Here is a 72,089-nt window from a genome sequence, read left to right on the forward strand (position 1 = left end):
CATCACAAAGGGAGGCAAGTTGCCACGAGGCCACGCCCCGAAGAACGATTGGTTAGACTACCATAGAGCGATAAGATAGGACTCACTGATAGCATGGCGCGACGACATCGGATGACATAAGAGCCCTGGGTACAAAAGACCTGGGTCCCGACATTTTCTCTCCACTCTCCGGGTTGGCCTTCATTACGAGCAATTGTATATCCCTCTCGCTTCCTGGTGTTCGTGGAAGGCGGACGCAGTCGCGCATTTTGTCTTTGTGGTCCCTGGCTTTCATCGGTTCGAGCGACCGCATTGTCCTTTCCTTGGCTCGTCGGTGCTGGCTGTGCATCGTCTGGGTGCGTGGAGAGACGTCGGTGCTTTGTGGAGCGACGGACTCGGCGACCTGTGCTGAGGCTGGAGAGTGAACGAATGGCTCGCTAAGGCCTGGTTCCCGCGCACGAACTGCGTGCCAAGGCGTGTTTTCCCACGCAAGGACGCGGGTTTTGTGACGATTCCCGACGGGGTTCAAGAGCTGCTCAAAGCTGAGTACAAAAACAAACACGCATTATTTTCCAGTTATTTTTCCCCTTGTGTTGTATACGAGTCCGTATGGAGGGTCCCTCGATTAGGAATTTTAGTTTACCGTGCATTCTTATGTTACCTGGATTTCTTCCAATAAAGCCGGTATTTTTTGCATTATAATTCCGCGTCGGTTTGAATTTATTACCAGGGTCGAGGACGCCGGTGGGATCCGTACAGGCAAGAGCTTCGCTGCCCTCATCCCCTGCGCATATTCACACCGCCATTGGATTGAACGCCTTGGAGTGTAAAGCTCGATCGGCTATCCGTCCCCAGGAGTGTTCACCTCAGGAACGTGGCAATACTAAACATAAGCCAAAATGTAGGGGATTTCATCAAGTCCCTATCCAGAGAGGGGCAGCAGTGTTCCAGGTTGAAAACCCTGTGGCCTATTTCCCTGGTGGCTAGTTGTCTGACTTTGAGAAATTGTTGACACAATGTCCCATGTTTGACCTTGGCGAAACATTCTTTCCAAATGAGACTTATCCTGCCCTGTAAACTTTGTACAATGTCTCTTCGAGGCGGCAGTCTGTGTCCTTGGGAAGGGATTTGATCACAGGATGTTGTTTTGAGTTCCCTGATCCTAGAGGAATGTATATTAAGCCGACACGGGTTGTGGCTCGCTGAGATGTTGGGGGCCGGCTGTGGAGGACCATAATGTCACTGTGATGTTACATGTGGTGTTACTAGCCGATACGCCACGACAACATCTTCCATGCATGTATTCTTATCGAAAATAAATCTCTTGTACACTGTCCGAGTTCGACAAGGTGTTTATTCCGGGAAAGGGATTTGAAACCCACGACATATATGTATGTATGTATGTATGTATATATATATATATATATTGTTACGGTACGCAGTTAAGGATGGTATGTTTGCCGAGCGGAGGCTCCGCGACCGAACAGTTGTTCCCCGACTAAACCCGATTCACCCAAACGTTGGCCGTATCGCGCCACAGATATTCAATGGGGAAAAGACTAAGACGACGAATGCAAAGAGGAAGAAGAAGAAGAAGACGCACAGAAGAGTAACGGGGTTTATTATTTACACACACATAAGCAAAAAGAGCAGTCACGGGTATTTACAGCGGACATGAAAAAGCAGGTAACACAGTGCAAATTACTAGCTTATACTGACTTAGTTTACTACCCAGGACAGCACGAACAGAACAAACTCACGTACGCAAATGGATGGAAGGGTAGGAATCGTTTGGAGGGATGAGCAGGTGGGATCACAGGGCACAGCGAGCAGGTCCACTCTGGGCGGGAAGCGAGGAGCCGGCAGCTCCTTGTTTTCGGCTTCACAGCGCACGCCGGCAGGGTCACTCGGCTGGTTGAAACGGGGCTGGCTGAAGCGGCTCTTTGTCAAAGGCTTTTCGTATCTCTCACGCAACTCCGGTGCAACTCTGAACTCTCTCCCGTTGGACTGCCAACCCTCTTACGCACCTGGACTCATCTGCCGTATCCCTCGTGTAGCTTGTTCCAGCGATCGTCGCACCCTTCTCTCCAAACCTTCAGCGCGAGTCTGACACGCCCTCCTCGGTTTTGGTACCGCCCTCCCCCCCGTGCTCTGTTTCGTGACCTTGTATGGTAATCCCACGGGCTTGTCTCCTTATTTGGGCATGGCGCCGACGGCACGCCCCTCGTGGCGAGCCACGGGCTTGTTTCCTTATTTGGGCATGGGGCTGAACAGCCCCGCCCTTCGTGGCGCGCCCTGGGCTTGCCTCTCCCTGGCGACCCCGCCCCTCCCGTTCAAACAGAGCACGGAGCACATATTCACTATCGCAGCGAAATGAGAGGGCGTGCACCCCACGCTTGTGAACTGCTTTACCCGCAGATGGAGAGTTTGGCTGGGAAATGGAAGTATTGAAGGGGAGCTATTCTTAATTGATTCGGTGCAATGGAGTATTATTCTAATGGAAGACAAGGCCTTACTCGAAAACACATAATAAGATATAAGCTACTGAACAAGGGTTTTATCGGGTCCTTCAATGTGGTGTTTCATGGAATTAACTACCGAGACGCCCTTTTTACCTTTACACAACTCCGGAGGCAGGAGGGGCCATATCCAACCAATGTTACACAACAATTTACCACCACAATACACACAATCAAAAAAATGCAATCCTCATATCCGCAACACTGCACCCTCCTCCTCTTAGCCACGTCCCGGGCCTATAACTTTAATTTAGTGTGACACGTAGGTGTAGTTCCCTCTACTTTTAACCTGACCCTGAGTGCGACAGTTTTAAAACATAGATAAATATGTCCCGCTGCTCCATTGCACCCTGCCTAACAGACTCACGCCCACAGTTAACCGAATTGCGGAATGGTCTTCAAACTACACACTGACGGTGGGGAGCATTATTTACAATTGACGCTACTTTTATTTACAAAACTAACCCAGGACCTGTGATTGTTCTTTCTGGGGGGGGAGACAGTCTGCTCTGCATCAATGCACCATGAAAGCACCCAAAAACGCACCAATACACCCTCAAGCACCAATCGGTGCAGTCACCACAGTTTATCAATGTTCATGAATAAAAATAACCAAACAACCCCTAACCCTGCAGGTGGTCTCTTGCTCTTCGGCTCCCTCTGCTGGCTATTATTATTTGTTCTTCCAGATGTTGTCTTTTCCTTTGCTGGCGGCCTATTTGTCTTAAAACTTGCACCCAACGTGTCCATGTTATTTTCTTTATTTATGGCCCACAGGGGCCGACTACGTGTGGTTCACCTGTGGGGCATCGGTGCCCTGTGGCCAAGGTCCGCCAGCAAGATTTCGGGCCCTCATGGCCGGTTCCAGCAGAGGGGCCATGCCCCAACCCATGGGGTCCATAAGTGGTGCTTGGCCACAGACATGTGGTCCATAATGTGGTGCATCGATGCAGACAGCTGGTTCTGGGAGTTCCGGGCGCACAATGGCCGACTCACGCACGCTCCCCTCGGCGCCCAATGGCGCATAGGTCATGTGGGAGACAAAAGGGGGAAGACAGATGAGCGAGGGGTAAGGTCACAAGGGTACACATCAATAAGGCAATGCAAGGCGAAGTGCGTACGGAGAGCGAAGTGAGAAAGCTCGTCCCTACCGTACGTCACACCCCTGTCACCTACACTACCCTTGCCCTTACCCCATATGTACAAAATCTACACATTACAAATTCGTCACTACTGTCACGTCTCCCCATATTTCCCTTATACCAAATTCGTCTCCACAATCCCTCTATCCAAAATTTGCCATCACCAAATTCATCATCAATCCTCATAAGGAGGAAGAGATGGAACATCAAGCACAATGTCACACCCACGTCATGATGCGTCTCACAATCCAAACATCTGCATCATAAAAATAATAAAACAACCTGGCATGGTGTGGAGGATACGTCATCTCAGGTGAGTGCATGTAGATGGTGCGAGGAGATTCTTCATCCTAACTATCCTCTAAATGACTTTAACACACTTTACACTACCCGGGGTCTCTCCCTGCCAATCCATTGGCCAACTTACACTATGGGTTCTAAAAACCAATTCCCATTGACCAAACTGTGGTGCTTCTCAATTTGGGGTCTCACTCCCCCGATTCATCTCCCCAGTGCCCTTGCACAATTTCTGGGCTGGGTCGTGCAGCTCTCCCAGCAGGTCTACCCACCTGCACACCTCCACCACTGTAGTTGCCACCCTAGCTTACCTAGCTCCTCGCCCTAACCTAACTAACTGGGGAAGGCCCCTCCTGGCTCTGTCACCCCTCTCAGTGCCCTCTGGCACTGGGCTACCCGGGTCCGTCCTCCGGATCCTCGGGCCCCATCCACAACTACCGGCTCCCAGAGCCCACCTGCGGCCTCACCTGGCCGACATCCTCACAGTGGTGGAGTGCCCAAACCAACTACACACACTAACAGGCTACACGCCCAGCCATTTCCACAACACTAATACACCCATCCAAATACCATTCTTTCACCTGCACCACAGATGCCAATATCCAACCACAATTTACCTGTTCCCTCTACCTAACACTTACACTACCCGCCCCGGGTATTCGTGATGGGGGTCCATCCTTCCCCCATTCACACCTTCGCACCATCCACTCCACTCCATAGTTTCCACCATACTCACTCCACGACCATCCATTCCAATACTCCATATACTCCAGACCATTTATTCCATACAACCATTCTCCATTCACCTGCAGTTGCACACCTGTGCAATCTCACCTGGTGCCACCTGCACCCTCCTTCCTTCCTGGACCATTTGGTCAATACAACTCACATCACTATCACTCACTCATACACTGCTCCACACACCTGTCCAGTTGCACACCTGTGCAATCACACCTGTTTAACCATACACACGGCATCATCTCATCTAACTACTCCCCTCTGAAACTTGCGCTTCACAGTCGTCCCTTTAAACTATTGCGCTCCCTCGTCATTATCATCCACACTAATCTACCTACGTCCCCAGCTACCTGTCCAATGTAGCTACCTAACCTTAACGTTACCTAATGTCAATCTCTAGGGCCCTACACATTATCCAAACCCTCCCGGGCTAGTTTTCACTGCCATCAACCCCATAAGTCTAGTGCTCCTTTGCCCCCCTTGTTGTGAGGGATGACAGAGTTGCCATCCCACCACATCGGGGACGTTCCACTACCAATTTTGCTTACCAAATTCCAACCAATCAAAAATTTGCCAATCACTTTACCAATCCGCTGCCAATCATTACTGCCAATCCTTTGCCAATCATCAAATTTTGTTTTTTCTAATTTCGGGTCCAGACCACTATCCTCATCATTACAGTCTTCTCACTAGTGCCTCTCGGTGCGCCAATTCGTCTCTAAAGCTCAGCTTCGTAAAGCCGAGCAATGAATGCGGGTTGTTTGGTGCCGGCGGCTGGATACGTCCGGCACTCGGTGCAGGGAAGGATGCTTACCCGGGCCGTGATCCCACGCACCACCTCGGCACGGAGCCATCCAATTGCCCGATCTCGACCTGCCGGAACGCCTCAACAAAAGGGGGTTGCCATGACGACCCTTCCTATCGGGCTGCCCGCTCCGCTTAGTGGAGCACGGACGCGGCCGTTCAAAGCGCTGCCCAGCGTGGATCGCGTACGGCGGTCCTTTCGAACCCGCCGTGGTTCGGATCCCCGCTGGTCCTCGCGGCACGCGAAACCCGGCACACACCGAGGGCCCGATTCGGCTATAAGTCGCTCTAACCGCTAACCCGGTTACCGTCGATGCCTCACCTGCATGCTCACACGCATACGCTACCCCTTTTACCCTCACTGAGCTCGGTGCTCCAACGCCGCCCGTACACCCCGCATACTTCGTTATTGCACTCGTTCTTTCGCTCACAGACTTGGTCACACACCTGACCACCTCACACCTTTGCACACACTCGTTGTCCGCACACCTCACCAACACACCTCTTCGCACCCCCTCCTCGGTCACCTCCTCTGTGACAATCACAGGCGTGCTCTCACTCGCACACCCAACCACGTGCCTCACTACTAATTCCAGCGTGCATTCCCATACACGCTCTACCATTCCAGGTGTGCTTCCTTCCATTCCAGGTGTACATCCTCTCTCACCTGTCACAACCAACTCACGCTCCGTGTCACTCTCACTACTTTCACCACCACTCTTGACAGCGCACTCACCCTTACTCTCGACAGCGCACTCTTTCCTCACGCACCTGTCCGTTACACACCTTTCTCGTGCACCCTCTTGCGCACACTCTCCCGTTACATCCTCTGTAACACTCACCACAGGCGTGCATTCTCCCTTACTCTCGACCGCGCACTCTTTCCTCATGCACCCGTCCGTTACACACCTTTCTCGCGCATCCTCTTGCGCACACTCTCTCGTTACTTCCTCCGTAACACTCCCCACTCCGCGCTTCCATGTGCCCCCTCACACACGCGCAACAACCAACTCACTCTCGACGGCACACTCTCTCCTCGGCGCGCACTTTTTCCTCACACACCGCAGAGTCGGACATTCTCGCACACCTCCTCTTTCGCACAACAGACCTGTCGCACACTTCACCAACGGCCTCTCACGAACACCCGGATCCAATTCAACCCCCAAGCCGACTGAAGCTCCCCTCACATCATGTACATTTCCTCGTATATTGCCACTCACCTTGGCACCTCGTCTCCGCACCTCCTTTGCCACCTGCAAACTCTTTATTTGGTTAGTGAGCACACCATTATGAGTTGAGCACCGACCTTGTACATATTCCATCACCTCCTCCTGTATTTCTCTCTTAGTTTCTGTGCGTCTCTTCTTAATTTCACTCACCTCTTCTTCCACTTCCTCTAATTTTTGCTTCACCTCTTTTATTTCCCGGTGCGTCTCCTCAAGTTCGTCCTCTAAGGCTATTTTGACCGTCTCTATGCGCGTCTTCGCCTCTCGGTCCTTCGTCTCCATTATCTCTGTCACCTCGTCCAACCTCATTGTCAGTCCCTCACGTACCATCTGACATTGCCTCTGTGTAGCTATCAAGTCATTTTTAATGTCGTTTTGTATCGCTTTTAACCCTCCTAGTGCTGCAGTGTTCCTTTGAACCTGCTCCGTTAGTTCTTTTTGTCCCTCCGTCAGCTGTTCCACCTCCTCCGTCAGGTCTTCTATTCCCCCCTGTAAGCTAGCCGTTCCATTTCTCACCTCTTTCTCCATACGCTTTTCACCTCGCTTTACCTCCTCGCGTACCCCCGAGACCTCCTCACTTACACCTCGTCGTATCTCATCTTTAATCTACTCCCTCTCTTTTGTAGATGCCACCCTCATCTGTCCCAATTCATTCCTTTGAGCATCCAGTTTGGTTTCTACCCCGATTTTCACCTCCTCTATCTGCTCTCCCATTTGTTTAATTTCTCGGGCGGATTGTTCCCCTATCTCCCGCAATTTGTCTTCCATCCTATTTTCTAACCCCATTAACCCGTTTTTCACCCCCTCTAACTGATTCTCCTGGGCAGCCATTCTATTTTCCACCCCCGTTAACCCATTCTTTACCTCTTTTATCCCATTGTCTAACCCCTCAAATTTTTTTTCTAATCCCTCACCGGTACTCCTCGCTTCGTCCCTCATTACCCCCAATTGCTCACCCTGAGCATCCATCCGGTTCCCCATTTCGCCCCCCAATCGCTCACTATCAGCCCTCAATCCCACAATTTGGTTTCCCAACCGCTCACCCTGAGCATCCATCCGGTTCCCCATCCTATCCATTTTTGCATTCAGTTGGGTCAAGAATAATCTGAGGTCAAACCCGGTTTGCCCAGCATCCCCAGCCGCCACCACGGGCTCGCCCTCCGCGGCGCCGCTATTTTGGGACCCTTCAACCACGTGCGCGAGCGCGCCATTTTGTGCACCTGATACCCCCTCAACCACATTGCCAATGTTCTCCTCTACTTCGTCCCTCTGATCCTGGGTTACTCCTAACCCCTCCTCTAGCTCACCCACCTGCATCCGATCGCCTTGACCAGCCATGGCGCGATTTCAAAATTCGGGTTTTGCTTTAAAACAACACAAATTTCGGTGGTTCCAAATTTTGACCACATTTTCTTTTTAATAGATGTTTTAAAAATTTGGTTCGGGCCTCGAATCCCACTCCTGACACCAATTGTTACGGTACGCGGTTAAGGATGGTATGTTTGCCGAGCGGAGGCTCCGCGACCGAACAGTTGTTCCCCGACTAAACCCGATTCACCCAAACGTTGGCCGTATCGCGCCACAGATATTCAATGGGGAAAAGACTAAGACGACGAATGCAAAGAGGAAGAAGAAGAAGAAGACGTACAGAAGAGTAACGGGGTTTATTATTTACACACACATAAGCAAAAAGAGCAGTCACGGGTATTTACAGCGGACATGAAAAAGCAGGTAACATAGTGCAAATTACTAGCTTATACTGACTTAGTTTACTACCCAGGACAGCACGAACAGAACAAACTCACGTACGCAAATGGATGGAAGGGTAGGAATCGTTTGGAGGGATGAGCAGGTGGGATCACAGGGCACAGCGAGCAGGTCCACTCCGGGCGGGAAGCGAGGAGCCGGCAGCTCCTTGTTTTCGGCTTCACAGCGCACGCCGGCAGGGTCACTCGGCTGGTTGAAACAGGGCTGACTGAAGCGGCTCTTTGTCAAAGGCTTTTCGTATCTCTCACGCAACTCCGGTGCAACTCTGAACTCTCTCCCGGTGGACTGCCAACCCTCTTACGCACCTGGACTCATCTGCCGTATCCCTTGTGTAGCTTGTTCCAGCGATCGTCGCACCCTTCTCTCCAAACCTTCAGCGCGGGTCTGACACGCCCTCCTCGGTTTTGGTACCGCCCTCCCCCCCGTGCTCTGTTTCGTGACCTTGTATGGTAATCCCACGGGCTTGTCTCCTTATTTGGGCATGGCGCCGATGGCACGCCCCTCGTGGCGAGCCACGGGCTTGTTTCCTTATTTGGGCATGGGGCTGAACAGCCCCGCCCTTCGTGGCGCGCCCTGGGCTTGCCTCTCCCTGGCGACCCCGCCCCTCCTGTTCAAACAGAGCACGGAGCACATATTCACTATCGCAGCGAAATGAGAGGGCGTGCACCCCACGCTTGTGAACTGCTTTACCCGCAGATGGAGAGTTTGGCTGGGAAATGGAAGTATTGAAGGGGAGCTATTCTTAATTGATTCGGTGCAATGGAGTATTATTCTAATGGAAGACAAGGCCTTACTCGAAAACACATAATAAGATATAAGCTACTGAACAAGGGTTTTATCGGGTCCTTCAATGTGGTGTTTCATGGAATTAACTACCGAGACGCCCTTTTTACCTTTACACAACTCCGGAGGCAGGAGGGGCCATATCCAACCAATGTTACACAACAATTTACCACCACAATACACACAATCAAAAAAATGCAATCCTCATATCCGCAACAATATTGTTGCAGACGCGGTTAAAGATGTTATTTTACCGAGCGGTTGGTATTACCGCGTCCGAACAGTTACTCCCCGATTAGAACCCGACGTTGACCAGATCGCACCACAGATATTCAATCGGGAAACCTCTAAAGCGACCGAAAGAGAATGAAAAGAGAAGAAGACAGAGTACGGAGGAAGAACAGATTTATTATACACACACAAGCAAAAAAAGAAAGAGCGACCAAAATTATTTACAGCAATGGATGGAAGAAGCAGTCACACAGTGCATCGTTAGCTTAAACTATTCATTTTACTTAACCCCAAGACAACGAGTAGGACAGACGACGTTCACACTTACACGGGGGATATTGCAGGCAGGTAGGGCTTGAGGTGGATTGCTGGAGAGGGAGGAGGGTCGGAGGCAGCAGCTCTCAATTCCTCGCGGTTTTTGGCGGGAAAACCCTTCGTCGCGTATCCGCTGCCGATGCTTTAGACGTCACGCGCTGGCTCGGGCACACCTGCTCCTCTCCTTCTGGTGGAGCCGTCTCCCTCCTTTCAGCGCGTCTCTCCAAAGCTGGTTTCCTTTCCGAGTACCTCTCCTCTTTGGCTTGGAGCGTTTCGCATCTCACCGCTCCTCTTGGTGTCGCCTCTTCGCTCATCTCCCAGGTCATCTATTGAAGCAGTCCCTTCCCGTCGCTTTTATTACTCCGGGCGGAATCAAGCCGCCGGCTGCGAGGGCACGCCTACCGGGTCGCTAACCGCGGTGCTGGTTGGCCAAGTGGGGTTGGCTCACTCCTCCCCTCTATGACGAGGTGGAGACACGCCTTTCTTCTCCGAGATGAGCACATGGGCAATGGCGGCTTGCGGGATTGAACACCACTCGCACCCCTTTTGAAAGGAACTTTGGAGAGCGGAGATGATTGGGGAAATTGGAAGGGCCTACGCTTATTTTGTTTGATACAATGCAAAGTCAATCTAGTGGGAAACACATATTTAGCCTACATAGAATAAGGAAATACACTATTTAAAAAGATATATCATGGCCTACGTGTAAGTTTCATGGAATTAACTAGGAGGACGGCTGCGACCATTATTTACATTACGAGGGTGTTACACATAACAAAACCATACTTTTTTACATTCGTTACACTTCCTCCAAAATTGTTACACTTCTCAAAAACCGTTACACTTCTCAAATTCGTTACACTTCTCAAAACCGTTACACTGCACCCTCCTTTCTTCAGGCGCTGGACTCGGGCCTACAAAACTTTAACTTAGTGTGACACGTAGGTGTAATTCCCTCTACAATTAACCTGACCCTGAGTGTGACAATCTTAAAACACAAATAAGTATGTCCCCCTATTGCGTTGCACCCTGTCTAACAGACTCAAGCCCACAGCTAACCGAATTACGGAATTATTCTCAAACTATACATTTACGGTGGGGAGCATTATTTACAATGACGTTATTTCTTATTTACAACGCAACCCAGGACCTGTGTTTTTCTTTTTTTCTTTTTAGGGAACAAGAAAAAGAAATTCCTGTTGGGAGGGAGGAGACAGCACGCATTGCATCGATGCACCAGTACCAATACCACCAAAGCACCCAAAAGCACCACAAGCACCACAAAGCACCAAAAGCACCAGTCGGTGCGCAGTCACCATGGTTCTTAATAAACACAACAAAACAACTGGTGGTGGTCTTCTCTTTCTCTGCTGGGCCGATGTTCTTCCCGACGTCTTCTGGCTTCATGCGGCCTAGTTGGAAATAATAAAAAGCACAACTTGTGTCCATTTTTATTTAGGGCCTCAGGGGCCAACTAAGGGTGGTCCACCTGTTTGGCATAGGTGCCACCTTACCGAGGTCCGCAAGCAAGATTCCCTGGCCACTATGGCCGGTCTCCCACAGAGGTGCCCTGCCCCAGAACCTGGGATCCATCAAGTGGTACTTGGCCGCAGAACAGCGGTCCATAAAGTGGTACATCAATGCAATGCATGCTGGTTCTGGGAATCTCGGGCGCACAATGGCCACCTCACGCACGCTCCCCCTCGGCACCCAATGGCGCACAGGTCATGTGGGAGACAAAAGAAAGACAATTGAGCGAGGGGTAAGGTCACAAGGGTACACATCAATAAGGCAATGCAAGGCGAAATGCGTATGGAGGGCGAAGTGAGAAAGCTCGTCCCTACCGTACGTCACCCCCTGTCACCTACCCTACCCTTGCCCTTACCCCATATGTACAAAATCTACACATTACCAATTCGTCACTACTGTCACGTCTTCCCCATATTTCCCCTATACCAAATTCGTCTCCACAATCCCTCGACTTCAAAATTTTGCCATCACCAATTCATCATCAATCCTCATAAGGAGGGAGAGATGGAATTACGCACAATGTCACACCCACGTCATGATGCGTCTCACAATCCAAACATTTGCATCATAAAAAATAATCAAAACATGGCATGGTGTGGAGTACCTGTCACCTCAGGTGAGTGGATGCAGATGGTGCGAGGAGACTTCATCCTAACTACTTCCTAAATGACATTAACACACTTTACACTACCCGGGGTCTCTCCCTGCCAATCCATTGGCCAACTTACACTATGGGTTCTAAAAACCAATTCCCATTGACCAAACTGTGGTGCTTCTCAATTTGGGGTCTCACTCCCCCGATTCATCTCCCGGTGCCCTCGCACAATTTCTGGGCTGCGACGTGTAGCTCTCCCAGCAGGTCTACCCACCTGCACACCTCCACCACTGCAGTTGCCACCCGAGCTTACCTAGCTCCTCACCCTAACCTAACTAACTGGGGAAGACCCCTCCTGGCTCTGTCACCCCACTCGGTGCCCTCTGGCACTGGGCTACCCGGGTCCGTCCTCCGGATCCTCGGGCCCCATCCACAACAACTACTCCCGGCTCCCAGAGCCCACCTGCGGCCTCACCTGGCCGACATCCTCACAGTGGTGGAGTGCCCAAACCAACTACACACACTAACAGGCTACACGCCCAGCCATTTCCACAACACTAATGCACCCATCCAAAGACCATTCTTTCACCCGCACCACAGATGCCAATATCCAACCACAATTTACCTGTACCCTCTACCTAACACTTACTCTACCCGCCCCGGGTATCCGTGATGGGGGTCCACTCTTCCCCCATTCACACCTTCGCACCATCCACTCCACTCCACAATTTCCACCATACTCACTCCACGACCATCCATTCCAATACTCCATACCATTTATTCCATACACCTGTCCTCCATTCACCTGTCGTTGCACACCTGTGCAATCATACCTGGTGCCACCTGCACCCTCCTCCTCTTCCTGGACCATTTGGTCAACACAACACGCAATCACCACTACTCCCTCATACACTGCTCCATACACCTGTTCAGTTGCACACCTGTGCAATCACACCTGTTCAATCCTCACACACACGGCATCATCTCATCTAACTACTCCCCTCTGAAACTTGCGCTTCCCAGTCGTCCCTTTAAACTATTGCGCTCCCACGTCATTATCATCCACACTAAACTACCTGCGTCCCCACTACAGGTATCAGTCACTAACTAAACTTAACGTTACCTAATGTCATCTTCTAGGGCCCTACACACGATATATCCTAACCCACCCGGGCTAGTTTTCACTGCCATCAACCCCATAAGCTATAGCGCATTTGCCCCACCTCGTTGTGAGGGATGGTGGATTTGCCATCCCACTACATCGGGGAGGTCCTACTATCAATTTCGCACACCTAAATCCAACCAATCAAAAATTCTGCCAATCATCGTACCAATCATCAAATTTCGCCTTTTTCTAATTTCGTGGCCAAAACACTATCCTCATCACCCGTCTACTTATTAGATCCTCTCGGTGCGCCGTGACATCATTAAACTCGGTTCGTAAAGCCGAGCAATGAATTCGGGTGGTTTGGTCGCCTGCAGGTTGAATCCGTCCGGCTTTCGGTTCAAGGGAGGTTGTTTGGTTGGACCGAGATTCCACGCACCATCTCGGCGCGGCACCTTGCGTCCCGGGCCCGATGGCTCAATCTCCCCCGGTCGGAACCCCGTCCCCACGAGGGGGCACCGTACCGCTTCCTCCCACTCGCCCTTGAACCGAACCGGTCGCCTCGCCCGCCAAGGCCCGGACTCGACCGTGCGGGGTGGGGCCAAGCCCGAATCGGCAACGACGCTTCGAAGAGAAGCGACGCAGCATCGACCCGCGCCGGGCCTCGCACCCAACAAAGCACCCCGCGCCCCGAGTGCTCGCATCGGCTATCCGTCGCCCTAACCGCTAACCCGGTTACCGTCGATGCTTTACTTGCATGCTCACACGCATACGCTACCCCTTTCGCCCTCACAAAACCTGGCGTTCCAACGCCGTCCGTACATTCCACCAACGCTCTCCCTGTTACACACCACACCTCTCGCGCACACTCTTGCGCACACCTCGGTCCACACCTCTCCTCCGTTACGTCCTCCGTAACACTCACCATGGGCGTGCACTCTGGCATCCACCCACTAACGCGCTCAGATGGGCTCTCCCACACTCGCGCCATGACCAACTCAGGTGTGCTTCCTCGCACACATTCCACCACCACCTTACTCTCCGTGTCACACTTCGTACACCCCGACGTGCATTCTCGCTCGCACTCGGTTTCACACTCGCGCTCCGATGTGCCCTCTCGCACCTGCGCCATCACCAACTCACTATTCGTGTCACACTCCGTACACCCCGACGTGCATTCTCGCTCGCACTCGGTTTCACTCCCACACTTTATAACACACCCACTCGCCGACGCACACTTTTTCCTCCCACGCGTGCCATTTCCACTCACACGGGACCCTTCACCAACGCCCGGATGCTTCCTCGATCCCAAGCGCGCGAAAATTCTTTTGTCGCCAAACATCCTTTTACAAAATCTCCCAGCACAATATACAGCACGACTCACCTGGGGGATCCTTTTCTCCAAGCGAACCTGCAAACTTCCATTCGGGTTAAGCACAGCATCGTGATGTGAGCAGGGACTTTGTACATTTTCCATTTCTCCCTGCAATTCCCGGGCTACCTCCGTCATCTCTTCAATTTCAATGCCCACTTCCGCTTTTTCTTTACTCACCTCGACGACCGTTGGCTTTAATAAAATTCCCTCTACCTCATCGGTCGCCGGCTTTTCCAAACCCCGTGTCGCGATTTCTACCCCCGTCATTGTACCCGCGCTTTCCTCCGCTTCGCTCAACCAGCGCTTTTCGACCCGCGTTACCTCGTCGTGCACCCCTGGGACCCTTTCACCGAACTTGCGGTCTCTGTCCCTCTGCTCCCTTTCCTCCCTATCGGCCCTCATTCCGTTTATTCTGTTTTCCATTTCTAGCATGAGGGCCTCCATTTGTAGCAAAAGGTTCGAATCGAACAATACTACGGTCACGGGCGCCGTCGCCGTAGCCATGTGCGAGGCGCCATTTTGTGCACCTGATACCCCCTCAACCACATTGCCAATGTTCTCCTCCTCCCTTTCTTCCCCAAAGTCCTGGGTTACCCCTAACCCGTCTATCTCCCCCACCGACATCCGATCGCCTTGATTGTCCATGGCGCGATCTCAAAATTCGGGTTTTATAAAACAACACAATTTCGGCAGCTCGTAATTTTGACCAAATTTTTTTTTTCTCCACACGTTTTAAAAATTTGGTTCGGGCTTCGAATTCCACACCCAGACACCAATTGTTACAGACGCGGTTAAAGATGTTATTTTACCGAGCGGTTGGTATTACCGCGTCCGAACAGTTACTCCCCGATTAGAACCCGACGTTGACCAGATCGCACCACAGATATTCAATCGGGAAACCTCTAAAGCGACCGAAAGAGAATGAAAAGAGAAGAAGAAAGAGTACGGAGGAAGAACAGATTTATTATACACACACAAGCAAAAAAAGAAAGAGCGACCAAAATTATTTACAGCAATGGATGGAAGAAGCAGTCACACAGTGCATCGTTAGCTTAAACTATTCATTTTACTTAACCCCAAGACAACGAGTAGGACAGACGACGTTCACACTTACACGGGGGATATTGCAGGCAGGTAGGGCTTGAGGTGGATTGCTGGAGAGGGAGGAGGGTCGGAGGCAGCAGCTCTCAATTCCTCGCGGTTTTTGGCGGGAAAACCCTTCGTCGCGTATCCGCTGCCGATGCTTTAGACGTCACGCGCTGGCTCGGGCACACCTGCTCCTCTCCTTCTGGTGGAGCCGTCTCCCTCCTTTCAGCGCGTCTCTCCAAAGCTGGTTTCCTTTCCGAGTACCTCTCCTCTTTGGCTTGGAGCGTTTCGCATCTCACCGCTCCTCTTGGTGTCGCCTCTTCGCTCATCTCCCAGGTCATCTATTGAAGCAGTCTCTTCCCGTTGCTTTTATTACTCCGGGCGGAATCAAGCCGCCGGCTGCGAGGGCACGCCTACCGGGTCGCTAACCGCGGTGCTGGTTGGCCAAGTGGGGTTGGCTCACTCCTCCCCTCTATGACGAGGTGGAGACACGCCTTTCTTCTCCGAGATGAGCACATGGGCAATGGCGGCTTGCGGGATTGAACACCACTCGCACCCCTTTTGAAAGGAACTTTGGAGAGCGGAGATGATTGGGGAAATTGGAAGGGCCTACGCTTATTTTGTTTGATACAATGCAAAGTCAATCTAGTGGGAAACACATATTTAGCCTACATAGAATAAGGAAATACACTATTTAAAAAGATATATCATGGCCTACGTGTAAGTTTCATGGAATTAACTAGGAGGACGGCTGCGACCATTATTTACATTACGAGGGTGTTACACATAACAAAACCATACTTTTTTACATTCGTTACACTTCCTCCAAAATTGTTACACTTCTCAAAAACCGTTACACTTCTCAAATTCGTTACACTTCTCAAAACCGTTACAATATATATATATATATATATATATATATATATATATATATATATATATATATATATATATATATATATATATATATTGTTGCGGATATGGGATTTGCATCCATCCATATCCGCTTGTAAATATTCCCCTATTTCCTCAATACTTCCCAACTATCCCCAATCCCCCATTCCCTAGTCCCATTTTCTGTAAACAACACTCTGTAGACCCGACCTCCCCCTATTTCCCCCATTAAATGTCGTGCCCAGGTTCACCGCATCTCATGTAAGACAACTATAGGACATCTTGCTAGTTATTCTTAGTCTATGTCAGTTAAGGACTCGTTTCCATTAATTCTGACCCTTCGTTGCACCAGAATGTGATTGTATGGCACCGTTAGGAAGTTTAGGACCTCCCAATACCTCCCCGCAGCTCTTCCTCACGGTTCAGCAACAACAACAACAACAACAGCAACGGCGGCGGCGTGCACAGGGAGTGCGCGTCCTCACTCCGGCTTGGTTGGTAGGGGGTGTTGGGAGGGCATGAGGCCTTCCCAGCGAGCCGCCATCGAACATGTGCTCGACGGGGTTACCAAATAGGGGCTCCCTGTCAGCTCCTCGTCAAGGGCGGAGCCCGGTAACCCCCGCACCCAATGGAAGCGGCGGACCGGTCCCATCTGGGGCGGAGCCAACCAGCCGAGGGCGTGTCACTCCCCGCTGAGCATGCGCAGGAAGAGGGAGGTGACGTCAGATGCGCGCTGAGCTTGGAGAAAGAAAGACGCCACCTCCGAGCGCTGTGAGGCCTCCCTGCATCTCTTGGACCGTGCTTGATCCTGTCCCCGAGCCAAGGTGCACCTTGTGCTATCGAACTACCTGTCCTTCCCTGCCATCAATCCCTGTGTAAGTCAGCCTTGTTCCGTTTGTCTGTGGTCTGTCTGGGATAAGATAAGACTGTAATTAAGTGCCCATCTCTTCTGTGTCTTTTACCTCACTCTACCTTGTAATCTACCCCTTTTCTCCACCACTAATTATACCCTCCTCCGGAGGTCTTGAGAACTGTACCCCTTGCGTCGTTTCATTTATCCCAGTCGTTGTGTCCTTTCCAATCATTGATTTAGCGTAGCGCGATTTGGCCAACGTTCGGGTGGAATCGGGTGAGTTGGGGAAGAGTCGGGGAATAACTGTTAGGTCGCGGTAATACACCACCGCTCGGTCGAAATAACATCTAACCGCGATCCGTAACAATTGGTTGTCAGGAGTTGGGATTCGAACCTGGGACTAAATTTATTTAGCCAAAATTTTGGACACCAATTGTGTTATTTCCGTAACAATTGGTGTCGAGGAGTGAGATACGAGGCCCGAAGCACGCTTAACGCGCTCAAAATTACAAGCAGTTGGAAATTGTTTTGTTTTACAAAAAACCCGAATTTTGAAAGTCGCGCTATGGCAGATCAAGACGGCTGGGTTCCGGTAGAGGAGAGTGAGGCAGGGTCGATCCAGGACCAAATTGAGGGACAAGAGGAGAGCGAAGCAGTGAGGGCGGCAGGTTCGCAAAATGGCGTCCTCGCGCACGAGGTTGCGGGCGCGCAAAATGGCGCCTCGCACATGGGTACGGCGGCCGCACCCGCTGCACAAGTGGGAGGGATGGCCCAAATGCAGGCCCTCATGGAGCAATTTATGGTACAAATGCAGGCGTCCCTCAACCTGCAGAAGGACGAGATGAGGGCTAATAGTCAGCAATTGGGGAATCGGATGGATGCTCAGAGTGAGCAAATGAGGGCTGATAGTGAGCAAATGAGGGCTGATAGTGAGCGATTGGGGGGCAGAATGGGGGGCAAAATGGGAAAAATGGGGGAACGGTTAGAACAAAGGATGGGGGCCCAGATCGGAGGGTTAGGGAGTAGAATAGAGGGATTAGACAATAGATTAGGGGAAATACAGGAGGGGTTAACGGGGGTAGAAAACAGAATGGCCGCTCAAGAGAATCAAATGGAAGGGGTGAAAAATGGGTTAGAGGGGTTAGAAAACAGTATGGAAGGCAAATTGAGGGACATGAGGGACCAAGCGGAAAGGGAAGTTAAAAAAATGGGGCAGCAGATAGAGGGGGTCAGAATGGGGGTAGAAACTAAATTGGATGCTCACAGGGAGGAAATGGCGCAGATGAGGGTGGCATCTGGGCAGGAGATGCAAGTGATGGGAGAGGAGATCAGAAGAGGTGTGAGTGACGAGGTCGGGGGGAGTGCGCGAGGAGGTGAGGCACTGTAAGGAGCGCATGGAGAAGGAGGTGAGAAAGGGGACTGTAAAATTGCAAGGTGGTATAGAGGAGTTGACGCTGGGAGTAGAACAACTGACAGTGGGACAAAAGGAGTTGGGGGACCAGGTAAAGAAGAACACAGCGGTAATCGAGGGTTTAAAATCGACACAGAAGGAGATGAAAAATGACGTAGGGGTAATTAAAAAAGAGTGTCAGACGGTACATGAAGACCTGACGAGGAAAATGAACAAGGTGGTAGAGGTGATGGAGGTTAAAGAGCGGGAGGTGCGGGAGCACATAGAAAAAAATAAGGTGGAGTTAGAGGAAGAACTTAAGGGGGCGCACGAGGAGATGAAGGAGGTGAAGCAGAAATTAGAAGAAGTGGAAGAAGGGGTGAGCGAAATTAAGAAGCGACGGAGAGAGGATAAGAAAGAGATAAAGGAGGAAGTAAAAGAATTGGTCTAAAGTCTGTGTTCGGATCGTGATGATGTGCTCATTAACCGGATGAGGGATTCGCAGGTGATGGAGGAGAAGCGAAGAGAAAGAGGACCCGGTGTAAGTGGTGACCAATATGGTCATGCGTATGATGCGCCAGGTGATTTAATAAGCTTGGGGGTCGAGATGGACCCGGATGTTCGTGAGAGGCCAAGAGTGAGGTGTATGGCTGGTCCGGAGGGTATGGAACGAGGGTGCGAGCGAGAGGGTCCGGTGATGGGAGAGGTGCGAGGTGTGAGTGAGCAAGGTTGTGGTGGTATGGAATGGGTAGAGGGTTGCGGAAGTGTGACCCATGCATCGACACCAACAGGGGTAGTTTTTAGAGGGACAGGGGAGGCACGGGAGCCCCTTGGGGGTAATGTACTGTGGGGGCCCGGCCGGTTCGGCCCCGCGCTGACCCCGCAAGGGGCGACGCACGGGGTCCGGCAGGCGGGCAACGGCTCACATACGAGGTGGTCCCACAAGGTCCCACTCGCGCCGTATGACGGTGGGTAAGGGTGGCATCCCTGCCACCCTTCCCATGATGGGGCAAATGCGCTATAGATTATGGGGTGTATGGCAGTGAAAACTAGCCCGGGTGGGTTAGGATATTGTGTGTAGGGATCTAGCGAAGATGACATTAGGTAACGTTAAGGTTAGTTAGTGACAAGGATACCTGTAGAGGGGACGCAGGTAGATTAGAGTGGATGATAATGACGAGGGAGCGCAATAGTTTAAAGGGACGACTGGGAAGCGCAAGTTTCAGAGGGGAGTAGTTAGATGAGATGATGCTGTGTGAGAACTGGACAGGTGTGTGGAGCAGTGTATGAGTAGTGAGTGTTGTGGATCAGCGCAAATGCGCTTGGGGGAGAGAAGGGTGCAGGCGGCACCAAGTATGAGAGCACAGGGGTGCAAGTACGGGTGTGTGGAATACATGGAGTATTGGAATGAGTGGTGTGGAGAGAGTTGGAGTAAGTGGTACGGAGTGGTGTGCATGGTGCGAAGGTGTGGATGGGGGAAGAGTGAACCCCTTGTCACGAGTACCCGGGGAGGGTAGTTTAAAGAATAGTTAGAAGGTATAGGTAAATTGTGGTTGGATATTGGCATTTGTGGTGCGGATGCAGAATGGTATTGTGGATGGGTGCATTGGTGTGGTGAAATTGGCTGGTCGTGTGGCCTGTTAGTATGAGTGTGAATGGTTGGGCACTCCGCCACTGTTAGATGTCGGCCAGGTGAGGCTGCAGGTGGGCTCTGGGAGCCGTTAGTGTCAGTGGGTGCCTGAGGATCCCGGGTGTGGATCGGGCAGCCCGTGCCAGAGAGGGCACTGAGGGGGTGAGAGTGCGAGAGGGCCTTCCCCAGTTAGTTAGGTTAGGGTGAGGAGCAGGTGAGCTCGGTAGGCAACAACAGTGGTGGAGGTGTGCAGGTGGGCGGACCAGCTGGGAGCGTCACACGACCCAGCCACCGAAATTGTGCGGGGGCACCGAGTGGTGAATCGGGGGAGTGAGACCCCAACTTGAGAAGCACCACAGTTTGGTCAATGGGAATTGGTTTTTAGAACCCATAGTGTAAGTTGGCCAATGGATTGGCAGGGAAAGACCCCGGGTAATGTAAAGTTGTTAAAGTCATTTAGGAAATAGTTAGGATTGATGAACCTGTCGCACCATACGCAGCCACTTACGTGAGGTGGTGATGATGACTCCACACCTGTGTTCCTTTGTTCTGTGTTGCAGGAAAGGAGAATTGCTGTGTGGATTTGTGAGACGCATCACGACGTGGATGAGACATTGGGGTGATTCCATCTCTCCCTCCTTAGGAGGGACTGATGATGAATTGGTGATGGCAAATTTTGATGTTGAGTTGGAGATGGCAAATTTTGATGAGAGTTGGAAATGGCAAATTTGATTGGTTAGGAGGGAGAGAAGACGAATTTGGTTTATGGGAGGAACGGGGAAGACAGTAGGGACGTTTGTTGATGTGTAAAGTAGATGTTTATGGGTAGTGTTGTGTTTTGTGGATACAGTAAGGGGTAAGGGAGGGACAATGTAGGTTACCTGGTGGGGGGGGGGGGGGCGTACGGTAGGAACGTACCTGTCTCACCTGGTTCCCATGTGCCCCCAGTGTGCATTACCTTGAATTGCGTGCACTTTTGCGCCCTTACCACCTTACTCACTTGTCTTCTTTTGTCTCCCACCTCCGAGGATCTGGCTTTGGGGCAGAGAGAGAGGAGAGAGAGGTGCTGGCTCCGCAGTTGTGGGCCTGTACTTCCGCTGCTTGCTGCCTGGATCGATACACCATATGGACCGCAATTTTTGTGGCCGCCCACCATGGACCGCAGTTCTTTTGCGGTCAAGCACCACCCGTGGATGGACCGCTGGGTCAACGTGGCACCTATGCCATACAGGTGAACCACTTTTAGTTGGCCCCCCTGATGGCCACAATTTAGAAATGGACGCGGTTGGCACCTTTCTTTATTTCTAAAGAAGCCAGAAGGCCAAGGGCACTCCATGAAGGCCAGAACATCAGCCGGCTGCGACACCACCGGTGACCATGGACACTTGATTGTGCATTTTTTATTGAACACTTTATTGGTGCACCGGATGGTGCTGACTGTGCGTAATGGGGTGGTGCTTTTGGTGCTTGGACGGGGTGCTCTGCACATTATTAAAGGCAGTAGGGCCACAGGGCACTCGTGGGTTGGTGTATCGATGCTGGCATGCATGCTCTCTCTCTCTATGCATAACATCTGCATGTGTTCCTCAAAGAACAGGTCCTGGATCGTAGTGTAAATATCAGTTTTGTATAAATGATGCTCCCTACCGGCTGTATGTTTAGTTTGAGGATGCTTTCCGCGATTCGGTTATCCTGTGGGTGTGTTTCTGTTAGGAGAAGGGTGAAACGTCGCAGGGGGACATATTTACTCATTTGTGAACATCTGTAAAACTGTCGCACTCAGGGTTGAGTTAATAGTAGAGGGAACTACATCTGAGTGCCACACTAACGTAGGTAAAAATTTATCGGGTCGGGACGCCCCGAGGTAGAGAAGGGTGCAATGTTGCGGATATGGGATTTGCATCCATCCATATCCGCTTGTAAATATTCCCCTATTTCCTCAATACTTCCCAACTATCCCCAATCCCCCATTCCCTAGTCCCATTTTCTGTAAACAACACTCTGTAGACCTGACCTCCCCCTATTTCCCCCATTAAATGTCGTGCCCAGGTTCACCGCATCTCATGCAAGACAACTATAGGACATCTTGCTAGTTATTCTTGGTCTATGTCAGTTAAGGACTCGTTTCCATTAATTCTGACCCTTCGTTGCACCAGAATGTGATTTTATGGCACCGTTAGGAAGTTTAGGACCTCCCAATACCTCCCCGCAGCTCTTCCTCACGGTTCAGCAACAACAACAACAACAACAACAACAACAGCAACGGCGGTGGCGTGCACAGGGAGTGCGCGTCCTCACTCCGGCTTGGTTGGTAGGGGGTGTTGGGAGGGCATGAGGCCTTCCCAGCGAGCCGCCATCGAACATGTGCTCGACGGGGTTACCAAATAGGGGCTCCCTGTCAGCTCCTCGTCAAGGGCGGAGCCCGGTAACCCCCGCACCCAATGGAAGCGGCGGACCGGTCCCATCTGGGGCGGAGCCAACCAGCCGAGGGCGTGTCACTCCCCGCTGAGCATGCGCAGGAAGAGGGAGGTGACGTCAGATGCGCGCTGAGCTTGGAGAAAGAAAGACGCCACCTCCGAGCGCTGTGAGGCCTCCCTGCATCTCTTGGACCGTGCTTGATCCTGTCCCCAAGCCAAGGTGCACCTTGTGCTCTCGAACTACCTGTCCTTCCCTGCCATCAATCCCTGTGTAAGTCAGCCTTGTTCCGTTTGTCTGTGGTCTGTCTGGGATAAGATAAGACTGTAATTAAGTGCCCATCTCTTCTGTGTCTTTTACCTCACTCTGCCTTGTAATCTACCCCTTTTCTCCACCACTAATTATACCCTCCTCCGGAGGTCTTGAGAACTGTACCCCTTGCGTCATTTCATTTATCCCAGTCGTTGTGTCCTTTCCAATCATTGATTTAGCGTAGCGCGATTTGGCCAACGTTCGGGTGGAATCGGGTGAGTTGGGGAAGAGTCGGGGAATAACTGTTAGGTCGCGGTAATACACCACCGCTCGGTCGAAATAACATCTAACCGCGAGCCGTAACAATATGTATGTATATATATATGTATATATATATATATATATATATATATATATATATATATATATATACACATACACACACACACACACACAGGTCTAAGGGTCATGGTGGGGGGTGGGGGGGGGGGTGGGAGAGGGGAGCTGTAACACGAATCATGCACACATGTACAGCCAAACACATGAGACAACACCCGAGTGACATAACCTCTCAGAGCACTCTGAGTTCCTGTGGCGTTGCTTTTCTCTTCACACTAAGCAGGGCAATCAAGGAAGATTTTCCTCCTCCCCGTGGATGCCGACTTATGGCCTTTATCCCATATATGCTGAACATCAAGCAAAAAGGAGCACACAGCATTTTAAAAGTGTTTGATATCACTCGGCCAGGGTTGGAGTCGAATGGCCGACCTCCCAGGCAGAGTGGATGCTCAAACTAATGTTAAAATGTGTTGACTATTTTGGATAATTCCTTTTCTTTGCTTCAAATGCCTGTCAATTCATTATTTTCGATGCTTGTCCTGTTAAAAAAAATTTTCGTCATCATTTTCCATTAACAAAACAGTTGATAGCATTAAATGCATTAAACATGGAATGAAGCACAGGGGGCTGGAGACCACACGTTCCTCATTGTAACCAATTTTGATGGTAAAAAGGCACGAGTGGAGCAACAGCGAGCACCACCCTTTTTTTGCTCCATCGACATTCCATTCATTATCCATGGTAAACACACACACCTCTTATGAGTACTCCATAATCTTTACTCAGAATGCCACAGACTTTAGTTCTCAAAAGTATTTTATTCATAAGCAAGCATCACTTCATGGTTTTTCAATGTTGTTCCACGAGCAAAGCATTCACTGTCTTCTGAGTTAAAATTAAAAAATAATTCCATAACTACGGACAAGGCAACCAATGTCTGTTCTGCCACATCTCGCACAGTACAATCAGTAGAACCAAATCCAGCACAAGTGCACTCCTTCTAAAGCAGTCTGCAGGTGGAAAGCTTTTCTTTTCTTTTGTTAAAAGTTTTTGCTCAAAGCTCCTCCTACTGACACAATTACATCATTACAGGTGAATGTTTCATAAACAACTAAATTGCAGTACCGTACTCCATTAATTTGCTGCAGAATTCTGTCCAGAAACTTCTATGTCATAACTAACTTATGGGATCAAGTGAAAAGTTTCCTGCAATCCCGATTCAAACAAAGTTTTCCAAATCCTCATGCCCTTAACCAAGTTTTACCCACACAGAGGAAGGTCCTTTGTCAACGTTAAAGATCTGGACAAACAACTCCATTTAATTCCCCAGACAGACATCGTTTTTGGATAACGCTGTCATATTTCTCTTCAACACTTCCCTATTCAAACGTCATGTTACGCAGCTTGTACAGCTTGTAGGACAGACATCCTGCGCAGGCACGATTGTCATAAAGATGTAACAAAGGTGTTTAACTGTTTAATCCTATTATTTCACTGCAGACAAAGCAATGAAATACTCTAATCTGATAACATGATATTATATTGCTGTATTGGTCAAAGTGGCGTTGTATTGCCTCAAGCGACATCGCCATTACAGTGTATGCTCTCAAGATAGCCGGCACTCGGCAAAACACCAACAACAAACACACATCACATCAGTGTCCAAACTCTCACCAATGCAGGATCAGACTGTTTGCATGCGGGGGTCAAATGAATAACTGCATCCCAACAACTCAGCGCGCAATGTGATGTGGTTGTACCAGGTTACTGGCAAAATGCGGACATAACGAGCCACAAAATGAGAGGCAAACAAATTTCTTTTGTGAGCATTGTTGTCAGAGTTTCCAAGAAATACCTGCAAAAACAACAAAACCATGAAAACATGGAGTAGCAACTACGAGTGCAATGTGAGCTGAAGAAAATTATCGCTGTTATGCACTGAGACGCATCCCTTACAAACCGGACATCTACAACTCCACAAGCCCGCACACAGTTACTTATACACCTGGCAGCCCCAGACACAGAGTGTACATTGTTAGTGATTTTCGCCTTGTGCTGACATCATACCAATATAAGTCAATCACGATAGCAAGTCCTCAGCCGAGTTTTCCCTGGCCAATTGTAGATTTCACCATCACATCGTCATATGATAGAAGGTCAAAAAGTTTTTTCACTTTTGGCCCACATTTGCTAAGGTTATGGGACATAAGCACAATACTTCTCATTCACAAAATCTTGGAACCAGATAGAAAATGCAGATTAACATCGGGTAGGTCGCACTACAACCAGAAAACCTAGAGTTTCTATGGAAATCATAATTTGCGAGGATTTCATAACATTCGGAGACACCTACTGCTTCATGTAGTGCACACTGGAATAAAGACGCACCTTATCTTGATTCGTTGCCTCATTCTTGTAGACCTCGAACCGCAATCCATCTTTACTATGTGCGACTTTGAATGATCTTACAAACTGCACCTGTCCCAAGTCCTTCGCCCCCTGCGTTATCACGCCTGTCACCATGTGTGGGCGCATGAGATCAATCTAGAGCAAAAGTGGAACATACGATTTGTTATATCGATTCCAATAATTTCACTTCCACTTCACATTCAACACGAGTTAAAACGTTTTAATAAAAGTAAAAAAACCGATAGCTAAACAAACAGGATGTAATTTTAATGTAATGAAAATGGAATGGTCTGGACAAGGCCAACTGGATGGTTTCAGTAAAAACTAGAACAAAGTGACTGTGTCGCCAATATGCCTCAGCAAAGTCCCACAATGGGTATATGCCCTGTGCACTGTCCTAAAAATAAACAAGCTTGATTTAAATCCCTTCAGCTGTTTTCAAGTATCACATTTTCACCAGCTATGACAGGTTTCACGTCGATCGGTGAAGTGGTTTCAAAGAGATTAAAAAAAAAAATTGACTTTCAAGCTAATATGACTGCCACACCACGTGACATATGACCTTAGAAAATGTACACTCTGCATATGTATGGGTAGGGGATCAGGTTTGTGAAGTTTCGTGTTAATCGGATAAGGTTCGATTTTCTATCAATGATGGCTGCCAAACCACGTGACCTACGACATCACTATTTTCAAACTATATGCAATAATGGGGTTAGGTGACGTTTGTAAAATTTCGCATCGATAGGGTAAGCGGTTCAGAGATATAATTATTTAATATTCCCCTTCAATTCAATATGGCTGCCACACCATGCGACCAATGATGTTTTCATGATCAAATTTTAATCGCCATGTCCAGTCAATGACACACGTAAAGTTTTGAGTCAATTGATTTGGTGGTTTGGGAATGGATGATATTTTTAAGGTTTTAGGTTAAATCCAATATGGCTGCCAAACCATGTGACCTATGATGTCATAAATTTAATATTTCAATACAAATAGTGACAATACAAATATTTCAATACAAATAATATTTCAATAAATTTATGACATAAATCATGTCCAGGCAATTTCAGGTTTTTAGGATAATGAATTCAATGAAAACATTTTTGGCTGGTATACCACTTCACCTATGATGTCATAATTATCATGCTTTTGTTCCCCATTGGGAGTAATTGACAATGTGCCAAGTTTAAAATAAATTCCATTCAGCGGTTTCCGAGAAATAGTTTTTTCATTATTTGCGTTTAATCCAAGATGGCCGCCATACCACGTGACCTATGACGTCAGAATTATCATAAAACATTCTTCATTGGTGTCACTTCCACCCTGAAAATTTTGTCTCAATCAGACAGGTTGCTGAGAAAAAACGAGGTTTAGCCCGTACGGACGGATGGACGTATGGACTGACAACCCGAAAACATAATGCCTCTGGCCACCTTTGGGGGCGGAGGCATAAAAAATGACCCCCATTTTTTATTAAACATAAATGTGGCTTAAGGTCCTATTCAATGGGAGTAGAAGAGGACATTAAATTAGCAAAATAACATTTGATGTTTACTCTCGCCTTAATGCTCAACTTGATAAAACTTGCGAGTACCACTGCTCAAACATAACGTATAACAAGTACAGATACATTCAAAGTACACCGCCCCCATGACAAATAAATAAATAACATATCCTCCACCACAAAACATCGCCAGGGCGCCGAAGCAGTGCATGGAGACAGAATTGGGAGGGAGCAGTGTACAATAGTTGATTGATTAATTAATTGCGCAATGAAAAAGTGGACATATGTTGTGTGCAAGAGACAAGATGGAAGGGAAGTGGTGAGAGAATGGTGAAGGGTAGGCAGGGACAGAAATACAAGTTTGTGTGGCAAGGGTGCCCGGAGGGCGTGCATGGCATTGGTGTCCTGTTTTCTGAGGAGTTTGCAGACAGTGTGGTGAGTGTGACGAGAGTGAGTGATAGGTTGATGATGGTGAAAATGATGATTGGAAAGCTCTTGGTGAACGTCATCTCGGGATATGCTCTGCAGGTTGGTCGGAGCGATGAAGAGAAGGACAAGCTCTGGTGTGCGATAGAGAAGCTGATGGAAAACGTGAAAGATGAGGAAGTTGTTGTGGTAGGAGGAGACCTAAATGGACATGTGGGAAGGAGTATGGACGGTTTTGAGGGAGTTCATGGGGGTTACGGATATGGTGTGAGAAATGGAGAAGGTGAAAGGATTTTGGAGTTTGCTGATGGAGCTGATTTGTTGATTTGTAATACTCAGTTCCAGAAAGAGGATAATAAGCTTGTTACATACACGTCAGGTGGGTCGACGACAACCGTTGACTACCTGATGGTGCATAGGCGAGATAGGGGGCACCTCTGGGACACAAAGGTGATCCCGGGAGAGGAGACTGTTTCACAGCACCACTTGGTTGTCTGCGACATAAGGGTGAAAGGTGCGAGGAGAGCTCGGCGGGTGAAGTACGAACCGAGAATGAAGGTGTGGAGGTTGAAAGAGGTGACAATAATGGAGGCATTAAAAGAGAGGCTGAGTAGGGTAGAGGTTGATGTGGTTGAGCTTGAAAGTGGTTGGATGTCAATGAAAGATAGTCTGTTGGGAGCCGTTGGTGAGGTATGTGGATGGACAAAAGGACCACCGAGGCACTCGGAAACATGGTGGTGGGATGATGAAGTTGGAAAGAAGATTGACGAGAAGAGGAAGAAGTTCAAGGAGTGGCAGAAGGCGAAGGGTATGGGGGCAGAAAAAGCAAAGCATGAAAGTTATAAGGCAGCCAAGAAGGCTGCAAAGAAAGAGGTAGCAAAAGCGCAGGAGGCATGTAGGAAAATGTTCGGAGAACGCTTGGATTCGGAAGAGGGTCACAGAGCAGTATTCAGGATTGCAAAGCAGATAGCGAAAGAGAGGTGTGATGTGATGGGGGTGAGTTGCTTGAAGGATGAAGTGGGTCAAATCGTTGTGGACCCAGATGGAATTAAAGGAAGATGGAAGAGATATATGGAAATGCTGTTAAATACAGAGAATGAATGGGATGGCAACATAGAGAGTAACCCAGTTTTAGGACCGGCAGAGAAGATAACTGAGAAGGAAGTTGAGGAAGCGATAAAAGCAATGAAGAGTAGAAAAGCGGGAGGGCCGACGGGAGTTGTGGGAGATATGTTGAAGGCAGCAGGAAGTTGGGGTGTGAAGAGAATGACAGAGATCTGTAATCTGGTGGTGAAAGAAGGCCGCATTCCAGTGGTTTGGGAACTGAGTACCCTCGTCCCTCTATACAAGGGGAAAGATGACCCTCTGGACTGTGGCTCGTATCGAGCGATAAAGTTATTGGAGCAAGGAATGAAGGTATTGGAAAGGGTGTTGGAGAGGAGGATAAGGAAGAAAGTGAAGATTGACGAAATGCAGTTTGGATTTATGCCAGGAAGAGGAACGACAGACGCGCTTTTTATTGTAAGGCAATGGAGAGCAGGCAGGAGAAGTAAATGGAGAAGAGGAAGAAGTTCTTTCTTGGGTTTGTTGATCTGGAGAAAGCATTCGATAAGGTTCCACGCGAAGTAGTGCCATGGGCATTGAGCAAGTTAGGAGTGGAGGAATGGTTGATCAGAGTAGTGATGGCAATGTACAAAAGAGCGCGCACAGCTGTAAGGATGAAGGACGGGAACAGTGGTGAGTTTGAGGTGAAGGTGGGAGTGCATCAGGGGTCGGTACTAAGTCCACTACTATTTGTAGCTGTGATGGAGGTGCTGGCTCAGAACGTAAAGGAGGGTTTACCGTGGGAGTTGTTGTATGCAGATGACCTGGTGTTGATTGCGGAAAGTATGGATGGACTGAAGGAAAAGATGAACAAGTGGAAGGAATGTATGGAGACAAAAGGTCTGAAGCTGAATATCGGAAAGACGAAGGTGATGGCAAGTGGTAAAGCATGTGGTGAGGTGGAAAGAACTGGGAAGTGGCCATGTGCTGTGTGCAGGAAGAGTGTCGGAGTGAATTCCATTCAATGTACAATGTGCGCTGAGTGGGTTCATCAAAAATGTAGTGGTCTGAGAGGGTCATTTACCAGTGTGGCAGCTACATTCAAATGTAAGGTGTGCACAGAGGGAGCTGCAGATGGAGGAAATGTTGAGTTGGATCTTGGAGACGGCATGAAGCTGGAAGGTGTGAAAACATTTTTCTACCTCGGAGACATGCTGAATGGAGAAGGTGGATCAGACTCGGCAACGGTTGCTGGAGTGAGATGTGCATGGAAGACGTTTCGGGAACTGAATGGCGTGCTGATGAGGAGGGGAGTGTCGTTGAAGCTGAAGGGAAAGGTGTATGCTGCATGTGTGAGAAGTGTTATGATTTTTGGGAGTGAGACATGGGTAATGAATCTAGAGCAGCAACGAAGGCTGGAAAGGGTGGAAATGCGAATGGTTCGATGGATGTGCGGAGTATCATTGAGAGAGAGGAAGACAAATGATGAATTGCGAAAGATGATGGGAATATTGCCTGTGATTGATGCTGTGAAGAGAAACCGGTTGAGATGGTTTGGTCATGTGTTGAAGAAGGATGAAAGTGACTGGTTGAGAAGAGTGATGGAAATGAATTTGGAGGGAAGTAGAGGATGGGGAAGACTGAGAAAGACTTGGCTAAAGATGGTGGAAGAAGAAATGCGGGCAAGGGTGTTAACAAGGGGAGATGCAGTAAATAGGACAAAATGGAGAAGATTGTCATGGGGACCGCAAGGCTGACCCCCGCTCTAGCAGGGAAAATGGCCTTAAAATGCATGTTGTTGTTGTTGTTGTAATGAAAAAAAACGTAAAATAATGAATTTCTTAATGAATTGGCTGATAACATACCTAAACCATCACTGCTTCATCCGAATCTACAACTTTTTGAAAATTAATCAATTTATCGAATTTGATTAATTAAAAATCGAATAACTAAATGATTATTTCCAATCAAGTGATTAATCAATAAAACAAAAAACCCTTTACAGCCAAATCACTTGGTCATTGTTGTGTCCAAATATCAGCTTCCGTGCTCAAAAGGTGCCTGAGATATTGCCCAGATGAGAAAGAAAAGTAATAAGAACTTAATTGAATGAATGAATGAATGATCGTTTTAAGGCCATTTTCCCCGCTAGAGCGGGGGTTAGCCTTGCGGGCCCCATGACAATCATGGTTCCCTGTTTGAGGCAATGTTTTTATGGCCGGATGCCCTTCCTGACGCCAACCCTTGGTCACGATCTTACGATGCGCAGGGATACGGTGTACCTATTCTAAACCGGGGTACACACCGTGATCATTCATCCCAGCAAGCTGGTACTCAATTTGCCGACCTCGGAAGGATGACAGGCTGAGTCAACCCCCCTGGTGTTAATTTAGCGATCGACCGGGATTCCGAACCCAGGATCCTAGGATCCCAAGCTGGCGCCCTGACCGCTAAGCCAACACCAGGGATCCAATAAGAACTTAATTAATCGATAATAATTGACATACGTGCGAAAATTACACGCCCAGACCAGGAATCGAACCCGGGTCCTCTGGTGAACCATCCCAGTGCTCTGCCATCTGAGCTATCTGGGCGACCCTAGTTCGGTCAGAATGGTCATTTGGGTATTGGTCACCTCCCTGACCAAAGTCTTTCTTGCCCGATTGCTCAGTTTAGTCGGACGGACAGCTCTAGGAAGAGTCTGGGTAATTCCATATCCTTTCCATTTCCTAACGATGGAGCTCACTGTGCTCTTGGGAACTTTCAACACGCTAAAAATTGTTTTACACCCTTCCCCAGATCTATTCCTCCACAAAATTATATCACGGAGATCTATGGACAGTTCCTTGGAATTAATGGTGGAGTTTTTGCTCTGACATGCACCGTCAACTGTGGTACCTTATATAGAAAGGTGTGTTTCTTTCTAAATAATGTCCAATCAATTGAATTGACCACAGGTGGACTCCAATCAAGTGGTAGGAGACATCTCAAGGGTAATAAAAGGAAATTGGATGCACCTGAGCTCAATTTTGAGTGTCATAGCAAAGGGGTTGAATACTTATTGACACATTTGACATTTTTACAGCTGTCCTCAAGACAGCTTTTCATTTTTAATTATTTTGTAAAATTTTAAAAAAAAAATCCACTTTGATATTATCGGTTATTATGTGCAGAGCAGTGACAAAAGAAAAATCTCAATTTAATCCATCTTAAATTCAGGTTGGTAACATAACAAAATGTGAAAAAGTCAAGAGGTGTGAAATCTTTCTGAAGGCACTGTGTGTATATATATATATATATATGTATATATATATATATATATATATATGTATATATATATATATATATATATATATATATATATATATATATATATATATATATACACAGACTTGGCATTTAATATGGAATATATTTTTTTTTCTTGACTTGGGTTTACTTTCTTAACTCAGTATATCAATCTGGTGAGTTTCTTTTACACTTTGGTGATTTATTTGTTAAAAGAACCATGTCACTGATTGTCTGTCACAGCAAGAAGTCAACAACAGGATTATATCACAGGTGGCGTGGCAAAATGTACGGACAGGTGCATTTGATGATTGGCTTCACAGTCGGGTATACAAGGGTTGTTGCGTTCTGTATTAGTGGAAAACAACTGCTGCACATCTCCAAAAGTTATTGCCGCTGCCTCTGGAGATGGTCCGTCAACTCGACAATGCTGTTTGTCATGGAGTGGTGGCTTTACGAAATTACGGCATGAAACAGCGTGCTATTGCTCGGCAGTATGGCATCACTCAAGGTCAGGTGTCAAAGATCGTGAAACGAAATGCTCAGAGGGGTGTCCCTACTCCAATACCGAGGCCAGGACGTCCCCGCAGAACCACAAGGAGGGATGATCGCCAGCTGCACTGGTTAGTCCGCAATGGCCGTACCAAGTCAGCTAATCGGCTTAGGGCTGAGTGGCAGCAACTGACAAATGTGCCTGTATCCAGAAGGCTAGTCAACCAACGACTGGTTCAAGCAGGCTATCGTGCCAGCGGCCCCCTGAGAAAGCCACGCCTGACCAGACAACACCGCCCGTGCCGATTACAGTGGGCCAGAGAGCACCGTCAATGGCAGCCAGGACACTGGAATCACGTGATCTTCAGTGACGAGTCTAGATTTCTTGTCTATCGTCAAGGTGGCCACGTCCGAGTGTGCAGACAAGTGCATGAAGCCTACAACAAAGATTGTATAGTGCCAAGAGTCTAAGCTAGAGGTGGTGGGGTGACCGTTTGGGCTGCTTTTCATGCATGGGGCAAAACTGACCTGGTTGTTCTGAATGGAAACCTGAACCAGTTCAAGTTCAGGGCCATTCTGGAAAAAACATTGCTTCCATTTGCTCGTGCAGCCTTTCGAGGAAACTTTGTCTTCCAAGATGACAATGCACGGCCTCATCGTGCTCGCATGATCCAACACTTTTTTGCTGACCATGGTGTAGAGCATATGGAGTGGCCTGCCATGTCCCCGGATATGAATCCGATAGAGAACTTGTGGGCAGAATTAACGCGTCAAATCGACAACTTGGACCAGCAGCCTACCTCTGTGCGTGAATTGCAGCAGGCTATTGTCACTGCATGGCAAGCGATTCCTGTCCAAACCTTGGCAAATCTCGTGAACAGCATGCCTCAACGTGTACGTGCTCTCCGGAATGCTCGTGGGGGTTACACGAAGAACTGAACTGTAATTTTACTGTCCGTAATCCCAGTCGTAATTTAACTTTTGTTTTTGCTAAAAAAAATATTGGCTCATGTGCAAAATAAAGAGATACTTCTGGAAAACGTACAGAAGTTTAACACAGTACTGTCCATGAATTGAGTTCGATATCAGTTTACATCACTTTCAAGGATCAATTTATTTGTTTCGAAATGTCAAATGTGGTTTTTGTTTCTTTTAAAGGTCACATTAACAAAATCTAGAATAATTTCAACATAATTCCAATGAACTTTTGGTTCTAAGACATCTTGAAAAGTAAGTTCACCCCCACAAAAAAAAAATTCCATATTAAATGCCAAGTCTGTATATTTGAATTTAATTTAATTTAATTTTATTTGAACGGAAACAACACAACAGGAGGCCATTGGACCCTTAAACGCATGTGCTATGGTTGCCAATATATGGTTGTTTGTCCGTATTGTATCGTTTTTAAATGCCGAGCATCAAGTAAGAAAGCACTATGTACTATTTTAAAAGTGTTTGGAATGACTCTGCCGGGATTCAAACGACCAACCTCCTAGACTAAGAGGACGCTCTAACCATTATGTCACCGAGTTTGGTTAGACAAAATTAAAACCTCATTGGCAATTATTGTAAAACAATATTTGGCAAACTTTCAAGGAATGCACCATAGAAGTGAGAAGCTGTTCAGCACCAATCGCTTCACTTTTGTTTTGGTGCAAATACAACAGAGTTATTCTTTCCAAAGGCTTTCAGTATTAAACAAGACGTTTAACGACCTCCATAAGATTTGAGGAGAAAAAAAATTCCCGAGGACGACTGAAACATTTACATTAACTACACGTTGGTCACACTGAATCACTTGTACAAACTAACACTCAACCACAGAACCCCACATGTATCACACTCTCAACCTGCAGCCATGGATACGTGTCAGCGCTGTCTGCACTCCAGGCATTTATCCGGCCTTGCTGGTCCAGCCTTCCCAGCTGTGGCTCCCAAGTCCAGAATCCAAACCCAAAAGTGCGATATGTGCTCGATGCCGATATCTGTGCGTCACTGATGTGGCCGTCCTTCATGCCCAGTGGCTCCGAGCAACCTGCCACTCAAAATACATGCAAGCAAAAGTGGAGGTGAACCTGCACATACACGAGTCTGCAACTCGAGACTGCAATGCAAGATACATGTTTGTTTCAGTGTTCAACAAGATGTTTCGTTTTCATCCCTTCCTCCCTCCCCATCCCTTTCCCTATAACTAACTTCTCTAGAATGCACACATGCACACACCTGTGCCTCAAAGCAATTATAACTAGAACGGGCATTCGGTAGAGCGCATACCTTCGCCGCAGCTATGGTAAAAATACGATTTTGACCTTTTCGTGACCTTGACCTTTGACCCGATTGCTCCCAAAATCTAATCAAATGTGTCCCGTATAATAACCAATCATCCCACCAAATTTCATGCAATTCGGTTGAATACTTTTTGAGTTATGCGAATAACATACACACACACACACAGACATACAAATAAATACACAGCGATCAAAACATAACCTTCCGCTTTTGCGAAGGTAATAATCTACTGAACAATAACAGATATTCATAGTGCATTAAATGAACACTTAAAGCAGTGGTTCTTAACCTTTTTGAACCCATGGACCCCCAGATCCTCAAGTATTACCCATGGACCCCCACATCATATATTTCAAGATATAAAATATATATTTTAATGTAATCGAGGGTATAATTTATTCTCATGATACCTTTATTTGCTGCTGAGATGAATTGGGGCTGCGTTTTGTAGCCCATAGAGATGAGATAAGTAATATGCCCAAAGTCATCTCATGAGCATGGCTGACTAAAGTAACTCCCTAACTGAAATTGACTCGCTATGCGGCTTTGTCATTATCAGTATTGCCATCTGGGGGAGGGAGCCGGGAAGACAGACTTACATTGTCTTGACCACAACAAAGTAACTAGAAAGCATCTGAAAATGCAAAGCCCGTCCACGTCCGTTTGTTATAAGACGTCTTCTTCTTATAATTATTATTCTTCCGTATGCTCAAAATAACGAAAACAGTTTTAAAGAAAATACAAAATGAAAATTGATGATTTTATGCAGCCTTGACCTTTGAGAATCTCGATTTTATATTGAAAATAAATAAATAGGGGGCAGTGCCCTTGTGCTCGCCTGGTAGAACCAGGGAACCACTGGTAGGCGTGGATGGCCCACAAAATATGTAACGGAGAAGAAAGAAAATACCTGTTTTTGTGGGGGGAAGTAGGACAAACCCCCGATTTTTTTCTTCTTCTGCAGTGAACACACTTTACTACATCACGGGTGATGAAGGTTGTGGTCAAGTTTCATCAAAATTGCGTGTTTACATACTGACTGACTGACGGATACTGCGCGATGCTCATACTATGTTCCAGGTAAGCTAAAAAGGATTACACCATTATTTCAACATATTTATAAATGACAACTTAACCAGCTATTTAGTCCCCCTGCAGGATGAAGGCCTCCTTCAATGGGGTCCAGTATATTATATTCAATGCAATTTGAGGTCATTGTACAGGGTGTTTCAAAAGTATTGGTGCTGTTTGATTGTCTCAATTGAACATTATTAATTGTAAATATAATATATATTTTCAGGTTGTGTTCTATGAAGTTGGGAAATTGTCTCCACTAAGTTTCATTTTCTGATGTACAATACTCTGCTATGGAGTGTCGGTGCTGCCGAAGCAGTTTGTTGGCAAGGGTTAAACTGAGTGTTTTGGCATTGCCTTCCCAACAGTATTTAGGGCAAGAATTTTTTATCTTGGATAATGTGCCAGCGATAACTTTTCCAAAGAGGGAGGATTCGTTTTGAGTATCGGGACAACATTTTTTTCTGTAATGCCAAGGAAATTGTGCTTCCCTCAGAAAATACTACAATGAGAACATCTCATAACCCAGAAGAACATCAAGAATTTTGAGTGGATCTCATCTCAATTTCTCAAAAAGTCAAGCCTAATAATATTATAATAATATTCTTTAACTACTGTACATATAATGCACAAATTTTCTCAAGATTGTTGTAGTAACAATGTTGTATCTCAACATTGTTGTAGTAACAATGTTGTATCTCATGATTGTTGTAGTTAGAGCATTTTCTATTCATGATGGAATGAAATCCCAGATGCATCCAGGCTCACAATTTTTGTGCAATAGAAAGTCAACTGATTGGTGAATTATGAGATGACAAAGGCCAACTTATGGTCGGAGGATGATAATGCTACAAATATATTTACGTCAAAAGTGAAAACAAAAACAAAAACGGCAGATATCAAATTCAATGGAGTACTGCTCTCCGCTTGGCATCCGGCTTGGGATCCTAGGATCCTGGGTTCGAATCCCGGTCGATCGCTAAATTAACACCAGGGGGGTTGACTCAGCCTGTCATCCTTCCGAGGTCGGCAAATTGAGTACCAGCTTGCTGGGATGAATGATCACGGTGTGTACCCCGATTTAGAATAGGTACACCGTATCCCTGCGCATCGTAAGAGGCGACTAAGGGTTGGCGTCAACATTGCCTCAAACAGGGAACCATGATTGTCATGAGGCCTGCAAGGCTAACCCCCTCTCTAGCGGGGAAAATGGCCTTAAAACGATCATTCATTCATTCATTTCACTGCTCTCCGCTATGGGCTGGCGCCTCAACACCACCCACGTCTGCTTCTCCTGAATTGTGTTGAATGTAAAGCTGTCAAAATTATTGGAATATCCGGCGATGAGGCCGAAGCACAATGTCTGTTTCTCTCACATCACAGGCAGGTCGGTGGTCTCTGTTTTTTACCGTCTATTCTCCAACATTCTCCCCTCTACTCTCAGTCCTCTGACCCTCTCCAGCACCTCCAGGATGCACAGGTGCTTCCAGTAACTTCCAAAAACTTCCAAAATTACTTGGATTAAACTTCCTTGGAGAATCACTTGGTTAAACTTCCAAAATCCAGGCTGACTGCACACTTCAACTCTTTAATGCCTCACTTCTCCCATCTACAGAACATCTGTCCCACTGTCAGTTCGACATTGCTCTTTAATGAGCCTCACTACTGTATAAAAAGAAAAGAAAAAAAGAGAAGTGTCGATGTCCTATTTTGACACCAAACTGTAGGAGGTGTCATTACAATCTCCTCACCATTCGTCTCGCATCCCAGCAACTCCATACGTAGTGTGCAGCGAGTATTGCACGACTTTGGCCACAGCCGAATGTACCTGGCGATTAGGGCCTCCTCCAGGCTGGTCGTTACTGGTGTGTTGTTGTCATTGTTACCACGAAATACCTGCAGATGCATCAATATTGTGCAATGTACATTTGTTTCAAAATTGTGTATAGGCTCACTATCTTTTGTGATTCTCACCTGGCAGTGCATTTGTAGTACAATCTATTTGACACATCCCTCTTGGAAATGTCATTTCTGATTATGCATGTGTCTTCACCAAGAGAACGACAAAGGAGTGCTACACCAACCCCTGCTCAAAAAAGAATGAGGCAACAAACAAGGTTATATAAATAAAAACTTGCCTTAGCTTTGCGAGTTTTGGGATCTTTGATGAAGGTCCAGCTCTTGCCATTAGTGCTGTAGGCGAGTGTGTACATCATCACAAATTCCTGCACAAACATCCGCTTGGCTCCTTGGGTTATGACACCAGTCACACGCATCTCTCGTGCAAGGTCCACCTGTACAGATGAATCAGATGCAGAGCTACTGCAATGCCAGATCAAAGGCCGAAACGACCAATATGTACCAAAATGGATCACACATCATCGCATTGCCTTGTAGCCAAATAAATGAAACGTTTTTTTTGGGTGTCAATGCAACGTAATGGGAAGGATTTTGCAAACATTACAGGCTTTTGTTTTAAATAAAAAGTCTAGTTTTATCGAACAGCAGGAAGACTAGAACAGCAGTCGGTAGAGCGCATACCTCCGCCAGGCTGAACAGCTCACGTTTTGTATCCCACAGAGGCCGGATCTGCATCCATACCTGAACCAAAATCCAATTTGCTTGTTCTAGTCACCTAACTAACTCCTACCTAGTTTTGTCATAATAAGGTTTTGAAATATCACGATATATGTCGTTTTAGCGGCCCCATCTCTCAATGGGGAAGAATCACCTACATAATTATACTATCCAGATCTGGATCTTCACCAAAATCTAATCATTTTGTCCGTGTCATATTCCGAACCTCGCCACCAAATTTCGTCTGAATCTGTCCACAGCTTTTTGTAAACAGACAAACAAACAGACAAACAAACACAGGGGTGAAAACATAACCTCCATCCACCTTCGGTGGCAGAGGTAATACATTTTCAAGGATTTTCGATTATTTGGTGTGTACCAAAAACCTTGACCTTTCTTGCTCTTTATGTGAAGGCCATGCATCGCATTTACCACAAAAGTACCACAAAAGACGCCATAGATTGTGCTCCACCAAAATCCCTTTGTATTGTGTCAGATGAGACATTAGAAGATGCTGTTGTGTAACAGAAATTACCTGCAGCCACGGTGACTTGTCTTCATCGTCTGGACTCCAAGCATTCACAAGACCCTGTTCGTTGAGACGAGCGTAAGAGGGAAACCATTTATGTAGGCCAAGCATGGTACACAAGAAAGACGAGGCCGTAATTTGGAAGCTTAAAATCGACTGGCCTTCCATGCCCAGTGGTGCAAAACATTCTGAAAGGTAAAGGAAACATTACAGGTCACAGATCATTGGACGTGAAGATGAGCAACATAAGTGAGAGTCAATCAAATTTTATTGAAGAGTTGTGCCTTTGAGTGTACGGTACGACGTAAGCTTATTACCCTCGCCCGAGGAGAGGGTATTGTATTTGGGTCCGTTTGTCTCTCTGTCTGTTTGTTGGAGCAAATTATACACAAAGCATAAGTGTATGCAGAGTATATATTAGCATATCTGGAAAGACTTCAATATCCCCACCGGAAATTATTTCAGTGACTTAGGCGGTGTATTGTGTGCAGTGCATGGTTAACACTCCATATTAAAAATGGTTAACCTATGGTTCAATATGGAACGAGTGTTCATTTTATGTTTTATATATGTATGTATGTATATGTTTGTTTTATATATATATATATATATATATATATATATGTTATGTACATGTCTCTGAAATGTTTGGTTTGGTGACATGTTAATTGTGCAAGTTGAGCAGAGTAAAAAGGTGATGGGCATATTCATATTGCAGTTCAATATTTTAAGCCTTGTGGAAAGATCACGATTGTTTAGGACATTTCTGGCTGCTTCCTGATAGAGAACCATCTTGCATTAACGAGCAATTTCTGGCGGCATTTGAATATAGAACCATCCATTAAGTACCAGCAGATTCTTGAAGGAGAAGCTTTCAAAATGTTCTTGGACTGAGTGTATATAAATAGTAAAGTAGAGCGAGAGCAAGAAGCAGAGAAGAGAGCCAATCACCATTTGCTTTGCTGGGCCACGTACGTGCATCGTTTTATGTTTTGAGTTTGGACTATGCCCGACATGGATCGATGAAGGACCTTGGGTTTTGTTTCATTGCTTCATAACCTGTTCCTGAAACGTTGTGGAAGCTTGATCCAGAAAGAATGACCGATAATGATGACAGTTCACTCTTGTGTAGACACTGAAAACAAGGCTGTGTGAGAAAATACACACACCAAAGAACGTTGGCCCAAATTAATCAGAAAAGGCAGAGGTAGTTCAGTACGAGATGATGAGCGGCTTAGGAGCCGAGTGGATAATGCCTTATTGGATTGCCTTCAGTGGTGTGGGTTCGATCCCCATGGCCGCTCATCTGAAATTCGCACATCCTGTGATGGAGTAGTGAGTGACCTGTCCGGGATTGGTTCTAAGCTGTAGACTTGTTACAACTCGTCATAAACATCCTGATGCCCTCCAAAGAGCAGATTGGAATCCACCACCACCCACGAGGAGCTAAAACGTGATGTGAAGAAAACTTATAAAATGAAGAGTAATCGTAGCAGCAAATGGAGAGATTAAAAACAACCTCATGGGGGTATTTCAGAGATACCAGGAAACCTCACAACAAACGAGTTACAATTTGAGAGGCTGTCCAATGCTCAGTGACAATCCTAAAAGTCAAAATGGCACTTTGTGTCACACTGAAAAATGCTCCAGTGCTCAAGATGGAAAACATCACAGCATCACAGCACCTCCTCTACACACAAGCATAACTACATATAATTGGGCGATACAATTTTTATCTGGCATGACCTTTGACCTCTTGATGCCGAAATCGAATAAGTTTGTCTTTGCATCAAAATATATATTTATACCAAGTTTGGTAAAAAATCCCATCACTGATTCACAAGTTAGAGCAGTAACAGAATTTTTACCGAACATGACCTCTGACGTTTGACCTCTTCACCCCCAAAATATAATCAGTTCATCTTTACATCATTATAGCTGTATCAAGTTTGATCACAATCCAATCACTGGTTCACACGTTAGCACAGTAACGGAATTTTTACCCAACATGACCTTTGACCTATTGACCCCAAAATCTAATCAATTCATCTTTGTATTGGACTATATGCTTCTACCAAGTTTGTTCAAAATCCAATCACTGGTTCACAAGTTAGTGCGGTAACAGTTTTTTTTTACCTAACATGACCTCTGTGACCTTTTACCTCTTGATTCCAAAATCTAATCAGGTCATCTTTGCATCATTATACAAAGTTGTACTAGGTTTGACGTCGATCCCTTTAGCCGTTCTTAAGTTATCATGGTAACGAAAATCTATCACAAACGGATGGACGGATATTAACCAATCAAAAGACTTGCTTTAGAATGAAAAACTAGTCTTGCAGGTGAAGGTTTGTATTGATGTGCATCGGCGGAAAGAAAGAACAATGAATGAAATCAACAGGAGATTGATCAAGGACTATAACCAACATGGAATCAACAGGACGAACCTGGGTGGGAAGCAAGGTGAAGCTGATGTTTCAGGCGCTAACCCCGTCGTACATACAGTCACGTGAAAAGGTAAGTACACCCCATGTAAAGTCTTGACTTTTTCAACATAATAATAATAATAATTCATTTATTTTGTATAGCGCTTTTCAAGAAGCCCAAAGGCGCTTTGACAGAGTGGAAAACATAATGCATAACAATACATAACATATTTCATAACATAATTATACAATGAACATATTTCAACGTACAGCTATTTGATCTTCATTTCAACAATATTGATAGATAAAGGTGATATAATGTTACAAATATCATGAAACAATTACATTTTGTAGTCCATTGTATAATTTAAATAAACATAAATGCAAATTTTGCATGTGGTAAAGTAAGTACACCCTTGGCTCCAATAGGTGGTATTGCCCCCTTTGGCAGAAACAACCTCAAGTAGGCGTTTCTTATAACAGTCTACCAGTCTCTGACATCGACTGGTAGAAATTTTTGCCCACTCCACCATGCAGAATTCTTTCAGCTGTGCGATGTTTGAGGGGTTTCTTGCATGCATAGCTCGTTTCAAATCCCCCCACAACATCTCGATGGGATTTAGATCTGGGCTTTGACTTGGCCATTCCAGAACCCTCCATTTCTTTCTTTTCAGCCATTCCTTGGTGTATTTAATGGTATGTTTAGGGTCATTGTCATGTTGCAAGGTCCACCTTCTGTTGAGCTTCAACTTTCTGACAGATGGCCTCACATTATCCTCAAGCACCCTCTGGTACAATGAAGAATTAATAGTGAATTCTATGATGGTGAGCTGCCCAGGCCCTCATGCAGCAAAGCTGCCCCAAACCATAATATTTCCACCACCATGCTTTACAGTTGGTATCAGGTTCTTGTGGTCAAATGCTGTCTTTGGTTTTCGCCAAACATGTCTTCTGGTCCAAATAGCTCGACCTTTGACTCATCTGTCCAGAGCACATTGTTCCAGAAGTGCTGGTCTTTGCCTCGGTGTTCATTGGCAAACTTTAGTCTTGCCCTGATGTTCTTTCTGGACAGCAAAGGTTTCCTCCTGGCACACCTCCCATGTAGATCAAATTTGTGCAGCCTCTTTCTAATGGTAGACTCATGCATTTTGACATCAACAGTGGCAAGAGCTATCTGTAGGTCAGTGGCAAGAGCTATCTGTAGGTCCCGTGATGACATTCTGGGGTTCTTAGAAACTTCTTTCAGCATCTTGCGGTCTGCTCTCAGGCTGAACTTGCTGGGGCGGCCTGGCCTGAACAAGTTGGCAGTTTGGAATGTTCTCCACTTGCAGATGATCTTCCGGACAGTCGAATGATTGATTTCAAATTGTTTGGAGATCTTTTTAAATCCCTTCCCAGACTCGTAGGCATCTATAACCTTCTTTCTGAAGGCCTGAGAGAGCTCTTTTGATCTCGGCATGGTGACGCCGCACACTTCAACAACAAAGCAAACCAAACTAAATGTCTGAGGTTTAAATAAGACAGGTTCCTCCAAGATCCTCTCTAACGATGTTCTTATCATTTGCACCTGAGCTGGTGTACCTGATTCTAATTTTAGATATTTGAAGTAGTGATAAATGTAGGGGTGTACTTACTTTTTCCACATGCGAAATTTGCATTTATGTTTATTTAAATTATACAATGGACTACAAAATGTAAATGTTTCATGATATTTGTTATATTATATCACTTTTATCTATCAATATTGTTGAAATGAAGATCAAATAACTATGTTGAAATATGTTGAAAAAGTCAAAACTTTACATGGGGTGGACTTACTTTTTCACGTGACTGTACATCCTAAACCACAAGATACATAGTTTCAGGCATTATACATAAACCTGTGCCCACACGTATCTGGCTGTGATGAGAGTTAACGTCCAAAATGTCAGCTTCTCCTTGCTTCCCACTGAGGTTAGAGCAGAGCGCAATCAACTGTCTGTTGATTTCATGCATTGTTCTTCAAAGACTTACTTATCCTCATCAAGTCTTTCGACCGTTTGATACGTCTATGCATGGCCGTTTGTAATAATTCTTCCATTTTTGGCCTTTACAGGTGATGTTCTCAGATATTGTTTTCCTCCTTGAGTTATTGCAAACCTGGTAGAGTTTGCCGATATCAATCACCCTTTTTGTGTTGCTTCTTCTGCTTCATATTCTGTAAATTTAATTTCATCGTTCTTTATACTTCTCTTTAATTACCTCCGCCACCAAATGTGGTTGGAGGTTATGTTTTCACCCCTGTCTGTCTGTCTGTCTGTTTGTGAACAGAATATCTCAAAAAGTTGTGGACGGATTCGGACGAAATTTGGCAGATGTAGAGTATGTGACAAGGACGAAATGATTCGATTTTGGCGAAGATCTGGATTCGGATCCGGCTAGTACAATTTTTTTAAGTGATAGATACATAGTTTCAGGCATTATACATAAACACCATTCACCATTGAGAGATAGGGCCAAAAACTATACATAGCAGGATATCTCAAAAAGTTGTGGACGGACTTGGACGAAACTTGGTGGAGAGGTTGGGTGTCTGACAAGGAAGAATCGATTCAATTTTGGTAAAGATCTGAATATGGATTCGGATATGAGAATTATTTAATTCTTTAAGTAATTATTCACCATTGGGAGATTGGGCCAAAAACGATATACAGTGGGATATATCAAAACGTTGTGGATGGATTTGATCGAAAGTTGTTGGACAGGTTGTGTGTGTGACAAGGAAGAATCAATTCAATTTTGGTGAAGATCCGGATGCAGCTAGTCGAATTTTTAACGTGATTCTTCACCATTGAGTGATATGGCCATCCAGGCGAAGGCAGTTGATTGGCGAAGTTGGCGAAGTTGATTGACCAGGCGAAGCAACAGGCAGTGGATTGCTCTTTACTGAGTGCCGTTCTAGCTTTTTTTCTTGTACTAACTCTGATATAGTTTCCTCTTTTCTTGATTTGATTTTGAGCTTGTCTTTTGCTTTTCTTGTCTTTTCTTTTCGATCATCAATAATTTTCTTGGCTTAATCTGATATCCATTCTTTCTTTTTATTTCCTTCAAATCCTACGATTTGTTCAGCTGTATCCAAATGTGCATTTCTAAACTCCTTCGAATATTTTCCCACGTCTTCCTCCTCCTTTGATATCTCAGATATGTTGTTCACCAGATTCAAAAGCGACTTAAAGATTGCATCGAAAAAAATGTTCGGAATTCCAACATTTCAACCACAGTGCAGTCTTTATCAGGGTTAGTCACGCATGCATCTTCACCAACTGTCCATCGACATGTCTGAAAACATTTCAAAAGGGTCCATGTGGTGCGTCTCCGAAGAAGCAAACCTACGTGTACGACTCACGAGTTTGGCAGTTCTTTCCTGCGAACTTGGCACCGCAATGACAGCTGTAACCGCCATGAAAGTCTTGACATTCTCCGCCATTCTTACAAGGGGCATCTAATTCACACTCTTTTACATCTGCGTGTACACACACACACATATGCTTGCACACACACCTTTGTATTGCCTCTCATTTATCAAACACAAAATACTGTGTGGCTCTGTGGAAATGGTGACCAAGAGAAAATATTTAGCCAAACATTCTTGTATTGTATACTTCTTTAATTTTCACTCCATAAAAGGGGTTTCAGGGTTTCAGGGTGGATTGGATTCACCAACCAACCTTGGATTCACCAACCAACCTTGGATTGTTTGTTCTTCCCCTCCGAGCAACCAGTTCATGATGTTGGGAAACTCGGTTCAAATACCAGCGACTGTGTTGATTTGTCCATTGTTTACTGATGTGATGATGTTTACATGACAGGACGTAGAATGCAATAAATTGTTGATCTTGTACAACACAGGCTAAAGATGTAATGTCCTAACGGAAGGAATTCATTTTGCCCTTGGCAATCACACAATGATCCATGTGTTTTGAAACAAACCATGTGATGACAAAATGACTGATAGGTTCACAAAATTTACATCGATCGATTCACAAACTTCTTCCCTTCATTACCACAATTTCCATTGTATTTTGAGGTGAGAGCAGTGTCCAAAGCCATTTGCTGGTGACGTCATGCATGTCAATTATGACCAATATCTGTGAATAAAAAATGTGCTTATGTCCAAAAATCAACTTCAACTGTCCATATGGGCAATTCCACGGTTACTCACATTACATATACATATATAGATGCATTCATGTAATGTATTGTAATGTGAGTAACCGTGGAATTGCCCATATATTTACCCATCTAACCTTGCGATGCAGGGGGTAGTGGAGGGGACGACAGGGACGCAAGAGAAGTATTGTGCAATATAAATTCTGCATCGTACACAGGATTGACCATACCTCGCTCACAACGGGGCCCCTCATATCCTGCTGGACACTTGCAGGTGACGACTGTGGCTGAACCCTCAACGTCAAGATCGGGAGTGTCACACCACCCCCCATTAAAGCAAGGATTAGGGTTACAAGGATCCATAACCTCTGATGCCATGGTTGTGTCCATTTCTGAGACATGAAAAACAAAAACACGTGATGTTTTAAAATGCTCAAAATGAGCACACATGTGGAAACATCTCGAGAGATTTGCTTTCACTCCTGGAGGCTGCAGGTTCACAAAAGGGAAATAACAAAATTGGAATCTTTAAAATCATCAATCACCATCAAAAGGTGGAATCACCACCTTTTAAACAAAAGGAAACATTTAAAAATATATTTAAATGGTTAACTATATCTAACATGCAGGTGGTGGACTAAAAAATGGAAACACCTGTGTAAATGAGGGACATCAAGCAACGGCTTCCACATGTGTGGCCCACGTGTTAATTAAGCAAAATAACATCCCAGCATGCTTAGCATCATGTATAAAAATGCTGCACAGGCCTAGTTGCTTATAATTATGGCTAACATGGTTGCACGAGGAGACCCACTGCCCCCTCCCCCAATGCACAGAGCACGTGTAGTCGCCCAATGGTTTGATGAGCAGGACACTGATGATATCCCAATGTCATGGCCTTCTCAGTCACTAGATCTGAACCTAATCGAGCATGTATAGGATATTTTAGAATGAACCTGGTTTCTAAAACCTGGACCCATGCATTCCGGAAGCCTGCGCCCGTACATTGCTCCAACCCTTCTTAAACCTTACGGATGCATTTCTTGGACTGGTAGTCATAAATCTCACACAAGGTTCCACCCCCAACACATAATATTGTAGTGGTGGACCATGGATGTACACGTGGTCAAATCTTCCACACGGACAATTACCAATTTATCGACGAGTGGTCCTCGAAGGCCCTATGCCATCCACTGGGAAAACCAAAGACATCTTTACTTTGGTTCCTTACGTATAGCAAGTCCAACGAGATCAGTTGCCTACAGGCAGTTCACCCTTCTATAGGATGGTGAAGAACCACCTTTAGAGGCCATTTTTCCCAGCAGAGCAGGGCCTTTTTTGGCCTTTTTTGGGCACCGTGGTCCCCTTTTTGAAGCGATGTTTTATGGCCGGATGCCCTTCCTGCCGCCAACCCTGTTGATCACCTCTTGCGACACACAGGGAATTACCAGTGAGCTGGTGCTCAATTTACCGACCTCAGAAGGATGACAGGCCGAGTCAACCCCCCTGGTGTTAATTCAGCGATGGACCGGGATTCAAACCCAGGATCCTGGGATCCCAAGCCAGCACCCTAACCGCTAGGCCAATAAACCCAGGATCCTAGGATCCCAAGCCGGCACCCTAACCGCTAGGCCAATAAACTCAGGATCCTAGGATCCCAAGCCGGCACCCCTAACCGCTAGGCCAATAAACCCAGGATCCTGGGATCCCAAGCCGGCACCCTAACCGCTAGGCCAATAAACCCAGGATCCTGGGATCCCAAGCCGGAACCCTAACCGCTAGGCCAATGAACTCAGGATCCTAGGATCCCAAGCCGGCACCCTAACTGCTAAGCCAACACCAGGCTAACCTTCTATAGGATGGCGGCTGAGCGATAACCTGGGGTGAACATCTGCGTTTTAAAATCTACCGAGGACTTTTTGCGTAAATTTATAATTCGCGTGGTCTGACCCTCGTCGTTAATAACCTTTTCAAATTGAAAAATAGCTTTTTGATTGTATTATATCGCCTTTACATCAAAGTTAAACAATTTGAAAAACTTTTTAAAATCACTATTCATGAGTTTAAAAGTTAATTTACTTCAATGAGTAAAGAATGCCCTCTTAAAGTTCCGTGCATTGTCAAAGTATCATTTGAAAGACTTACCTAATTCACAGGTCAATCCACGAAACCACTTGGGGCAATTACATGTGAAATCATCAAGAGAATCCCCTCTGGCAACGGATTCACACGTTCCTCCATTCGCGCATGGATTCAAATCACAAGCACCTGCGTGCCACGGCAAATCCACGGATGATCAAGAGAAAGATTATGGATGCAAACATGGGAGTAATCACAAAGACAACTGTTTGATAAAAAAATGTACCGTTACTGAAATGAACAAGTGCAAGATTCATCAGGAAGGTTTGTGTGGATTTGGTGCAGAGTTGAAGAGAGTACAAATTTGGAAGCATTTTGAGACGTACGCATGTAATTCTGGAAGAAATGTAGTCTGCAGGTTACAAATGGGTTGTTGTGAAAAAGGTGGCTGGGTAGTGGTGGTAAGATTGTTACTCGAGGTGGATCATCATGGTGAAGGGGTGCATTGGGACAGGTATTTGTGGTACAGGGGGAATGTCGGGGTGGTTCGTCATCGTGAAGTAGACTAGTCGGGACAAATAATTGTGGTGAAAGGGGATCCCCCAGGGCAGGTCGGTGTGGTGAAAGGGGATCCCCCAGGGCAGGTCGGTGTGGTGAAAGGGGATCCCCCAGGGCAGGTCGGTGTGGTGAAAGGGGATCCCCCAGGGCAGGTCGGTGTGGTGAAAGGGGATCCCCCAGGGCAGGTCGGTGTGGTGAAAGGGGATCCCCCAGGGCAGGTCGGTGTGGTGAAAGGCGATCCCCCAGTGCAGGTCGGTGTGGTGAAAGGGACTCGTCGGGCCAGGTCTTCATGGTGAGAGAGACTAATCAGTATGAGTAAGGCGTGGTGAAGGGACTCGTCGGGCCAGGTCTTCATGGTGAGAGAGACTAATCAGTATGAGTAAGGCGTGGTGAAAGGGACTCGTCGGGCCAGGTCTTCATGGTGAGAGAGACTAATCAGTATGGGTAAGGCGTGGTGAAAGGCGCTCGTTGGCACTGGTCGTCATGGCGAAGAAGGCTCATTGGGATGGGTTGTCATGGTGAAAGAGGCCCGATGGGCCGGGTGCCGGATGCCAGGGGGACTTTCAATATACAATGCCATTTCAATTGCTAGCATTATAAATGTATTTTCATTTCTCTACAAGAGTAAGGCTCATGGAGGGTGAGGTGGGGGAGCAGAACAACAATTTGGCACAACCAGCAAAGGAATAAACAAAAAGTAAAGAAGAGAGAGAAAGAAGGGGAGGAAACAATGAAATGAGCAAGTAAGAGGGTTGGGGTATGAAGGGTTAATGCGGGTAATAAAGATCATGGGTCATGAGGAAGGATGACACAAGGTGGTGGCGCGCTGCCTGCTTGAATCCTTGGAGGGAAGAGTGGGAATAAACAGCCTCTGGAAGGCGATACCATACATAGGAGAAGCAAGGAACAAGGAAGGGCCGGGAAGTGTGCGGTCAGTACAAATTGGATATGCAATTGAAGAAGATTCGTGTATAATTGTTTCGAGCGAGGTTTAACACAGATGTGGAGTATAACAAATCAGGGCAAATAACAATAAAACGGAAGGTGAGGCCCAATCAGGATCTCTGTAGTACCACAGCACAAGAAAAGTATGCGTCACTTTCATAATGAAGCAAACATGATTTCATGTAGTACTTATGCTGAGTCATCTATAAGTCAGGACCAAAAGGGCATGCTTCATCTCCATAAAGGAATCCACAGGTAAATCACTGCCTCACCGCTTGTGGCTTTGATTAAACAATGGAGGTCAATGTAGCCAGGTGGACAAACGCACAACCAAACTTGAGCTTCCTCGTTCTTCGTGCATACACCTCCATTGTAACAGTTACTTCCGTTGCACTGGTGGATGCTGTATTCAATGTTTGGTGGAGTAGCTGCAGGAAACAAAACATGATATTACAGCAACAACTATAACAAAGAAACCGACCACGGATCATATGATCCTATTACTCAATTACAACACTTGGTAGAGAGCATAGCTACGCCAGGCTGATTAGTTTACGCTTTGTATCCCACTGATAGGTTGGATCTGGATCCGGACATTAACCAAAATGTAAGCAATTCGTCCTTGTCACACACCCAACCTGTCCTCAAAGTTTCGTCCAAATCCATCCACAACTTTTTGAGATATCCTGCTCACAGAAAAATACCCACGCAAATTGACTGAGCTTGAACCGTTTTGTACAGAAGAATTGGCAAATATCACCCAATAAAGGTGTGCAAAGTTGGTGGAGACCTATCCCAACAGACTCACAGCTGTAATTGCCGTCAAAGGTGCCTCCACCAAGTATTAACTCAGGGGGGTGGACACTTATCCAACCAATATATTCTAGTTTTGTATTATAAATTAACTTTCTGAAATTTGTAGAATTTGTTTGTCGCTTGGAAGTTGTTGGTTGCGATGTGTAAATAAAGGTGGAAATTTTTTTGATTTAATGCAATTTAATTCCTGGTGACAAGGCAACAAAAGGTGAAAAATTTGAAAGGGGGTGTAGACTTTCTATAGGGACTGTATATGAGTGTGCACTCAAGTGCAGCCTTTCTGCATTTGCGAAGCGCTTCACACAACCCGCCCTGCATTTGCAGCGCTTCACACAACCCTCCCTGCATTTGCAGCGCTTCACACAACCCTCCCTGCATTTGCAGCGCTTCACACAACCCTCCCTGCATTTGCAGCGCTTCACACAACCCTCCCTGCATTTGCAGCACTTCACACAACCCTCCCTGCATTTGCAGCGCTTCACACAACCCTCCCTGCATTTGCAGCACTTCACACAACCCTCCCTGCATTTGCGAAGCGCTTCACACAACCCTCCCTGCATTTGCAGCGCTTCACACAACCCTCCCTGCATTTGCAGCGCTTCACACAACCCTCCCTGCATTTGCAGCACTTCACACAACCCTCCCTGCATTTGCAGCACTTCACACAACCCTCCCTGCATTTGCAGCGCTTCACACAACCCTCCCTGCATTTGCAGCGCTTCACACAACCCTCCCTGCATTTGCAGCACTTCACACAACCTTCCCTGCATTTGCAGCGCTTCACACAACCCTCCCTGCATTTGCAGCACTTCACACAACCCTCCCTGCATTTGCAGCGCTTCACACAACCCTCCCTGCATTTGCAGCACTTCACACAACCCTCCCTGCATTTGCGAAGCGCTTCACACAACCCTCCCTGCATTTGCAGCGCTTCACACAACCCTCCCTGCATTTGCAGCGCTTCACACAACCCTCCCTGCATTTGCAGCGCTTCATACAACCCTCCCTGCATTTGCAGCACTTCACACAACCCTCCCTGCATTTGCAGCGCTTCACACAACCCTCCCTGCATTTGCAGCGCTTCACACAACCCTCCCTGCATTTGCAGGACACAATGTCGTGGAAGGTCTGAGCCGCATCGGGTAGTGTACTCCAGTGCGTCTCGAACAGACCGTCACCAGTCTTGGTCCACCACCAGCTGGTCTGTGAAGTCATTGCAACCACTGGCGGCCATTTTGTAAGATGGTCGCCACAGCCGTCAGTGGTCAAGTCCTCAATACCTCAATATCCTGATATGTTCATAATATATTAGTTTATCTCTGTGCCAAATTTGGTGCTTTTATCACAAAATGCACAATTGTTGTGAATATTTTGGCCCTGGCGTCCCACTATGATGGCCGTTGCAGCAACTGAGGCACAGCTCTAACATGATGGGAGCAAGAGCATGCTGTAATGCACCCATAATAGCTAGCAAAATGGCATGAGCACCAATGACCAATGCCAGCTGGTTTCCAGTACGAGTGAGAGCACGGTTACTGCGTGACGGTGGTGGACGCTATTCCACTCCCTTGTTGGAGACGAAAATCTTTTCCACACTGGTCCTCGTCAGTGGACACTTATGCAGGTGGATGTAACATGAGATCATCAACCGAATTCGGTAATCACCATGTACAGAGGGCTTTTGGAGTTAAACGCCATGCCGTTTGGCCTCACCAATGCACCATCTGCTTTTTAGCACCTCATGTAACTAGTGTTGGTGGGGTTGCGGTGAAGCCTGTGTACCTGGATGGCATCATTATTTTCAGCCGCCTCAAAGAGGAACGCCTAGAGCAGCTCCAATTACTGTCCGAGTAGTTGAGAAGTCATCGAGTGGGCAAGCAAGGTTTGGGTGGCCTCCGATTTACCAAATCCACCAAACGACTAGATCAGTTGATGGTGAAAAATATGTCCTTTCCGTGTGACCCTGACCGTCAATAGGAATCTGAAACCTGCGAAGATTGCTTGACAATGGTGCTTATCCCAGTCTTTTCACACTTAACCGGCCATTCCTCCTGGACACATGCCTGAGACATCAGAATAGGAGCTGTGTTGGCACAAACGGACAAATAAGGGGTAAGCGGGTGATAGTACAAGTCAACCACAAACTGAAGGCCAAGGAATAAATTGCTAGTGTAGGTTTACGTACGTCTTTTTTCGACCTGCATGGCCGAGAGTTTGCTGCCTGGACAAACAATTCAGCCCCAGCAGTGGCTCCATGATTTAAAGGATAACATGGGGCAGCTGAAGCGCTGAATGGAGATCCAACATGCCTACTTATTCAGGTGGAACATCACCTGGGCCTCACCCATCACAAGGTAGATGCTGTGTACAGGTGAACTGCTGAAATGTAAGAGAAAACTCTGGTGGCTGCATTGGACACCATGCCATTCACCTGTGCGTGGGCACCAGGTCTGTCAGGGCAGGAGCTGCAAGTCAGTCTCATCGAAGATGGCATTTTGCATACGATGCTGAAATCGCTGGAGGTGGGCACACACTTATGTTTGAGCCTGTATTTCAACCTTGGGTTGAGGCTTTGGGTGGCATGCGGCCTGGTAAAAGTCAGGTGGTGGGATGATTAGTGGGTGCTGGTGTCAGCTAGACTGCTGGCATGGGTATTCCGCATTACCAATGACCAATCAACAGTGGGTCACAGGGGCAGCCACTAAATGCATGGGCAGTTGAGTGACAAAGTGTTTTGATCTGGAATGCATGAGGACATGGATCGATCAATTGAAAAACCTGAACTACTCACGGCCTACGTAAGGCCATTGTCCACACCTAAATGGAGTAATGCTCTTCTGTATGGGCTGGCGCTCCAGCATCACATCTATCTCTACTGGAATCTGTGTTATCTAAAGCTCTCAACGTTATTGACATCTGCAGCAATGAGGGCGAAGCACAAAATCTGTTATTCTCACATCTCCAGCAGGTCGGTTGCCCGTTTTTCACTCCCTCTTCTCCGGTCTACCTCCCCCTGCTCTCTCAGCCCTCTTACCATCCAAAGAAAATCCAGGATGCATGTGTTCCTCCTGGTTCAACTCCACAAATCAAGACTGACAACACATCTCCCTTGTTTTGTTAGTTTTTATCCCACTTGTGGAACTGCCTTGCTGAGGATCGTCAAACACATTCTTCTCCAGGGCTTCAAGCATGCAATGGATCATTATCTAATGTCATCCCCCATCCCTATGCACAATCATTTCTACCTCAATTAACCTTATCCAACCTAACCCACTGGGATGATAGCCGAGAGGTACGTACACTCGTCTCTGAGCTGTCTCGCTTGGGTTCGGATCTCGACCCAGGTATGCAGACTTTCATCCTTGTGCTTCACAGACAGGGCAATTAATCAATGTCTGTGCCGTCCCTTGGATGGACGTTAAGCTTGGCATCGTGTCTGAAACTTCTGGGATTAGTTTGTGGACGTTATAGATCGCATAACATCCTTCATGAAAAGTATGTGACCCTGACAAAATTCCTTCCCTCATCACCACTGGGAAGGCAATGGCAAACCAGCCAGTGTAACACTCACCGTGAAGCTACTTTGGCAGCACAGAATCTGCCTTCAATAAGGTTACCATAGTTATATTATACTAGCACTAGCAGAAGTACCCGGCATTGCCGGGCGGGGGAGGGGAGGGGAGGGGAGGGGAACGGGGGGGGGGGGAGGGGGGGAGGGAGCCCCTTAGCAAAGCGAGCGATTTTTTTTTTTCATATCGTTCATAGCGTCATAGCGTTTCATAGCGATTTTTTTTTTTCATAGCGTTCATAGCGTCATATCGTTCATAGCGTCATAGCGTTCATAGCGTCATAGCGTCATCACGTGATCGCTCTGAGCGAATCAGCGCCCACCTGCTCTGATTCCGTTGATTCCGTGCGCTGAAATGCGCTGAGGTAAATATGAATAAAAAATATGGATCGTCAAATATTTTGAGTTCGGCCATGTTCGTCCCACGCTCAATGGCCATGTCTATGCCAAATATCAAGCACGTAAGCCTCTCCATTTAGGAGTCTATCGGTAACATTACACACACACACACACACACACACACACACACACACACACACACACACACACACACACAGTGTTTTATATACTGTATATATATTAACCTAAGTCAACCCGAATGTTATTTGGAGGTTACTGTGCTTCCTCCACTCCACCACTCTTTTCCTGTTTGTTCGTTCTCTTGCTAATTGTGTCCAACTGTCGTCTCACAGTCATTTTGTTTTCCTTTCAACTTCTGCCACCTCTCTCTTCCATGAGCCTCGATCTTGAATAATAATAGAAAAGAATGCAAGGAAAGGCAATAAATATATTTCATAAACAAAGAACTGTTCATCATTAATGATAGCTAGCAATCTGAAGGTCAACATCACGCAATGGCGCTCATGTCAATCTAATAGTCATTATTATCACGTGGTGGCGATCCTAATAATAACATCACGTGATGGGAATGCGCACGCGACTCCAACTAGAAACAAAATAAAGTTCATCGCAAATCCAAGGGGCTTCGGCAGGGAAGAGTGAGAAGAGCTGGGACTCACCAGCCGAGGATGTCTGTCGAAACACAGCAGCGATCATGAGCACAAGAAGCGCCTCCATGTCGACAGATTCCGCGGAAATGACCTTCATCCCACATTAGCCCTTTGTGGGATATCCGTCCCCATCATTATGCTCCTCCTCCTCCTCCTCCTCCTCCTCCTTTACTCTTGCTCCACCCACAACCTTCCTGTCGTCCGGTTCCATTCAGGGTAAAGGGTACAACATGGCTAGGCATGGTAGTCATATAAAGACGTTAGAAAGAGCCAAAATAAACGATGTAAACCGCACTTTATCTAACAACTCAACAAGACAAATTGATTGGATAAGGTTAACATGGGGCGGAGCTAAGCTGGGTGCTGGAAGGGCGGGGTTTTGCCTATGACGTCATCGTGCGATCATTCCCAACATGTTGTGTGTGCTCTTATGTTGTTGGGAGGTTAGAAACGGACATATAACGGTTCACATTCCAACGTCCTCACTCATCTCACATCGTCCGACAGGATGGAGCGCAGCAGCCAAGTTCCCCCTCTTCGGAGTGAGCAACTCCCTTGGTGTTCGTCACACATTCCAGCTCGCTTGTTCATAACATTCACATTCAAGCATCTATATCCGTCGCCTTGCTTTCATCCCATTCGATCCAACATCGTTTCCAGAACCATTTAAATAATTATATCACACACACACACACATCTCGTTTTTTCATTTCTGTTCCTCAAAATTCTTTCTATCTCTCTCTTTTATTCACACACACACACACACACACACACACACACACACACACACACACACACACACACACACACACACACACACACACACACACACACACACACACACACACACACACACACACACACACACACACACACACTTTATTGTACAGTATCGGTTGTTCCTAAACTTCTTAAATATAAATAATTTAAAGGATTGTTGTAAATGATGTTAATTTCACAACATCACATATTCAACTTTATTGAAATTGTAAACCTCAAACATAGTTTCTCCAAATAAAGCAAAAACCTTAACCTGTAAGCAATTGACTCGTTTCCCGACTGCATGGATCATCAGCTGTGCATCGTTGCACCACACACACACACACACACACACACACACACACACACACACATATATATATATATATATATATATATATATATATATATATATATATATATATATATATATATATATATACAGGGCGAGACAGAAATATGATCATTTTTAAAAGTCGTGTGAAGGAAATAAAAATTATATTTCAAAATAAATTCATTCATGATATTGAAGTACATTACATGCATTTTTTTTTTTTTTTTTTACTGATTTAGTTTTATATTTTGCAGGCAAAACACTTGAGTGACCATGTGGAACTGATCGGGTGAAGAACGCGCTTTTGCTATCAAAGCTTTTTACAAGAATAATAATGTGCAACTGCTGCACAATGTCAATTCAAACTCCATTTCAATTGTTGCGGATCTCTCGAAGCCCGTCGACGTACAGAGGGGGGGTTATTCCCTTTTCCCCCTCGGGTCTTCGAGTCCACGAGGCCGGGTCGCCACTCCCATAGCGAGCGTGCGGAAAGGTATCGGGTCGAGCACACGTACCTTCGGTACCCACGCTGCCACGAGAACGGGGACTGGACCTCACACAAGCCACGCTAATCAGATACGCCGAGCGGTTTGCGTGTCACGTAACTTGTGCCGTTACTTTTATTGAACCCGATTGAGCAGTTTTATTCGTACAGTGCTCGGCCGATGGTTGGAAATGACGGGAATGATCAAATGGAAGGAAGAACACAGGTTTATTTACAATGTACAATGATCAGGATAAGGAGAAGGGACACAGAGCAGTTGCTTAATCAGTCTTAACTTATTCCCAGACAAGGGCCCGCTCACTCACGCAGGGAAAAGAAGGAAGGACAAGTTCGCGCTCCAAACGCGCCTTGGCGCCATTCACTCCGGACAGCTCCCGGGCATGGCCCTCGGATGTTCGCGGCACGTGTGCTGGGAGCGCAGGCAGGAAGATCGTGCGTCTGTGGCCCCGGGATGGATCGCCTTCACAAGTGCGTTATTCACATCCTCAGAGCGCAGGGCACAGGGATAGTTCGTGCACAGAGAGAGCTATAACAAGCCACCGATTGCCTTCACTCGTGACTACAACGTCTCTTTCTCACTGGGACTTGGTCACTGGTACTCTGACTGACTCGTTCACTGGGGCACTCTCTCTCTCTGACTCACTGGGGCACACTCACAACGCTCTCTCGGGGTGACTCACTCTGGGGGCTCGGGGCGGGGTGTTATATCGCCCCTCCCCAGTCTTACCCGAATGTTCCAAGCCCCACCTCTGGCTGCCGTTGTGAGCCACTCCCCTTGAGCTCCGATTGGCTGCTCGCCGCTTACCGGCCACTCCCCTGCAGCTCCTCCCTTCGGCCTAGCAACTTCGGCCAGACTTGTTCCAGGCCTAGCACGTAGCATTCTAGCCCAAAGAACACCTAACTTACTGGCCTGCTCAACGCATACTAACACAGGAAAGGAGACTACACTTACATTTAATAAGAAATAACTGAACTAAAGCGAGGCTACATGTTGTAGTGCAGCTACCTACGAGGGGGGTCATCCTTTATTCCCACAACCGCAACACAATGTTCAACGTCATGGAAATGTGCCGTCTGTTCGTGCTATCACGTTATGGGTTCAGAAGTTTGATAGGACCGGTTCAACTTTAAAAGAGAAACCACCGGGAGCACCCAAAATCAGTAGGAACGGCACAAAACATTGAGTGTGTAAGGGAGTTTTGAGAGTTTTGTGTAAGTTTTGAGAAGTCTGCATTGCTCCAGCCGAAAGCATGTATCAGCCTTAATAATTTCTCACACATCACTACACCGCATATTGCATAAGGATTTAAACTGTTATCCCTATAAAATTCAAACTGTCCAGGAATTAAGCCAAGATGATGAGATTGCCCGCAATAATTTTTGTGAGGGAATGCTTTCATTTATGGATGGAAATGAAAACCAAAACATTGCTAACAATTTGTTCATGTCTGATGAAGCACATTTTCATCTGTGTGGCGATGTCAACAAGCAAAATACTCGTTTTTGGGCAGCCGAAAACCCAACCAAGAGAAATGCACATTAAACCGTTACACAGTCCCAAAGTCACAGTGTGGTGTGCACTTTCGCCATTCGGCATCATAGGGCCTTGCTTATCTGAGAACGATAACGGAAATGCCGTCACTGTTACTGCAGCTCAATATACCGATATGGTTTCTAACTTCCTCTCCAGAGAATTAAACAGATTTGCAGAGGTGAGCCCAATGACGTGGTTTCAGCAAGGACCAGACCTCCCACACCGCCAAAGTGTCCATGACAACTATAAGGGCGCTCTTTCCAAAGCATGTCATTTCCAGAAACGGTGATATACCATGGCCAGCGAGGTCACCCGATTTGACTGCATGTGTTTATTTCTTGTGGTCATATCTAAAGGACAAAGTGTATGTTAACCTTCTACCAACTCTTCATGAACTTAAGGGAAGCATCAGACAATAAATCAATGATATTGATATAAATCAATGTTGCAGAACGTCAGGAATAATTGGCGTCCAGTATTGGAGGAATGTGTCAGATGAAATGGTGCGCATCTCCGAGATGTTCTTCACCACAAATAATTGGCATTTTATGTACTTCACTTTCTTGTAAAAAATTGTTTTGAAATGCAACTTTTTATTACCTTTACACGAGTGTTAAAAAGAACCATATTTCTGGCTCACCCTATATAAGTGAGCGGACAAACACACAAATGAAAAATCACTCATAGAGCGACACTTGGTAAAAGAGAACAAAGTAGAATGGCAATCTGTAGAGCATCCTTTTAACCGCAAAAATAATTGGTGGTTGAATTGAGAATTTTCGAAATTTTAGAAATCCACCAACACGCGCTCTTGTTCTGCAATTCGGGCTTCCAACCCTTTTACCTCCTCAGCTAGCCCACCATCTTGGTGTTTAAAAATTCCCCATTCTTCTGCCTGCTGTCGCATTCTGGCATCCACACAGGTGTGATAGCCATCCAGGTCTTCTTTCATTTTGTCACTTCGTTTATTTGTCGACCCAATTCTTTCGTCCAACTTTCCCCCCATTTGGACAGTCTGGGTTTTACCCTCTCCTATTTTTAATGCCATTTCCTCCCGTTTGAGCTCAAATTCTGCTGCCATTGCTTTATCCTTTTCCCAAAAATTGAGTCTCCAATTTTTTTTCTCGAATTCTCCCAGTCTGTCCTTAATTTGATTATCCATTTTCCCCTCTATTTTATCAATTAATTCCCCCAGCACTTGTGTTGTTTCCTCCATTTTTCCTTCCATTTCATCAATTTTGTTTTCCATCTGACGATAATTCACCAAATGTCCGTTTGTCCGTTCGAAGGTACCGCAAAAACGGCTCAACCGATCGCAAGGATATTTTGGGTGGGTAATTCTGAGACCCCCTGGAGTAAAATAGGCAATATTGTTTTTCCAATTTTCCAGTTTTTCCAAACACGATGGAATAATATTTACCGATATGAACAGTGATGTGGCTTTTATTGAAATTCTACAAATACTGTTTATTCTACGTACCAGGAGAGAGCAGATCGACTCCTGACGAACTCTTCCTATATAAACGTGCGGCTCCGAAGTAACATGGCAGCGTGTGCAAAGCGACTAAGACATATCGGCCGCTTCCGTTTTGCAGAATTCAATCTTTTTTCAAAATAGGCGCCATGTACTGTTTAGATTTTGATGATTTGTGTGGGATATGATTGAACGGATGTTTATATGAATCGTTTAAAATAAAAATTGCCTTCAATTTCTGATATTTTGCCTTTTCATTGGGCCTCCCAATTGAAACCCCACCCGTCGGGCGGGTACCGTTGCTAGTTCCATTAATTTGTCCCTTCAATCCATCAATTTTGTTTTCCAATCGTTCATTCATTTCCCTCATTTCATTCATTCCTTTGTTCCTTCATATTCCCCTCCATTCCATGAATTTATCCCTTCAATTCTGCACTCATTTCGTTCATTTTATTCAATATTTTATTGAATAAATTGGTCGGACATCACACTTGTTCCCTGTGTCCCAAGCTCCCTCAGTGGGAAGGAGGGTGGACTAATGCTCGGTACAGGGGAGGTTCCAATCCTATCCTCAAACTCATTTACCCCTGACCCACTTCCGTCATACTCATTCCCTTCCTCCCGCTCTGCCATTTCCTGTACGTCTGCCATTACGTGCCAAATGGCTTTCCCGTGCGTGCTTAATTTACCTCAGAAAAAAAAAAAAAGAATTTAAATTTAGCAATGCGGTTTTTGCGTTCTTCCCCGACACCAATTAATTATAAAATGTAGACCTCTGAACTACGATCCCCACCCCCTCGATCCTCGACGAGAGAAAGACTATCGTTTAAAATTTGGATTCCAAAAGCTGAGCGCAATTTGTGCACAGCGAGTGTCGCACTCGCACCCTGGACACCGAGTGTCCACCGGGTTCTTATCCCACTCTACTGACACCACTTGTCAAATCCATGGCCAATGACAACCAGCATTGGATTGATAGCGGAACAGTTAACTCAGAGGCAGAAGTTCGAAACTTGGCGGCATTTTCTTTGGCGCGTGCGGGCGAAGAAAACAAGGGTGCTTACCTCAGACGGAACTACATGGGGTTTAATCCGAAACCCAACACCATGCAAACAAGACACAACAAATGACATGCAATTATAATACATTTAATGAAATAAATCAATGAGGTAAAACTATAAATCCTATGGTGAGGGACCCTCCACAGAGACACAAAAAACAGACAGGGGGAAAGATAATGAAAATAAAACAATGGTCCTTTTAAAATATATATCAGCCAAAACTCGGATTGCTCCCTGAGGTTGTTGAAAGACGTCGGCAGTACGAAGTGGCCCAATGCTGCTCGCGCGGGAAGCGTCCCGCCAATGGCGCAGAAACCCCGCCCAGGCATGAGCAAGCAATCACACGACCTTCTTTGTTCCCACCGCCAAGCAAGATGCAGGTTCCAACTCCTCCGGCAAGCACCACAGCCAACATCCACACCTCCTTTCGACTGGACAATACTCCACGAAGCTCCGAATGTTCCCTTCACAAGCACACACGAGAAACGCGATCGCCAACCACGAAGCCGATACAAGAGTTTCTTCTTCTTCTTCTGCAATGTGCGATCCTTCTCGATGACGTCACCCTGACCAATCATGCATTTCGGGGGTGAGTCCTCACGGCCCTCTTGACCACCCAAGGATTCTCCGCCTGTACTGGGCGGGCCATTATTCCTTAGACGGTTGGTGGGGCGGGTTTTTTTTTTTTTGCGATTGGCAAATGTTCAGGTGTCTGTTGGATTTATCTTGGTTGTCATGGTTTAATGGAGGGAGCGCTTGCCTGGTTGGCCGAGTGAATGCAAAAACACAAGGGGAAAAAACAAACAAACAAAAAAAAAAAACACAGGAGGCAAGTACATACAGGGAATTATCCTTAAGCCCTGTCTAGTTAACACAAAAACCACGCCCCTTATGGCGACTTGCAAATACTCTTAACCTGACAGGTTCCCTATTTATTACATTGAGATTCTTCTTCTTTGCATCCACGGTCCATGCTAATCTACACGGTTCTACCTGCCCTATGGTATTTCATCACCTATCCCCACAAACATAACTATATACATACACACACACATATACATACATACATACATATATATATATATATATATATATATATATATATATATATATATATATATATATATATATATATATATATATATACAGACTTGGCATTTAATATGGAATATATATATTTTCTTGACTGGGGTTTACTTTCTGAACTCGGTATATCAATCTGGTGAGTTTCTTTTACGCTTCGGTGATTTCTTTGTTAAAAAAACCATGTCACTGATTGTCTGTCACAGCAAGAAGTCAATAACAGGATTATATCACAGGTGGCGTGACAAAATGTACGGACAGGTACATTTGACGATTGGCTTCACAATCGGGTATATAAGGGTTGTTGCGTTCTGTATTAGTGGAAAACAACTGCTGCACGTCTACAAAAGTTATTGCCGCTTCCCTTGGAGATGGTCTGTCAACTCGACAATGCTGTTTGTCATTTAGTGGTGGCTTTACAAAATTCCGGCATGAAACAGCGTGCTATTGCTTGGCAGTATGGCATCACTCAAGGTCAGGTGTCAAATATCCTGAAACGAAATGCTCAGAGGGGTGTCCCTACTCCAATACCGAGACCAGGACGTCCACGCAGAACCACAAGGAGAGATGATCGCCAGCTGCACCGGTTAGTCTGCAATGGCCGTACCAAGTCAGCTAATCGGCTTATGGCTGAGTGGCAGCAACTGACAAATGTGCCTGTATCCAGAAGGCTAGTCAACCAACGACTGGTTCAAGCAGGCTATTGTGCCAGGCGTCCCCTGAGAAAGCCACGCCTGACCAGACAACACAGCCAAGGCCGATTGCAGTGGGCCAGAGAGCACCGTCAATGGCAGCCAGGACACTGGAATAACGTGACCTTCAGTGACGAGTCTAGATTTCTGGTGTATCGTCAAGATGGCCGCGTCCGAGTGCACAGACAAGTGCATGAAGCCCACAACGAAGATTGTATAGTGGCAAGTGTCCAAGCTGGAGGTGGTGGGGTGACCATTTGGGCTGCTTTTCATGCAGGGGGCAAAACTGACCTGGTTGTTCTGAATGGAAACCTGAACCAGTTCAAGTACAGGGCCATTCTGGAAGAAACATTGCTTCCATTAGCTCGTGCAGCCTTTTGAGGAAACTTTGTCTTGCAAGATGACAATGCACGGCCTCATCATGCTCGCATGATCCAACACTTTCTTGCTGACCATGGTGTAGAGCATATGGAGTGGCCTGCCATGTCCCCGGATGAATCCGATAGAGAACTTGTGGGCAGAATTAACGCGTCAAATCGACAACTTGGACCAGCAGCCTACCTCTGTGCGTGAATTGCAGCAGACTATTGTCACTTTTGTTAATGGCCACACAGTTGACATCGCACGTGACAAAGCCGAATGCCTCAACTCTGTGTTCGCCTCAAAATCCTTAGTCCCAAACCCATCTCTCTCTGTTCCCACCTTTCCCAGTCGAACCCAACTGCTCCTGGACTCTGTGTCCTTCTCTCCTGACAAGGTGGAGGAGTTTTTGTCAAACCTCGACTCTGATTCTGCAACTGGACCAGACGGCATCAGCCCACGGGTCCTAAAATCCTGCTCTGCCGCTCTATCTCACCCTCTCTCTGTTCTTTTCACCCTATCTTTTGCTCAAGGTCATCTGCCAGCATCCTGGAAATCAGCTAACATTACCGCTTTACACAAAAAAGGTGCAAAAACAGATCCTTGCAACTACAGACCAATCAGCCTGCTCCCAATTATCAGCAAAGTGATGGAATCCATCATTGCTTCGGATATGAAATATTTCCTCTTCTCCAATGGCTTGATCTCTGATCATCAATTTGGTTTCAGACCAGGTCACTCTACTCTGGACATGCTGCTTCTGCTGTCTCAACAATGGATGGAGGTCCTCAATGCCAAACAGGAAATCAGAGCTGTCTCCCTTGACATATCACGGGCCTTTGATACGGTCTGGCACCCAGCTCTGCTCACCAAACTCTCCTCCTATGGTATCCATGGAAATCTCCATGCATGGCTTGCGGACTTCCTCTGTGGTCGTAGTCAACGTGTGGCCCTGAATGGATTTCTCTCATCTCCCCTTCCTGTTCAGGCTGGAGTTCCCCAAGGAAGTGTGCTGGGCCCTGTGCTTTTTCTGGTCTTTATCAATGATCTCTCCGACTCTCTGGAAAATCCTCTCTATCTCTTTGCTGATGACTCCACTCTCTGCTGCTCCATTCCTCTTCCCTCAGATCGGCAGTCTACAGCCTCCTCACTCTCTGAAGACCTGGACAAAATCACAGACTGGTCAAACAAGTGGAACATGTCTTTCAATCCTGACAAATCTCACTCTCTTACTATGTCTCTCCGAAAAGATCGACTGGACAACCCTCCCATCTACTTTCTCAACAATCCTCTCCAAGAAGTTCTGTCGCTCAAGCTTTTGGGTCTCACTATCTGCCATGATCTTTCTTGGGAAAACCACATTTCCAAGCTGGCCTCCAAAGCCAGTCGCCGACTGGGCATCCTCCGTCGTGCGAAGTCCTTCCTCGGCACACCTGAGCTCCTCACCACACACAAGGCTTTCATCCGCAGCTCAATGGAATACTGTTCTTCCCTATGGGCTGGTGCTCCTGCCTCACACCTGGCTCGGCTTCACACTGTTGAATCCAAAGCTTTCAAAATCATTGGAATCTCCCGCAATGAAGCTATCTCTGAGGGCCTTTCACTCACTCACCGCAGGCAGGTAGGTGGTCTTTCTGTCTTCTACCGACTCCTCTCCGGCCTTGCTCCCCCAGCTCTCTCTGTGCTCTGTCCCCCAAATATTCCTACAGGTCGCACAAGATCTGCCAGCAACCCTCTGATGGTTAAACTGCCGAAATCTCGGCTCTCTGCTCACCTTCACTCTTTCATTCCTCTTTTCTCCCGCCTCTGGAACAAACTCCCACACTCCCTTCAATCCCTCTCCTCCCTCCAGGTCTTTAAAACAGCTGTTCACCACCATCTCTTATCTTCCCCCATCCAAAACCTTGATCTTTTCTACCCCCACTAATTCACCCCAGATCCACCTTGTTTGAAATTCCAACTTCTTTCCTGGAAATCCTGGCAGTGTCCATATGTTTATACCTCTCCCACCCCCCCCCCTTCACATGCCTCCCCCCCAAAGCCCTCTCCCTCCCACAGATCTCTCGATGTCTCCATGTCTCTCGGTCCCTGCTCTCAAATGTTGTGTTTGTGTCCTTCCCCCTCTCTCCCCATCTTGTCTACCGCTCCCGATGTTATTTGTTTTATGTGTCTGTTTGTCTTTCTGTGTGATTAATGTTCGCTCTTTCACGAGCCTCGATCTTGTATACAAAAAAAACAAAAAAAACAAAAAAAAACTGCATGTCAAGCGATTCCTGACAAAAACCTTGGCAAATCTCGTGAACAGCATGGCTCGATGTGTACGTGCTCTCCTGAATGTTCGTGGGGGTTACACGAAGTACTGAACTGTAATTTTACTGTCCGTAATCCCAGTCATAATTTAGCTTTTGTTTTTGTTGAAATTTTTTTTGGCTAATGTGCAAAATAAAGAGATACTTCTGGAAAACGTACAGAAGTTATAACACAGTACTGTCCGTGAATTGAGTTCGATATCAGTTTACATCACTTTCAAGGATCAATTTATTTGCTTCGAAATGTCAAATGTGGTTTTTGTTTCTGTTAAAGGTCACATTAACAAAATCTAGAATAATTTCAACATAACTCCAATGAACTTTTGGTTCTAAGTCATCTTGAAAAGTAAGTTCACCCCCACAAAAAAAATATTCCATATTAAATGCCAAGTCTGTGTATATATATATATATATATATATATATATATATATATATATATATATATATATATATTGTTGCGGATATGAGTGCGTTGCCATGTTGCCATGCAGTGACAATAGTCTGCTGCAATTCACGCACAGAGGTAGTGTCGTTGAAGCTGAAGGGAAAGGTGTATGCTGCATGTGTGAGAAGTGTTATGATTTATGGGAGCGAGACATGGGTAATGAACGTAGAGCAGCAACGAAGGTTGGAAAGGGTGGAAATGCGAATGGTTCGACGGATGTGCGGAGTATCGTTGAGAGAGAGGAAGACAAATGATAAATTGCGAAAGATGATGGGAATAGAGCTTGTGATTGATGCTGTGAAGAGGAACAGGTTGAGATGGTTTGGTCATGTGTTGAGGAAGGATGAAAGTGACTGGTTGAGAAGAGTGATGGAAATGAATGTAGAAGGAAGTAGAAGACGGGGAAGACCGAGAAAGACTTGGCTAAAGATGGTGGAAGAAGAAATGCGGGCGAGGGGGTTAACAAGGAGAGATGCAGAAAATAGGGCAAAATGGAGAAGATTGTCATGGGGACCGCAAGGCTAACCCCCGCTCTAGCAGGGAAAATGGCCTTTAAAATGCATGTTGTTGTTGTTTGTTGTTGTTGCGGATATGAGGACTGTATTTTTTTTGATTGTGTGCTTTATTATTATTATTATTGTTATTCTGCGCCCCCTGCCTCCGGAGCTGTGTAAAGGTCAAAAGGGCGTCCCATAATTAGTCCACAAGCATACACGTCAGCCAATCATAGAATACCCCTGTTCGATAGTTATATCTTATTCTGTGTTTTAGGGTAAGGCTGTGTCTCCCATTAATAGAAGTACTCCATTGCACCAAGTGAAAGAGATAGATTCCCTTCATTCCCATTCCCAAAACCTCCATTCCCCCTTTTCGTCAATTGCCAACTGCATTTTGGGCGGTTTTCCCTTCATCCGCCATTGACCACGAGGCAGGGTTGGGGAAGAAAGGCGGGTCCCCACCTCGTCATAGAGGGGAGGAGTGAACCAGCCCTTGCCGACCAACCCAGAACGAGGGGTTGGCTTTAGAGGGCGGAGAGAGAACGTTTTGGGGAGGTTCGCAAAGGGTCAAGGGTGGGGCTTATATAACCCGAGGCAGAGGCCCCCCGGAGAGAGTCGAGGAGGGAGGAGATCAGAAGACAGAAAGGCCTTGAGTTGGACTAAGCAAGAGAGCGGAAGTTGTTGGACTGGGTGGGACTAAGAAAGAGAGAAAGAGTCCTGAAGCTTGTGAGGGAAGGAGAGAGAACCCGTCACACCAACCCCCCACCAGCCACGTTGGCTCCACCAAGCGTTCACCTCCACCAAGCTCCGCGTTGGCTCCACCAAGCGTTCACCTCCACCAAGCTCCGCGTTGGCTCCACCAAGCGTTCACCTCCAGCCATCCACCTCCTGCGATTCCTGTCATCATTCCCCACGTGAGTCTGTCTTTTGTTTGTTCTGTCCTGGGTTAATTAAGACTGTAGGTAAGCTAGTATTTTCACTGTGTCACCTGCGTCTTATGTGCTGTAAATAAACGTGACTGCTTTCTTTTTGCTTATGTGTGTAAATAGTAAATAAATTTAGTAGTATTTCCAAACCTTTCTTTGCCTTCGTCTTCCTCTTTGCATTCATCGTTTTAGTCTTTTCCCTCATTGAGCAGCCGCGGTGCGATCCGGCCAACGTTTGGGTGGAATCGGGTTCGAATCGGGGAATAACTGTTCGGTCGCGGTAATACCAACCGCTCGGTAAAATAACATCTTTTACCGCGTCCGCAACAATATATATATATATATATATATATATATATATATATATATATATATATATATATATATATATATATATATATATATATATATATAAGGGTGGCACTAAAAACCAAATGTTTCAGAATTTTAGGTCTTAGGGTCTGGGTTTGTTTGATCCCATGAGAAAACACTCTTGGTAGATTTTCAGTGATAAAATCATATTTAGAGGTTGCTCATGGCCTCTAAAGTTTCTGTACTGGCATGGTCAACCCAACATACTCAAACTCACTTGGCCACCGCGCTCCCCAATAATAATAATAATAATAATAATAAACAGCAATAATAATAGGGTACGTTTTTGTTTTTTCTTTTTCATCTTAACCAATTAAAGCCCACTGGCAACGATAGTTCGTCTTTGTTGCAGTTTGTTATGTAATATGTATGGACATAATAATGTAATTATATTATTAATATATAATTGTATGTAATTACACAATTTTGTATTGTATGCTCACCGCAACAAGCCATGATGCAGTGAGCAACCCCTAGATATTATATGATTTGCATAAAATTTTACGTGTGCGTTTTCTACAATAAAGGGAACCACTTTGAATGGTAAGACCATAATTTTCATGTTTGAAATTTTACCCCTATTTTAGTGTCACACACACACACACACACACACACACACACACACACACACACACACACACACACACACACACACACACACACACACACACACACACACACACACACATCTCCGTTCCACCTTCTGAAAACCGCATATGTAGATAACAAACAATGGAGTAGCATATTAAGACCATTCAATTCACGTACATGAAGGAAAGAAAGGTCAAACGTAGACCTTCAATCTATTTGATAGTTTTCACTTATGGATGTTGAAGAAATCATAATCTTTCAAATATTTAATGGCAAACCAAATTCCCTCCTCCTGCTCTGAAAAATCACTTGGACTGTTGTTGCATCTTCTAGATGTGACGAGTTTTGTCGATTTGGTACCAAGACTGGACAATGCACTTTCGTGCCAAAAAGACAAAGAAGTTTGTGTCCCTTCAATTGAGAAACATTCATTTATTACTGTTAACACTGTGTTGACCGACTGACACCAATTAAAGACCAGCACATTGCATAAATATCTGACAAGAGTTTTGAGAGACTTGCATCATTCCACAAGCCAATAATCATCAAAGATGTCAAAATGATTTTCTTATAAAGATGACGCGTCAGGATGACGGTTTATTGTTGGCGGGGCAGAGGGAGGAAGGGGGCGGGGTAGGGATATGGACAACGCAGTATTTGGTCCGATAGCTTCCTTTAAGGAAGAAAAAGAGAAAACAAATCAAAGCAGTCATGAATGAGCCACAAAACAAAACCTATGTGACTAATACCCTCTTTATCTTGCCAGGAATGGAGAGGATTCAATAAACCCTTCGTTCTCTGAGCCTGCAAAACATTTTTTAAAAGATAAGTCGTCCACTCGCATTGAAAATCCATTTACTTTTACACAATATTTCCGCACCGTACTTTGTTCTTCTTTTTTTTTTCTTTCTTCTTTTTTAAACAAATGTGACCAAACAGAATTTGGCAAATGTGACGATAAACTAACGATAAGTGGTGTTTATTTACGAACATAGAGTGCTACAACTGAAAAAAATCTATTTCCACTTCCTTTTCAAGGGATTCCTGAAAAACAAGGGAAGAAAGACATTTGAATCAGGTCACAGAGGTTTCGTTCCAGATGTAGCAAAAGGCTCAGAGTGCGCGCACTTACCAGGTCTCTCCTGGCTTCTTCAACCTTTACTCGTGCCAGCATGAGGTTCTGCAGGTATTCAAAAATACAAAATGAAGCCATTAGGGTGTTTAAGGTGCCAGAGAGATCAAAAGTGTGCTTCAGTGCTGCTGCAATAACAGTTAATACCATACTCTGTGGCGTAATGGATAGAGCCTCCGCTGTGACGCTAGAAAGTCGCAGTTAGAACAGCGGCCGAGTCATACAAAGACTAAAAATTGTACGTGCTGCTTCCTTGCTAGATGCTCACCTTGCTAGACGCTCAGCATTTAAAAGGACAGAGCACGTCCAAACTACCACAGATCTGCCATTACACAGGTTTAAAACCACCTTTAGAGGCCATTTTTCCCCGCAAAGCGGGGGTTGGCCTTTTTCGGGAACCGTGGTTGTTGTTGTTTTTTGGTCCCCTTTTTGAAGCAATGTTTTACGGCCGGATGCCCTTCCTGACGCCAACCCGTTTTGCCGCCTTTAACGACAAACAGGGAATTACCAGTGAACTGGTACTCAATTTGCCGACCTCGGAAGGATGACAGGCTGAGTCAACCCCCCTGGCGTTAATTCAGCGATCGACCGGGATTCGAACCCAGGATCCTTGGATCCTAAGCCGGCACCCTAGCCACTAGCCCAACACCAGGGCTGGGCTATTACACAGGTTTGATGGGCCTAATAGCATCCCCCTCTATTGAAGTACCTTTCCAGTTACTTCTAGATAAATAATTATCCAGCAATTAGAAGCAGCTTAAAGAGGGAAAGGGACTTTCATGAATATTCTCTTTCTGGGGATATATAAATGGGAAGCAGAGAAGAAGCCAAGAGAGAGAAAGGTTAGCTCGTCTCGAGTTGATTGGTTGTTGTGTGCTGTGCCACAACAGGGTTTGTATTTTACTTTTGGAATAAAACCAAGGTTTTCAGTACACTCGCTTGCTGGGTCAGATCGATCGAATGGAGAACCTTGGGGGTTTTGCAACAGCCCAGCAATGGGGGTAAAGAATGGTGTATTCAGTTTCATTACATTCAACAGGGCAGCACTTACAGGAGGAAGATCTTGAAAACTCTGCAGCTTGGCTTTCAGGGGCACAATGTCTTGCTTCAGTTTGGAAAGTTCCTATAAAAAGGTACAAAATGCTGTATTATCTTTTATGGAACATATTTCACTTATACAAGGTTACCTGTGTACCTGTACTTAATTTTTTTTCATCAATATCCAAATCATAATGGCCTTGGTTACCCAGACATCGTTTTGCTCTGCACTCACTGCCCAGGTGAACTTAAGAACAAGAGTATATTGTACATTGTCAATGAACAAGAGTACATCGTCATTGTACTAGGGCACTTGACCATAGGCCTTTGACCTTTTGAACCCAAAATGTAATTGTTCATCTTTGTATTACAGTCCATAGGTATGCCAAATGTAGTCAAAATGCCTTCAGTAGTTCACAAGTTATCGCGTTAACGAAAATCTGCTACTTTCAGCTAAAGGTCACATTGTGGCGGACACAAAAGCCCACTGGCGTGGTGACATCATTCCACGCACCAAGTGGGCGGTGGCCAAGCCCGAGGGGTAGGCGTGGCCTCATGATATACACCGGGCGACCAGCCCGGAGGAGTTCAGTGTTACAGTGTAGTCTTACAATAAAGACGTTTATATGTTACCGCTTGTCCGCTTCCTCCTTGCTCACAAGCAGCGCGCGTAACGCCGCGCTTTACTGGTGAACCTCGACGTTGGATCTGCCGTAGCGATCCTTCCGAACACAACGACAAGGCAATGGCGATTAAACTTCCCGAATTTTGGGAGGCCCAGGCCGAAGTCTGGTTCGTTCAAGCCGAAGCCCAATTTCAGCTTCGGCGCCTCACCAACGACGACCTGCGCTACTGCCATGTCGTCGCCTCCCTCGGGCCCGGCACGGCCGCTCGAGTTGTGTCCGTCCTTCGCCACCCACCGGACGGCCACAAGTACGAGGCACTCAAGCGGCTACTCCTAGCCACGTTCGGCCTCACGGACGACGCACGGGCCGATCGCCTCCTGGATCTCCCCGAGCTCGGTGAGACGCGCCCGTCGGTCTGAATGGACCATATGCTGTCACTGTTGGGCGACGAAGCCCCCGGTTCGCTATTCCGGGCGCTTTTCCGTCGCCAACTTCCAGCGCAGGTTCGCCTCGCGTTGGCCGGGACCGGGCTAACGGAACCCCGAGCATTGGCGGCCGAGGCGGACAAGTACTTCGCCGCTTCGGACACGCGGGCGAGCGTTGGCGTGGCCGTCACGGCCTTCGACGCTGATGTTCCACAGCATCATCTTCTACAGCACGCTGATGTTCCACAGCATCATCTTCTACAGCACGCTGATGTTCCACAGCATCATCTTCTACAGCACACTGATGTTCCACAGCATCATCTTCTACAGCACGCTGTGGTTCAGCAGCATGCTGATACGCACCTCGTGAACGCCGCCACGCCCCGCCCACCGCCGCGGCGAAAACTGCCACCGCGGGGAAACCCGTCGACTCCACCGGCCTGGCGGAGCCAGCCGCGCTCCTCCAGCTCCACCACCTGGTGCTGGTTCCACGCCAAGTTCGGCCACGAAGCTCGGCGGTGTCATCCGCCGTGCTCCTTCAACGGGTCGGGAAACGCCCGGGCCGGCGCTCAATTGTGGCGATGAGCGCCGGCCGTTCGAGCAGCCTGCTGTTCATAACGGACACCTTCTCCGGGCGCCGTTACCTGTGCGACACGGGAGCACAGGTGAGTGTCATTCCCGCCGGCACGTCAGACAAGCACGCCGCGGGTGGGGGCCCCGCGCTGCTTGCCGCGAACGGGACGCCCATCCGTACGTACGGAAAACGCTGCCTCTCTCTGCGGTTTGGAGGGCAGGTTTTCCGATGGACGTTCGTCACCGCCGACGTGCCCATGGCACTGCTTGGCGCGGACTTCCTGTGCGCTAATGGGCTCCTGGTCGACGTCAAGCGCAGACGGCTTGTCCAGGCCGAGACGTTCAGCTCGCTCGCATGTGCGTTGCCCAGCTCAACGAGCGGCTTGCCAAGCGGCTTGCCGAACGATTCGGTTCCGGCCACGTTGGTCTGTACGCTTCCGGCAGCGGACGCATTCACCCGCCTCCTCGCCGGCTTCCCGGCCCTCACGCGGCCCACCTTCTCGGCGGGGGCCGTCAAGCACGGGGTGGCCCATCACATCCCCACCGTCGGGCCACCGGTCTACGCCCGGGCACGCCGCCTCGAGCCGACGAAGCTGGCGGTGGCAAAAGCGGCGTTCGCTACCCTGGAGCGACTCGGCATCGTTCGGCGCTCAGAGAGCGCTTGGGCGTCGCCGCTGCACATCGTGCCGAAGCCCGGCGGGGGATGGCGACCGTGCGGGGACTATCGCCGTCTCAATGACGCCACGACTCCCGACCGCTACCCCGTCCCCCACATTCAGGACTTTTCCGCCCGTTTGGCGGGCAGGTCCTTCTTCTCGAAGGTGGACCTCATACGCGGCTACCATCAGGTCCCCGTCAGGCCGGAGGACGTCCTGAAGACGGCGGTCATCACGCCATT

General features: G+C 46.6%; 2 protein-coding genes across 3 annotated transcripts in view; both read right to left on the minus strand.

The window, feature by feature from the left end:
- Positions 1–24,063: 24,063 nt before the first annotated feature.
- LOC137421648 (EGF-like repeat and discoidin I-like domain-containing protein 3) lies at positions 24,064–54,756 on the minus strand. Of its 2 annotated transcripts, none has more exons than XM_068107904.2 (11): positions 54,464–54,756; positions 49,333–49,488; positions 47,624–47,746; positions 45,709–45,870; positions 44,715–44,831; positions 38,910–39,091; positions 37,936–38,091; positions 37,549–37,693; positions 34,285–34,469; positions 25,654–25,809; positions 24,064–25,120 (listed from the first exon to the last, which is right to left on the minus strand). In XM_068107904.2, exons 1-11 carry the CDS (start codon positions 54,549–54,551, stop codon positions 24,950–24,952), a joined length of 1,641 nt encoding a protein of 546 aa, XP_067964005.2. In that variant the 5' UTR covers positions 54,552–54,756; the 3' UTR covers positions 24,064–24,949. The 2 variants fall into 2 exon arrangements, with proteins under 2 accessions (XP_067964005.2, XP_078629584.1); XM_078773458.1 differs by having other exon boundaries at positions 34,285–34,472; positions 54,464–54,610.
- A 13,053-nt stretch (positions 54,757–67,809) lies between these two features.
- LOC144891061 (HAUS augmin-like complex subunit 1) overlaps positions 67,810–72,089 on the minus strand; it is a 26,795-nt gene continuing 22,515 nt past the window's right edge. The window contains exons 8-10 of the mRNA XM_078773459.1: positions 69,581–69,652; positions 68,530–68,577; positions 67,810–68,441 (exon numbers count right to left, since the gene is read on the minus strand). Of these exons, the coding sequence (XP_078629585.1) occupies positions 68,397–68,441; positions 68,530–68,577; positions 69,581–69,652 (165 nt within the window). The 3' untranslated portion in view covers positions 67,810–68,396. The remainder of the gene's footprint in view (positions 68,442–68,529; positions 68,578–69,580; positions 69,653–72,089) is intronic.

Source organism: Myxine glutinosa, chromosome 2 (assembly GCF_964187855.1).
Source record: "Myxine glutinosa chromosome 2, kmMyxGlut1.1, whole genome shotgun sequence".
In the NCBI taxonomy this organism is placed as follows: Eukaryota; Metazoa; Chordata; class Myxini; order Myxiniformes; family Myxinidae; genus Myxine; species Myxine glutinosa.

What these genes read in the sequence shown, in the direction of transcription:
- LOC137421648 (XM_078773458.1), bottom strand. Translation starts at nt 54,551, where the DNA reads ATGAAGGTCATTTCCGCGGAATCTGTCGACATGGAGGCGCTTCTTGTG. An exon ending in TTTAATCAAAGCCACAAGCG is followed by an intron (nt 47,747 to 49,332) that starts GTGAGGCAGTGA and finishes CGTGGCACGCAG; the next exon opens with GTGCTTGTGATTTGAATCCA. An exon ending in AGGAAAGAACTGCCAAACTC is followed by an intron (nt 39,092 to 44,714) that starts GTGAGTCGTACA and finishes TTTACCTTTCAG; the next exon opens with AATGTTTTGCACCACTGGGC.